General features: G+C 42.2%; 1 long non-coding RNA gene across 1 annotated transcript; it reads left to right on the top strand.

Moving 5' to 3' along the window:
• Window positions 1-55,271: 55,271 nt before the first annotated feature.
• Window positions 55,272-62,332, top strand: LOC123394357. Its single transcript, XR_006609033.1, has 2 exons — window positions 55,272-55,475; window positions 61,554-62,332. It is a non-coding gene; the product is annotated as an uncharacterized LOC123394357 (long non-coding RNA).
• The last annotated feature ends 9,757 nt before the right edge of the window (window positions 62,333-72,089 follow it).

The following is a 72,089-nucleotide window of genomic DNA, read 5'->3' as shown; positions in this document are numbered from 1 at the left end:
GGATGGAGCTAGAGGCTATTATGTTAAGTGAAATAAGTCAATCAGAAAAAAGACACTTGTCATATAATCTCACTGATACAAGGAATTTGAGAAACAAGAGAGGATCATAGGGGAAGGGAGGGAAAAATGAAACAAGAAGATACCAGAGAGGGAGACAAACCATAAAAGCCTCTTAATCTGAGGAAACAAACTGAGGGTACCTGGAGGGGAGGTGGGTGAGAGGGATAGGTGGCTGGAGGGTGGTCATTGAGGTGGGTATTTGCTATGGTGAGTGCTGTGAATTATGTAAGAGTGATGAAGCTAAGAAAAGAACATCAAAGTAATCCCCCAAAGTAAGTACATAATAATTATAAAAGTAGAAACCAAGTAATTGAAAGAATAGAACCCATATGAGTAGTTTGTTTCTGTTTTTTTCTTCTAGAGGAGGAAGAAAACAAATAAAATAGAAAACATTTGACAAGTTTAATCAAGAAGAAAAAATCACAGAAGACACAATAAATAACCTTAGGAATGGTAAAAATGTACTGTTTCTGCAAACACAGTAGGCTCTTTAAAAGTTGAAGTGAATATCATGTACAACTTTGTAATAATAAATTCGAAAGAGAAAACACATGATTTTCAAATGCCCAGGGTCAGCAGAAGAAGTAGGAAATTTAAAGAGACCATTAAAGAGAGAAGAAATTGGAAAGGTGATCTAATATCTACATTAAAATATCTCCAAGCCTAGGGGAGTCTGCTTCTCTCTCTCGCTCTCTGCCCCTATCTCCCCCCACCTGCCACTTGCACACATGTGCATGATTTCTCTCTAATAAATAAATAAAATCCTTTAAAATAAATAAAAAGCATAAGTCTATATGTGATGAAAACAGCAAAAATAATAAACCTTTATTGTAGACATTTTAGAAAATACAAAAGAGCATCAAGGAAAATAACTGTCGGTCATGACTCACCGTCTAAAGATGACTGCACTTAGCTTTTTGTATATACTTCTATTTTTTTAGTGAATGTACATGATAGACATCTTAGGAAAGTGTGATTGTATGCGATGTGAAGTTTTCCACCTCGCTTTTGTCATTTCACATACCTTCTAGAAAGAACACTTACCTTCTAGAACCTGATACCATTTTTCTGAACTGGAAAATCCCCTCTCTGTGTTTCCAAGCTCTTTCTCAGAATTTACCACTATAGTAGTTTGGTATCTATTCTTCCAGATAGTCCGTGTTTATACAGCTATGAAAAAATAAATGTCTTTGAACTCCTCTATCCCCCTTTAAAACAATAAATGGAATTCTGTTGTATGTATTTCTTACTTTTGTTCACAATGTATCCATTCATTTAATAATTATTTTCTTGATTCTTCCAGTGTGCATGGCACTGAGAACCACATACATCTTCCCATGGCAGCAAGGAACCTCTCATTTTGAAATACACGTTACAGAGAGTTCCATACATAATTTATTTAACAGTTCACCTATAAATTCAGGTTGGTTCTAATACTTTTGCTTTCACCAGCAATGTTTCTCTCATTTGTCTAACACTCTGCTCAAAGCCCAGATGATGAGGAAAGTGGCAATTAATTCAACAGATGGGTTAACCACCCTCCTATCGGCACCACCTGTCTTCTGGATACATCATCTTAAAAATACTAATTGCTATTGCCTCTAATGGACTGTTATCAATTTTAGAAAGTCAAGTACTTTCATGTTAGCAGTGAAGATTTAATGGATTGGGTGCAATGAGGACTTGATTCACAAGCTCCTGGGACCCACCTCTGGCCCTCTCTCTTACCGCTAGCCGGCTGTTATCCCGTCCCATCTCTTCCAGTCTTTAGTGTGGGAGCTGACAGACTGATTCCATTTACAACTTCAAAAGGCATTTTTAAAATTTTTTAAGTTTTTTTTAATAAACATATAATGTATTATTAGCCCCAGGGGTACAGGTCTCTGAATCGCCAGGTTTACACACTTCACAGCACTCACCATAGCACATACCCTCCTCAATGTCCATATCAAAAGGCATTTTTAAAACGAATTATATTATTATTATATTATATTATTTCTCATTAAGTCCATTTTTAATACCTTGTAATATCTTCAGTAATAACTTGCAGTTACTGAGAAGTGTGTAAGAAACTTGACAAGCCGGCCCTAACTGTGCTCCTCCTCAAGAAGGTCCTCCAGGCGTGCTGGGCAGACAGTTGGCTTGCCATCGAGTCCCCTCCTGATCTGCCCTAGCTACTGCTCCAGCCTCAGGTAGCGGAACCCCATGCTCCCCTGCCCTGGTCTGGGGGCGGGTAGGATTGAAACCACAGGTCCTGGAAGGAGCCAGGAGCATCCTGGAATTCTCTCTTTCACACAGGTTGTTTCCTTCACTTGGTATAACCCCTCCTCCTCTCCTGGACTAATTTCCCCTAAGAATATTCAAATTCATGAGGCACCTGTGTGGCTCCATTGGTTGAGCCTCTGACTCTTGACTTCAGCTCAGGTCATGATCTCGGGTCCCATGCTCAGCTGGCAGTCTGTGGGAGATAATCTCCCTTTGCCCCTCCTCCCACTCTGTCTCTCTCAAATGATAAATAAACAAATCTTTTGAGAAAAAGGATATTCACATTCACTACTGCACTGAAGTAACCCAGGTGGTGTCTAGCCCAGACCACAGCTCAGTCCACTTGAAACAAACACAGAGGTGCCTTATCTCGGGGGTTCCAGGTTCTAAAGCCAGTTCATAACAGAACAAACCCCCTCATTTAGGTAAAACACCAAACACTAAGTAAATACTTGTACTGAACATTACATAGTAGGTCAAACAAAATTACACCCCTGCAGAGAATTATGTGACCATGAGGAGGCTTGTTGCACCATGCTCTTTCTTTGACATTGATAGGTGAGGTCAATGATTTTTTTTTCTTTATCCCCAGAGTTTGAGTAATTATTCCTTTATCTCTCAGTGTCTCAGTTTCCTCCTGTGTAAAATAAGAATCATACAATTTCCTATCCCATAGGATGTTTTGAAGATAGAATGAAGGTGTGTAAAGTTCATAATCATTTATGTTTCAACTAATTCACCAACTAGAATACTTTTTTAAAAAAATGATTTTATTTATTTATGTATTTTTAGAGAGAGAGCACGAGCAGGGTTAAGGGTAGAGGATGAGGGAGTCAGACTTTCCACTGAGCAAGGAGGCTGACTTGGGGCTCCATCTCAGGACCCCAAGATCATGACCTGAGCCGAAGGTGGATGCTTAATCGACTGAGCCACCCAGGTGTCCCATAAGAATACTTTTAAAATTAGTTCTAACTGTATTACCCAGTAGAAGATCAATGTTGCACATGATTTCTGTCCAATAGAAAGAGTCACCCCAAAAGCTATGATTTTAGTGCCTATAGGACTTTGAATAGTTTTGTGTCTAACTTTGTAATCATATCCATGGTCAGTTATTAAACCAATACCAGCCCTTTTATCAATTAGAAGTGGTAATGACAATCACATTATGGCTCTAATGTTTGAAACCGCTCCTCCGATGTAGACAAGCAGGAGGCAGTGGCATGGAAGGGGGAGCTGCAGGGGCAGATGCTCAGCTGAAGGGGAAGCCATGTGGGGCTGTGCTGTGTGGGGAAGGTCACCTTGCCCTACCACAGTGTGTGTCCAACTCTAACATTTTGTTTGGCCAACTCTCCTCCACTTAGAGCCCACCCCAGTCACAAAATTGGCAGGGAAAACTCAGGTCTGGTGGTTACAAATGTGAACCCTTCGAAGTCCAGAAAACAAATTCCCATGGGTTCCTTCTGGAACAGGATCCCTGTGGGCATCATTCCTTGAATTTCTCTGCCCACATATGCTGACCACACAGTAGATTGACAACATGGTCTATTCCAATACGAGAAGTGACCCCTTCTCCAGAATCCTCACCTCTTCTCCCTGGGCACTGGAACACTGAGTGCAGCCCTCAGGCCTTCCAGGCATCGCTTTACTATTCTCTTGGCTCAATAATCCTAGAACTTTCAATACTAGTGCCAGCCATACCTGATGTTGTTTTATGTTCCTCCAAGAGAAGAGTCTCCTCCAATTTCATAGAGATATAATTAAGATACATGAAAGTACACATATTTAAAGTGTACTAGTTATTCAGTTTAACATAGCATACATCACTGCAATCCGGATGGTAAACATTTCCATCAGCACCAATAGTACTGACACTTTAGATGAGTTTGTGTTTCTGCAGTGTATATAAATACATACTTAATTGCATAAAAATGGTATCAGACACATATACTTTATTTGCCTTGCTTCTTTCTTGTTTTTTTTTTTTTTAAGATTTTATTCATTTCTTTGACAGACAGAGATCACAAGGAAGCAGAGAGGCAGGCAAAGAGGAGGAAGCAGGCTCCTCATTAAGCAGAGAGCCCGACGTGGGGCTTGATCCCAGGAACCTGGGATCATGACCCGAGCCGAAGGCAGAGGCCTTAAACCATTGAGCCACCCAGGTGCCCCCGTGCTTCTTTCATTTAGCATGATGATTTTGCAATTTTCATGTGTTGCTGTATGTATTCACATTATTTTCCTTTTTATTGCTGAGTAATATTCCACACTGTGACTATACCATTAGTTTTTATATATTTGGTTATGATGGATGTTGTGTTGTTCCCTGGGTTTTTTTTTTTGCTTTTTTAAAAAAATATTACAAATAAAGACTTATCAAATGTATAAGTCTTTTTGTGGGAATATGTTTTCAATTTTCTTGGCTAAGTACATAGTTGTAGAATGACTAGTTTGTATGGCAAGCATATGTTTAAGGTTTTAAGAAAATGTAATGCTGTTTTCCAAAGAAGTTCTATCATTTCACATCCCCACCAGCCATGTGTAAGAGTTCCAGTTGTTCCATATCCTTGTCAATACATGGTATGGTCAGTCTCTTTTAGTCATTTTGATAAGTTTATAGTATTTTTATTTTTATTTTTTTATTTGATTTATTTTATTTTCCTAATGATGTTGAACATCTTCTCATTCATATATATTTTTTGTGAAGAGTCTATTTGAATCTTTTGCACATTTTCTTATTGTTTTATCCTCTTATTACTGAGTTGAAGAGTTATTTATATGTTTGTGTGCAAGTTCTCTGTCCCATATATGTGGTGTACATATTTTCCCCCAGTGTGCGGCTTGCATTTTGATTTTCTTACAGGTGAATTTAAAAAAAAAAAAAAAGGTTTTTAAAAAAATTTTATTTTGGGGTTTTATTTTGATGAAGTCTATTTATCATTTTTCTCTTTTATAGTTTTTCACGTTTTTAAAATAATTTTTTAAAAGATTTTATTTATTTATCAGAGAGAGAGAAGGAGAGAGCGAGCACAGGCAGACAGAATGGCAGGCAGAGGCAGAGGGAGAAGCAGGCTCCCTGCTGAGCAAGGAGCCGGATGTGGGACTAGATCCCAGGATGCTGGAATCATGACCTGAGCCGAAGGCAGCTGCTTAACCAACTGAGTCACCCAGGCATCCCAGTTTTTCATGTTTTAAGAAATCTTTTTTTTTTTTTTAAGATTTTTATTTATTTGAGAGAGAGAGAGAGAGAGCATGAGGAAGAGGAGGGGCAGAGGGAGAGGGAGGAAACAGACTCCCCACTAAGCAGGGAGCTGTTTGGGGGCTTGATCCCAGGACCCTGGGATCATGACCTGAGCTGAAGGCAAACGCTTAACCAACAACCACCCAGGCACTCCAAGAAGTCTTTACCAGCTCCAACATTGCAAAAAATTTTCTCTTAATGTTTTTTCCTTGAAGTTTATAGTTTTCAGTTTTGTGTTAGTTGTTTGATCCATTTTGAGTTAAATTTTGTGTATTTGTATGTTCATTTTATGTATGTTCATTTTTTCCCACCTGTTTATCCAGTACACTCAGCACCATTTAAAGAAAAGACAAGATAAGGTTTTGAGATGTAACCACTTTCCTGGTTACTTTTGTTTGGAAGTATTCCATTTGGTCATGGGTCTCAGGAGACATAATGCATGGGGCTGGACATTATATCCCTGGAAAGATTTGATTTGGATGCAGTGAGCAGTAGAAGTGGGCTGTCACCTTCCTTGTTTTTAGATGGCATACTTCTCTTAATGTAACCTTTTATCAGACTACCTGCTTTTGTTGTGATTGTTGTTTTTTGTTAGCCATATAACAGGACTGACCCATACTGAGTTTGGACACAACTAGAAACCCTACATATTGCTTACGTGCTCTAGTCTTCTATCAAATCACCTTTATGCCAGCTGAATTTTGCAATTTAAGCCCATTGTTTTATGTTTTTAAGCATTAAATTCTATCTGGCTTTCTTCGGCCCATGCTTTCAATCTATTGATCCTGATTTTGTTGAGCAGCAGTTTGGTGTCATCCACAATTTCTATACCCAGGCCATACCCAGGCCATACCCAGTTGACTACCCACACCCAGGTGACTACCCATGCAGGCCAGTCACCTGCAGCAGGCACAGGGATTCTACAACATTCCAAAGAGTTACTCACTTAGTCTTTACCTTTGAGGGGCTTAGGATGCACAGATGAACAAATACAGGTCCTCAGCTTGGGAGCTTTCTGTCTAAAGAGGGAGACAGGAATGAAGGCAGCCATTGCAGGAGACTGTGGTCCATGGCCATAGAAGAAAGTGCTCTAGGGGCAAGGAGGAGAAATAGCTAGTCATTATGGAATAGGCAGAGGTCACAGAGGACTGCCAAGTATTTCCAGCTGCCCTAATTCCCTCCCTTATGGTAGCGTCACTTTGGAAAACCTCCCTCCACCATCCCTGTCCAAGCCATGGAGTTTGGACTTGTTTCACCCTCATCCCCAGGGAGCATTACTCAACCAGCAAATTCCAAACCGCAGGCTGCCAGCCTCAGCATTAGAGCAGATGACATGGAAGGCAGGGATAAGCCAGAAGATTTCTCAAGGATACATAATTGTATATACTCTTCCCATCTGTTCCCCCCTTTCCTTCTCCTCATTTAAGTCAGCTTGGTGTGCATGGCTTCAGGGGAGGCACATGACAAGTCAGAAAATAGGCCTACTCTGAAAATCCTGCTGGTGTTGGCTTTACATTTAGAAGTGAATTCTGAGAATAATCACAGCCAAAGAAACATAAAAGGAGACGGGTTCTCCCCAGATTGAAAATAGATTCTTCCAGACTGGGAAGAAGAGAAGGAAGAGTGAGGCCGTGGTCCCAGCAGAGGATGGGGCAGAGTCCTCTTTCCTGGCAACCCCACTGGGGAAGTGGCAAGACTCCAGAGAAATACATTCAAGATAGACTCCTGGCACAGGTGTCACCAAGAGCTGCCTGGCCTGGAGTGGTCAGAACAACAATTGTGGGCCTGATAAATAAGGACCAAAGAGCTTCCCCTACCCCAGTGCCTTGGTGCTGTGCAAGATCCAGGATCATGGGACCACCTAGATGTTGAGGTTTCCCAGAAAGGATGGATATTGTTTTTCCTGCAGCCCTGCAGAAGAAGGGGACTTTTCGTGAGAAGTAGAGTCATGGAATATAATGCAAGTTCCAATTCTTGAATTCTTTAGTTCATGAAATGAAATTTACACTCAGCACACACCAAAGGAGATTAAATTTCTCTCTTCCTGCCCCAGCTCCACACCACTTCCTTCCCTTGCAGGGTGAACAGTCATACCCACAGTGCTCCATCTGGTTTGTACTCACTTAGCCACGCACAGCCTCAGACTCCCCTTATGCTCTACAGCCCTCTGCTCAGGAAAGCAACATCCAACCAAGCCCAGTGGCATGGTGGAGAGAGGTTAATCCTGCCCTCCCTGGACACCACTGGATGCTAAAAGATGGCCTTGGAACAGAGGACCTAAATAACATTCTAGGACCATTTTTCTGAGTATCGGGTATCAAAAGATAATTATTTGTGTGACTTAAATAAAGATTAAAGGGTTTAATCTGCACATTAGAGAGTGCTGGAAGGATAGGTGAGCCCAGATTAAAGCAGGGTCAGTGTATCCATGGGCTAGGGGGAAGCTGAATATGCAGAGGTACCGTTTGGGTGTAAACAACAGTTTTCAACTTCAAGGAAAATTTACAATTTGGAGGTTGTTCCCATTTTTGTGCCCCATTGCCCAGGACCATCAGCGCAATCCTAATGCCATTAAAATAGTATATTCCAAGAAGCATTTCTGCAAGCCTTGTTGCTTATGAGCTAGTCAAAGTTTGCAAGGTGCAAGGTCTTTTACACAAGAAAGAAAAAGTGGCAGGGTTAGGAGGCAATGAGGACACTAGGGGCCCGAATCATGCAGGTTTTCATTCATGTACTCAAGAATCACAGATTGCATTGTGAACGAGAGCGTGTAGGCAAGAATGCTGTGGAAAGTGGCAGGTGCCCTCTACCTGCAGAGTTCTCCTACTCCTATTCTTGAAGGTCATCGCTGCAGACCCTCCCATAAGCTCTAACTTCTCACGCTGGTCAGGAAACATCCCTGTCCCTCTGCTCAGACATAGGAACAACTTTTTTGGCCATCTTTAATGGGGCCAATGGGCAAGGCGTATCCCTGTCAGTCCAGGGACAGATATAAAAATCCCAGGACTCTGAGGCCTTCCTGATCCAAACTTACCCTGCCAGCCTCTCTTTACCTTCCCAGCCTCCCTTCCAGACATGTCCAGCCATGGCTTAGCCTGCCCCATCCCTCCGGGTGACTGTGCAGCCTCTCTGTTATCCAAGTCAGTTTCTTATTTCCCCACTGTGCTCCCTAAAGCTGGAACCCTGGGCCATTTACTAAAGGTAGTTGGTGCTTCTCTCTGCTGATGCTTCTTCCATCCCTCATCTCCCCTTTTCACGGCCCTTCCCCCACTTCTCTCTTCCTGGGCATTTTCCATCAAGAGTGTGTTGGTGCCACAAGGAAAGTCCCAGCCATCCTCTGATGGATGTCTGTGTTAGCCTGGTCTTTGTTCCTAGGGATATAGGAAAGGTCACTGTGGAGATGCACCTGTAGGAAGCCCAGGCACAGATCTGGAAATGCTCCTTCCCCCTCAGGCCATGGAGGCCTCCCAACTGCTGCAAGAGGAAACAACACCTCCTTTTCAAAACAGATCTGACAACACTATCCCAGTCTCCATTTTAATTTGAGTAGCATATCTCTTGGGAGTAGAGGACAATTTTTGGATTCCCTCAAGCTTAAACGGTCTGTTACACTTAGCTGTTTATGGATAAAGAAACCTAATCCCATTCCCAGATATGGGGCACAGAGGTAGTGATGACTGTGACATTCCTCTGCTGCCTTTTCTTTTTTTTCCTGGACAGAGGTGTGAGCAGTGTCCCAATAGCACATAAGGCAAATATTTAAAAGGCACCCTTGCTGGGCAGGCATATTACTATGAATAGTTGAGTTACAAAAAGGAGCCCCTCTGATGACAGACTTGGAGCACAAGCAGGATTTCTGTTCATTCACCCCTCCGAGGCCTCTTTGTGCCCAGTACAATCTGCAGAATCCTATTGGCAGCCCTGGTGGGAGACAATGGCTGATGTTCAGTGTGGCCCTCTTTCTATGCTCCAGAAGTCCACCATCCACCCAATCATGCCAAAGTTCTGACTGTACATCAACTCTGATTGATACAAATAATAGCCAAGCCATAGAGAGCATAGTATTCATAATTTACTTAACATCTCCTCAGGGTGAGGTCCACGTTGATCAACTCTGTTTGTTCCAGGCTGCTCAGGACCCCTAACTCACAAGCAGGTTAAAGATATCCTACATTTCCTTAATACCCTCCACTGTTTATCTTGACATCTGTCTTTCAGTGTCTTAACAAACTGCATCTTCTGCCCTAGCCCAGCCCTGGTGGCCTTGGGAAGAATAAAGTATCGGGCTCTGGCCCCTTATATTACTTTTCCCCTCCTGCCATGAGCCCCTCTATTGGGGTCCACTCATTTCCGTCCTTGGGGCAGTTCTCAAAAACCCTATCACTTTAGTCTCCTTTATTCAAGTTTTTGTAAGGCTGTGATTTCTAGTCTTGTCAATTAAAAAAAAAAAATCTGGGTCTTAGGGACAGACAATAATGTTAACATTAATAATGACAATAATAGCTACCAGCTATTGGATGATTCCTTGGTACCAGGTGTTGTATTTTGTGCTTTGCATTCTCTCACTTAATCTTCCTGAAAATACCCTGAAGTAGGTTCTCTCTTTAGACCATTTCACTGGATAAGGGATTTAATAGGCAGAACTTGCTTCTAGTGTGGGGCAGGGCCAGGGCTGGAGCTGCGTCTGCCTGACGCCAAAGTCTCAGCTCTCCTGTGGCTGCCTGTCCTCATTCTTCAGGGAACCCGGGAACACAGCATCATCTGAATCCAGCCAGGACTTGTGCCCAATACTGAAGACATTTCTACTCCTGGAAATGTCTCTTTAGGGAAGTTTATGAGTTCACAAAACCCATTTGTTCTCATCACCTGCTTACATGTTAGACTATTGTTGTTAAGTTTTGCCTCTCCCAACTGGAGTGCCATCTCTGCGAGGGCATGAACTTGGTTTTGTTCCCTGCTGTGTCTCTGAGTGAGGTGGGGCCATCAGAGGATTCAAGAAAGGAGGGAACATAATCTGACACACTCTTCAGAGGATCTTTCTGGTGGCAAAGGTAGAGGCAGGGGACACTTGTAGGAGCAAGTCCTTCAAATCCAGGCAAGATACGAAGTGGACTTAGATCTGCATAGGTTCCATGAGGGTGATGACAGGGTCAGATTGGCTCATGTAGTGACAGGAGATCTCACAGTATTCACAGACTGACTCAAAGTGTGGTGTGATGAAGAAAGAAGTTAAGGAGCCTCTAAGGGTTTTAAAGCCGAGCAGATGGAAGGCTGAAGCAGTGATTTCTTACAGTGAGGTGAGGATATGATGGGTTTGGGAGGAGGTGCCCTTCAGACATCAATAGGTGGACAGAGACCTGCCTGGAAGCTGGAGACAAGAGTCTCAAACTCAGAGGAGAAGGCTTGGGAGGAGATAGAGGTACTGATAGAGGAATCATCAGAGGATAGAGGGGGTCTAAAGCCCTGACAGAACCCAGTGGCATTGCCAGCAGAGCAAGGGTGGATGGAGAAACAGCCTAGGGCTGAGTCTGCTTAAAAAAAACAAGGCCAAATTCCACTGGCCACAAAGCACAGTCTGATCATCTGAAAGGGTAAAATGATGGAAGGCAACACTGAGTTTACAATATTCACAAAGTCAGAGTCTTATTGTCACCATCCTCTCTGCCTTCTCTCATTTGAGTATTTTTTGTTGTTTCTTATCCAAGACAAAAGCCACAATGCTTCCTATGACTCAGTCTCAGAAGTTCCACACTCTCCTTCATTCTCTTCAATAGCCATGAGTCACTAGGTTCAGTGATGTTAAAGAAAAAAAAAAAAATAAAAAAAAAAAAAAACAAAAGACAAGACCCCCAAACTATGACACTTGAGTATTGTTGCGAGTTCCTTGCTGAGATGTTCAAGGGACTTTTGGCCCTATGGGCCTGCGATCTCAAACTGGTCTAGACTGAAGACAAGTCTTCATTATAGAAATGAGGGCATTAAAGGTTTAGAATGAAGGGAGGCTTCAGTCAGGCAGTTTAAGACTTTAGAGTTAAAACAATTGCCTGTTATGCCCAGTTGTAGGGTGAGGACAGGATACTGTCATCACGTTGAATCATATGAAATATGAAATATGATTTTGTAGGTCAAAACCAGTAGACTATCTAGAGTTTCATATGGTTCGACCTGCATAAACATTGGTGAAAGTCACTGAAGTTGACTTTCTGATCTTGGTTTCAGACCAAAGAAACTTGCTTATATATTCTCTGTCCTAACAAACAGACTAGCTAGTTTTCTCTTTTCACTTTTTTGGTGCTCACCTTCCCTGACTGCTCATTTGTTTTCAGAATGCTGGCTGTCATGTTGGTCACACCATGACTTTCTGTATGTTAGCCGGTCCCTGTGGTTGAAATCTAGGAGCTATCACTCCTAAACTGAGAGTCAGAAATAAAATTAAAAAGCCATTTCCTTAACAAACATATTAAAAATAATTAATTTTAAGTGGCAGCAAAATGTATCCCTGGTGCCTGCGCCGACGTTAGTGCATAAACTTGAGAGTTCCTGCTAAGCTGACTATTACATTTGCTGGAATATTGCACTAACCGGAGGAAAGGCATTCTCATAGACCAGATACTAAATGAAAATCATCCCGACGAATTACCATAATATCCTTTATATCTTATAATTTTATGGAGTGACGCAAACAGCTTTTTTCTGTCCACCAGAGTCTTTATAAGTGGCGTGGAAAATAAGCACCCCATGGTTGGCATCTATTAACAAGATGAACATCCTAGGCACACTATTTCATAACTCCCACTGGCTCCCAGGGTTACAATTAGGGTTGATTTTTTTCATGAACACAAACATCATATTCTTTGTCCAGCATGCTGGGTTTTGTGCTTGACTATTTCCAGCACTCCACTCAGGAAAACAGAAAAGAAGACAAAAAAGTCATGTCCTCAGCCATTGGAAGTGATTCTGGGGCTTGCTGTAAGGGTCACTCAGGTTCCACTACGTTGCTGGAGTTCTCTTTAAGATCCAGCCCTGCCTACCCTGGTTCATGCCGAGGTCAGATGAAGACAGCATAGTCACCTGGAACTAAATCTCCCTAGCAGGACTTTCAGGTTTTGGAAATAGAAAAATAGAGGAAGTCTTTCACGTTTAGTCCTAAGTAGATATACTGACTCCATTATTTTAAAGTTATTTAAAAAAAATAGTGACATGGCTACGATTTGGTTTTCTGGCCTGGCTCATTCAGTGGGTGGTGTGGTTTGATTTGCAGTGATGTTTGAAATGCTTTGTCAATGGAAATCATCAGCCATTGCCCCCAGAAGAATCTCACTACAATATAAATCTAGTTATGCCATTTCCCTGCTTAAAATCTCCCAGTGATTTTTTTTTTTTTTTACACCTATGGAAGAAAGTCCAAGCACCCAGCAAGCCTGTGAGGTCTTCATCATTGTTTGTTTGCTTGCTTCTTTGTTCATTTGTTTTATTTTCTATATTCCACATACGAGGGAAATCATATGGTATTTGTTGTTGTCTGGCTTATTTCACTTAGAATAGTACCCTCTAGGTCACTGTTGTCTCCAAAGGAAATAAAAACTCTAATTTGAAAAGATATATGCACCCCTATGTTTACTGCAACATTGTTGACAATAACCAAGATACGGAAGTAACCTAAATGTCCATTGCTAGATGGATAGATTAAGAAAATGTGATATATATATATATATATAGATATATATTAATCATATATATTACATCTTCTTAATCTATTCATCTATCTATATCTATATCTATATCTATATCTATACACACACACACACAGAGTGGATGGAATATTACTCAGCCATAGAAATCCTCAATATTTAAATGGATATTGTATTGGTGCCTGAAAGACAAATGGAGCAAAATTAAAAGACCCGGAGTAGACCCAAGTATATATATGTCAACCTAGTACATGATAAAAGTGGTGTCTCAAATCACTGGACAAGATGGGTTGTTTAATAATTTGCTTGAGATAACTGGCTAGCGATTTGGGAAAAGACCGCACTGGACCTGTATTTGATATATATACAAGGATAAACTTCAAATACATCAGACTTAACTATAAAAGATTAATTAAAAAACCAGAAGTGGAGAATGTCTTTCTAACTATAACTTAAAATTAAGATGTAATTTTTCAAAAGATTGATAAATTTAACTAAATAAAAATGTTTTGTGAAGTTTTTGCATGACAAAATAAAACAAATACCAAAGGTAAAGTCAAAAGACAAATTACAACCTAAGAAAAAATATTTATATTTGTATTACATACAAAGAGCCAATTTTCCTAATATATTAATGTTCTTAAAATCAAGAAGAAAGTCCAAAAAAATTAATTAAAAACTGGGCAAAAGACACTGCTGATAATTCACAGAAGAGAAAAATGTAAATGGCTTTTAGACATATGAAAACATATTTCACTTCATTTATTATAACAAAAATTCAAATTAAAACTACAAGGGTGAGGGGTGATGTAAGCAAAAATGACAGAGTAGAACACTAAGAAAAAGATTATCTGAACCGACTTCTTCAGAACTCTGGAAATTAACCAGAGGCTTACAGCAATCCAAGGAGTGTTTCCTCAAGAAAAATGACTGAATCTTGAGAGGTTAGTGAGCTTTGTGGCATTTCTTTTTTTTTTTTTTTTAAAGATTTTATTTATTTGACAGAGATCACAAGAAGGCAGAGAGGCTGGCAGAGAGAGAGAGGAAGGGAAGCAGGCTCCCCGCTAAGCAGAGAGCCCTATGCGGGGTTTGATCCCAGGACCCTGAGATCATGACCTGAGCCGAAGGCAGAGCCTTTAACCCATTGAGCCACCCAGGCGCCCCTATGGCATTTCAATTTAAGTATCTCCATTGCTCCTCCTCAGCATTGTGGCTGCCTTAAAAACCTGTGTTCCACAATCATGGTAAAAACCTGCAACTTGGCAGCTATAGGAGAAAGTAGAAAGACATTGAAGCTTCTTCAAAGCCCAATTCTCAGAGAATTGTAATTATTGGGCCTGTTTAATGGTTAAGAGGAAGACCCCACTGGGGTACCCAACTCTTGATTTTGGCTCAGGTCATGATCTCAGGGTGGTGAGACTAATCCCTGTGTCAGGGTCCACTTTGGGTATGAAGCCTGCTGAAGATTTTCTTTCTCCCTCTCCCTCTGCCCCTCCCTGCTGAAGAAATGAGGAAAACCCCACTCATAAGAGTGGTTTTATTTAACCTGACTCTGAGCTTACCCCGTGTAAATGGTCTTTCCTCAGGGATATTTGTCAAAAATAATTAAAGGTAGCTGTTTAATATCACAGCTGCCTGAGGTTGTAGGTAACAGTGGGACCAAAAACAAAACAAAACAAAAAAAGGCTAATCAAAAAACTGAAAAGGAGAAAATTGGAGAATGAGATGTTCATAGAGGGCTTTGAAAAGATCTAAAATATTTCCATACTTGGACTGAATTACACCACCATCTTTCTTGGTTCTACCACTTGTAGATGGCTCATCAAGGGACTTCTCAATCTCTGTAATCATGTGAAATAATTCCTATAAAAAAATCTCCTCACATGTATGTATATATATATATATATATACACATATGTATATACACATATATATAAGAATCCTATTGATTCTGTTTCTTGGAATACCCTAATACAAACACCATCAAGCATAGCAACAAATATTTAAAGAAATAATAACCCCAAGCTTCCCAAACTTGGTAAGAAATACTAATCCATACATCCAAGAAGATTAATGAGTTTCAGTCAGATACACTAAAAAAAATCCAAATACATCATAATCAAACTGTTGAAAGACAAATGATAAGGAGAGAATCTTGAAAGCAGCAAGAGAGAAGTGACTCATTACATACAGGGTATTCTTACATACAGCGTATCAGTGGGTTCTTTTTTTTTTTTTAATCCATTCTGATACCCTGTGTCTTTTGATTGGGGCATTTAGCCCATTTACATTCAAGGTAACTATTGAAAGATATGAATTTAGTGCCATTGTATTGCCTGTAAGGTGACTGTTACTGTATATTGTCTCTGTTCCTTTCTGGTCTATGATACTTTTAGCCTCTCTCTCTCTCTGCTTAGAGGACCCCTTTCAATACTTTCTGTAAGCCTCATTTGGTGTTTGCAAATTCTTTTAGTTTTTGTTTGTCTTGGAAGCTTTTTCTCTCTCCTTCTATTTTTAGTGACAGCCCAGCTGGATATAGTATTCTTGGCTGCATAGTATTCTCATTAAGTGCTCTGAATATACCATGCCAGTCCTTTCTGGCCTGCCAGGTCTCTGAGAATAGGTTTGCTGCCAATCTAATATTTCTACTGTTGTATGTTACAGACCTCTTGTCCCAAGCTGTTTTCAGCATTTTCTCTTCATCACCAAGACTTTTAAGTTTTACTATTAGATAAAAGGGTGTTGACCTATTTTTTTTTTATTTTGAGGGGAGTTCTATGTGCCTCCTGAATTTTGATGCTTGTTCCCAAATTAAGGAAATTCTTTGCTGTAATTTGCTCCCATATACCTTCTGCCCTGCTCTCTCTTTCTTCTTCTGGGATCCCAATATTCTAATATTGTTTCATCCTACAGTATCACTTATCTCTTGAATTCTCCCCTCATGGACTAGTAGTTGTTTGTCTCTTTTTTTCTCAGCTTCTTTATTCTCCATCATTTGGTCTTCTATATCACTAGTTCTCTCTTCTGCCTCATCTATCTTAGCAGTAAGAGCCACCATTTTTTATTGTACCTCATTAATAGCTTTCTTGATTTCAACTTGGTTAGATTTTAGTTCTATTATTTCTCCAGAAAGGAATTTTATCTCTCCAGAAAGGGATTATCTAGTATCTTCCATGGCTTTTAAGCCCAGCTAGCACCTTGATAATCATCATTCTGAACTCTAGTTCTGACATCTTACTAATGTCCTTATTGATTAGGTCACTAGCCATTGGTACTGTCTCCTGTGCTTATATTTTTTTTTATGGTGAGTTTTTCTGCCTTGTTATTTTATCAGATAAGAATAGATGAATGAGAGAACAAAATACTAAAAGTGTAGCAATGACCCCAGAAAAATATACACTAGTCAAAATGGAAAAGAACCAAAACCAGGGGGAGAAAAAAGGAGGAGAAAAAAAAAAAAAAAAAAATATATATATTAGACTGGTGAATAGAACAGATCCATACCCTTTATTTTGGGTGTATTTTCATTTTTTTAGAAGAAACTGCCTCCCAAAATTTTAAAGAAAGAAAAACTTATGTGTATACAAAAATAAGGGTAAACATGAAGAAGGGATGGGATATGACTGTAAAGATGAAAATTAAAGAAGATTCTAAAAAAGGAATTCATAAGATAAGAAGTTGGTTGAAAAAAGAAAAAAAGAGAGAGAAAAGAATGTGATCAAGCTGGAGACTAGAACAAAGCCATATGCTAGATGTAGGGTATATTTTGGTCTATTAGAAGAAACTGTAGGGGAGGAGACAAGATGGCGGAGAAGTAGCAGGCTGAGACTACTTCAGCTAGCGGGAGATCAGCTAGATAGCTTATATAAAGATTGCAAACACCTGAAAATCCATCGGCAGATCGAAGAGAAGAAGAACAGCAATTCTGGAAACAGAAAAACAACCACTTTCTGAAAGGTAGGACCGGCGGAGAAGTGGATCCAAAGCGACGGGAAGATAGACCCCGGAGGGAGGGGCCGGCTCACGGCAAGCGGCGGAGCAACAGCGCACAAAATCAGGACTTTTAAAAGTCTGTTCCGCTGAGGGATATCGCTCCAGAGGCTACCCGGGTCAAAGCCCACACGGAGTCAGCGTGGCCTCAGGTCCTGCAGGGTCACAGAAGGATCGGGGGTGTCTGAGTGTCGCAGAGCTTGCGGGTATTGGAACGGGAAAGCCGGCTACAGACACAGAGCCGACAGTAAGCTCGCAGCTCGGGGTGACCTTGAACCGGTCACAGGCTCGGTGAGCTCAGAGCGCGGCCGGAGTTCAGGCAGACGGGAGTAACTGGGCACGGTTCTCTGAACGCGCACTGAGGAGTGCGGCCCTGGGCTCTCGAGTCCTCCGGGCCGGAGACCAGGAGGCCGCCATTTGTATTCCCATCCTCTGGAACTCTACGGAAAGCGCTCAGGGAACAAAAGCTCCTGAAAGCAAACCCAAGCGGATTACTCACCCCAGCCCCGGGTAAGGGCGGTGTAATTCCGCCTGGGGCAGACGCTTGAGAATCACTACAACAGGCCCCTCCCCCAGAAGATCAACAAGAAATCCAGCAGAGACCAAGTTCACCTACCAAGGAGTGCGGTTTCAATACCAAGAGAGCAGCAGAATTCTAGAAGAGGAGAAAGCAAAGCACGGAACTCATGGCTTTTTCCCTGTGATTTTTTTTAGTCTTGCAGTTAATTTAATTTTTTTCTTTTTCATTTTTTGTTTTTTTTTCTCGCCTTCGGGTAAAAATTTTTTTTTAACTGTTACCTTTTTCTTTTTTAACGATTTTTTACTAGTTTATCTAATATATATATATATTTTCTTTTTTATATTTTTCTTAGGTGTTTTATTTTTTTTTTAAATTCTTTTCTTTTTTATTTTCTCTTTTTTTTTTCTTTCTTCCTTTTGAACCTCTTTTTATCCCCTTTCTCCCCCCTCACGATTTTGGATCTCTTCTAATTTGGTTAAAGCATATTTTCCTGGGGTTGTTGCCTCCCTTTTAGTATTTGGACAAAATGACAAGATGGAAAAATTCAACACAAAAAAAAGAACAAGAGGCAGTACCGAAGGCTAGGCACCTAATCAATACAGACATTGATAATATGTCAGATCTAGAGTTCAGAATGACAATTCTCAAGGTTCTAGCCAGGCTCGAAAAAGGCATGGAAGATATTAGAGAAACCCTCTCGAGAGATATAAAAGCCCTTTCTGGAGAAATAAAAGAACTAAAATCTAACCAAGTTGAAATCAAAAAAGCTATTAATGAGGTGCAATAAAAAATGGAGGCTCTCACTACTAGGATAAATGAGGCAGAAGAAAGAATTAGTGATATAGAAGACCAAATGACAGAGAATAAAGAAGCTGAGCAAAAGAGGGACAAACAGCTACTGGACCACGAGGAGAGAATTCGAGAGATAAGTGACAACATAAGACAAAACAACATTAGAATAATTGGGATTCCAGAAGAAGAAGAAAGAGAGAGGGGAGCAGAAGGTATACTAGAGAGAATTATTGGGGAGAATTTCCCCAATATGGCAAAGGGAACGAGCATCAAAATTCAGGAGGTTCAGAGAACGCCCCTCAAAATCAATAAGAATAGGCCCACACCCCGTCACCTAATAGTAAAATTTACAAGTCTCAGTGACAAAGAGAAAATCCTGAAAGCAGCCTGGGAAAAGAAGTCTGTAACATACAATAGTAAAAATATTAGATTGGCAGCTGACTTATCCACAGAGACCTGGCAGGCCAGAAAGAGCTGGCATGATATTTTCAGAGCACTAAATGAGAAAAACATGCAGCCAAGAATACTATATCCAGCTAGGCTATCATTGAAAATAGAAGGAGAGATTAAAAGCTTCCAGGACAAACAACAACTGAAAGAATTTGCAAACACCAAACCAGCTCTACAGGAAATATTGAAAGGGGTCCTCTAAGCAAAGAGAGAGCCTACAAGTGGTAGATCAGAAAGGAACAGAGACCATATACAGTAACAGTCACCTTACAGGCAATACAATGGCCCTAAATTCATATCTCTCAATAGTTACCCTGAATCTTAATGGGCTAAATGCCCCTGTCAAAAGACACAGGGTATCAGAATGGATAAAAAAACAAAACCCATCTATATGTTGCCTCCAAGAAACTCATTTTAAGCCCGAAGACACCTCCAGATTTAAAGTGAGGGGGTGGAAAAGAATTTACCATGCTAATGGACATCAGAAGAAAGCAGGAGTGGCAATCCTTATATCAGATCAATTCGATTTTAAGCCAAAGACTATAATAAGAGATGAGGAAGGACACTATATCATACTCAAAGGGTCTGTCCAACAAGAAGATTTAACAATTTTAAATATCTATGCCCCCAACGTGGGAGCAGCCAACTATATAAACCAATTAATAACAAAATCAAAGAAACACATCAACAATAATACAATAATAGTAGGGGACTTTAACACTCCCCTCACTGAAATGGACAGATCATCCAAGCAAAAGATCAGCAAGGAAATAAAGGCCTTAAACGACACACTGGACCAGATGGACATAACAGATATATTCAGAACATTTCATCCCAAAGCAACAGAATACACATTCTTCTCTAGTGCACATGGAACATTCTCCAGAATAGGTCACATCGTCGGTCCTAAGTCAGGACTCAACCAGTATCAAAAGATTGGGATCATTCCCTGCATATTTTCAGACCACAATGCTCTAAAGCTAGAACTCAACCACAAGAGGAAGTTTGGAAAGAACCCAAATACATGGAGACTAAACAGCATCCTTCTAAAGAATGAATGGTTCAACCGGGAAATTAAAGAAGAATTGAAAAAAATCATAGAAACAAATGATAATGAAAATACAATGGTTAAAAATCTGTGGGACACAACAAAGGCAGTCCTGAGAGGAAAATATATAGCGGTACAAGCCTTTCTCAAGAAACAAGAAAGGTCTCAGGTACACAACCTAACCCTACACCTAAAGGAGCTGGAGAAAGAACAAGAAAGAAACCCTAAGCCCAGCAGGAGAAGAGAAATCATAAAGATCAGAGCAGAAATCAATGAAACAGAAACCAAAAAAAAACAATAGAACAAATCAACAAAAGTAGGAGCTGGTTCTTTGAAAGAATTAATAAAATTGATAAACCCCTGGCCCAACTTATCAAAAGGAAAAGAGAAAGGACCCAAATAAATAAAATCATGAATGAAAGAGGAGAGATCACAACTAACACCAAAGAAATACAAACTATTATAAGAACATACTATGAGCAACTCTACACCAACAAATTTGACAATCTGGAAGAAATGGATGCATTCCTAGAAACATATAAACTACCACAACTGAACCAGGAAGAAATAGAAAGCCTGAACAGACCCATAACCAGTAAGGAGATTGAAACAGTCATTAAAAGTCTCCAAACAAACAAAAGCCCAGGGCCAGATGGCTTCCCAGGGGAATTCTACTAAACATTTAAAGAAGAACTAATTCCTATTCTCCTAAAACTGTTCCAAAAAATAGAAATGGAAGGAAAACTTCCAAACTCATTTTATGAGGCCAGCATCACCTTGATCCCAAAACCAGACAAGGATCCCACCAAAAAAGAGAGCTATAGACCAATATCCTTGATGAACACAGATGCGAAAATACTCAACAAAATACTAGCCAATAGGATTCAACAGTACATTAAAAAGATTATTCACCACGACCAAGTGGGATTTATTCCAGGGCTGCAAGGTTGGTTCAACATCCGCAAATCAGTCAATGTGATACAACACATCAATAAAAGAACGAACAAGAACCATATGATACTCTCAAAAGATGCTGAAAAAGCATTTGATAAAGTACAGCATCCCTTCCTGATCAAAACTCTTCAAAGTGTAGGGATAGAGGGCACATACCTCAATATCATCAAAGCCATCTATGAAAAACCCTCCGCAAATATCATTCTCAATGGAGAAAAACTGAAAGCTTTTCCGCTAAGGTCAGGAACACGGCAGGGATGTCCATTATCACCACTGCTTTTCAACATAGTACTAGAGGTCCTAGCCTCAGCAATCAGACAACAAAAGGAAATTAAAGGCATCCAAATCGGCAAAGAAGAAGTCAAATTATCACTCTTCGCAGATGATATGATACTATATGTGGAAAACCCAAAAGACTCCACTCCAAAACTGCTAGAACTTATACAGGAATTCAGTAAAGTGTCAGGATATAAAATCAATGCACAGAAATCAGTTGCATTTCTCTACACCAACAGCAAGACAGAAGAAAGGGAAATTAAGGAGTCCATCCCATTTACAATTGCACCCAAAACCATAAGATACCTGGGAATAAACCTAACCAAAGAGACACAGAATCTATACTCAGAAAACTATAAAGTACTCATGAAAGAAATTGAGGAAGACACAAAAAAATGGAAAAATGTTCCATGCTCCTGGATTGGAAGAATAAATATTGTGAAAATGTCTATGCTACCTAAAGCAATCTACACATTTAATGCAATTCCTATCAAAGTACCATCCGTCTTTTTCAAAGAAATGGAACAAATAATTCTAAAATTTATATGGAACCAGAAAAGACCTCGAATAGCCAAAGGGATATTGAAAAAGAAAGCCAACGTTGGTGGCATCACAATTCCGGACTTCAAGCTCTATTACAAAGCTGTCATCATCAAGACAGCATGGTACTGGCACAAAAACAGACACATAGATCAATGGAACAGAATAGAGAGCCCAGAAATAGACCCTCAACTCTATGGTCAACTCATATTCGACAAAGCAGGAAAGAATGTCCAATGGAAAAAAGACCTCCTCTTGAATAAATGGTGCTGGGAAAATTGGACAGCCACATGCAGAAAAATGAAATTGGACCATTTCCTTACACCACACACAAAAATAGACTCAAAATGGATGAAGGACCTCAATGTGCGAAAGGAATCCATCAAAATCCTTGAGGAGAACACAGGCAGCAACCTCTTCGACCTCAGCCGCAGCAACATCTTCCTAGGAACAACGCCAAAGGCAAGGGAAGCAAGGCCAAAATGAACTATTCGGATTTCATCAAGATCAAAAGCTTTTGCACAGCAAAGGAAACAGTTAACAAAATCAAAAGACAACTGACAGAATGGGAGAAGATATTTGCAAACTACATATCAGATAAAGGACTAGTGTCCAGAATCTATAAAGAACTTAGCAAACTCAACACCCAAAGAACAAATAATCCAATCAAGAAATGGGCAGAGGACATCAACAGACATTTCTACAAAGAAGACATCCAGATGGCCAACAGACACATGAAAAAGTGCTCCATATCACTGGGCATCAGGGAAATACAAATCAAAACCACAATGAGATATCACCTCACACCAGTCAGAATGGCTAAAATCAACAAGTCAGGAAATGACAGATGCTGGCGAGGATGCGGAGAAAGGGGAACCCTCCTACACTGTTGGTGGGAATGCAAGCTGGTGCAGCCACTCTGGAAAACAGCATGGAGGTTCCTCAAAATGTTGAAAATAGAACTGCCCTATTACCCAGCAATAGCACTACTGGGTATTTACCCTAAAGATACAAACGTAGTGATCCAAAGGGGCACGTGTTCCCGAATGTTTATAGCAGCAATGTCCACAATAGCCAAACTATGGAAAGAACCTAGATGTCCATCAACAGATGAATGGATCAAGAAGATGTGGTATATATACACAATGGAATACTATGCAGCCATCAAAGGAAATGAAATCTTGCCATTTGCGACAACATGGATGGAACTAGAGCGTATCATGCTTAGCGAAATAAGTCAAGCAGAGAAAGGCAACTATCATATGATCTCCCTGATATGAGGAAGTGGTGATGCAACATGGGGGCTTAAGTGGGTACGAGAAGAATGAATGAAAGAAAATGGGATTGGGAGGGAGAGAAACCAAAAGTGACTCTTAATCTCACAAAACAAACTGAGGGTTGCTGGGGGGAGGGGGTTTGGGAGAAGGGGGTGGGATTATGGACATTGGGGAGGGTATGTGCTTTGGTGAGTGCTGTGAAGTGTGTAAACCTGGTGATTCACAGACCTGTACCCCTGGGGATAAAAATATATGTTTATAAAAAATAAAAAATTATATATATAAAAAAAAGAAGAAACTGTATCCCAAAATTTTAAAGAAAGAAAAATCTAAATGTATAAAAAAATAACCTTAAATACAATGAAGGGATAGAATATAACAATGAAAATTTAAAAGGATTTATTAAAAAGGTACTGATAAAATAGTTTAAAAAGGTTAAATAGGAAAGCAGAAAAATGATAAAAAATTTTAAATTAATTTTGAAAGACTGAAGAATTATGGGAAAATAAATCCATGAAGAAGTCTATGTGCTGTATTCCCATAGCTCTGAAGTTTTGTAGTTCTCATTGGTTTGGGCTGGATGTTCTTACTGATCTTCAGGGAGAGGGGCCTGTTACAGTGATTCTCAAGTGTCTTTGCCTGAGGCAGAATTGCACCATCCTTGCCAGGGGCCAGGCTAAGGAATCTTCTCAGGTTGGCTCTCAGGAGCTTTTGCTCCCTGAATGCTTTCCATACAGCTTTGGAGGAGGAGAATGGAGATGGCAGCCTCCCAGCCTCTGGCCCCAGAGGAGCCAAGAGCTCTGGGCCCACTCCTCAACGCTCCCTCAGAGAAAAGCTGTCAATCCTTCCCATCTCCCTGGTTTCTGGCCACACTCCGAGCTCACCCAGCCTGTGATGGAGCATTTCTACCTCTGGCTAGCAGTTCCATTTGGAAACTCCAAACCCAGCAGATTCCTGCAGTACAGTCCCGTGCCCCTCCTCCTGGAGGAGGAAGGTGAGTCTCTCCAGAACTGCTGTTTGTTGGGTCCCTGCCTGAAGAGCAGTGGCTTTACTGTGTCTCGGATCACAGTTTACGGTATCTCTGAGCTGAGAACCCCTCCTTGGCTCCATCTGTTCTGCCAGCTTCCCTGCTCTGATACCTGGGAGCTCTGCCACACTCAGAGACCCCCAATCCTTCTTTGATGCTGCAGGTCCTAAGACTACACTGTCCTCATGAGGGCTCCACCTCTCACTTAGTCTCTGGAGCAATGTTTCTCAGTGGAGCAGATTTCTAAAAGTTCTAATTTTGTGCTCTGCTGCTCTCTCCAGGAGCTGGCCCCTGCCCCCACAGCCTATTTTCTCAAATGTTGCCTTGGATTCACTTCTCCACACATCCTACCTTCCAGAAAGTGGCCTCTTTTGTGTTCCTAGAATTGCTGGTCTTCTCTTCAATCTCCTGTTGAGTTTGTGGGTGTTCAGAATGGTTTGGTAACTATATAGCTGAACTCCTTGGACCAAATGATATTTAGGTCTCCTACTCCCCTGCCATTTTGCTCCTCCCCCCATACAGGGTATTATCAATAAGATTAACAGCTGATTCTTCATCAGAAACCACAGAGACCAGTAGGCAGTGGGATGACATATTTCAAGTTGAAATAAAATACTGTCAACTAAGAATTCTATATCCTTGTAAAACTATTTTTGAAAAAAAAAAAACTGAAGGAGAAATTAAGATATTCCTAAGTAAACAAAAACTGAAAGAATTTATTGCTAGCAGACTTTCCTTATAAGAAATATTAAAGGGAGTCCTTAGGCTGAAATGAATGGAAACTATACAGTTTCTTGCATAAATATGGAACACTAATAGAGGTAACCATATAATTGAATATAAAAGACAGTATAAACTTTTTTGCCGTTTTAAAATAAGAGTTAAAAGACAACTGCTAAAAGCAGTAATAAATCTGTGTTAATGGGCATACAGTATATAAAAATATCATTTATTTGACAATTACTGCATAAGAAGAGGGAAGAAGATAGAATTGTATGGGAGCACAAAGCTTTTGTAAACTACTGAAATTAAGTTGGTGTTAACCTGAACTAGATTGTTCTAAATGAAGATATTAATTATAATCCCATGAAGCCAATAATAGAATAACTGAAAAATACATAGTAAATGAAATTACAAGGGAATTAAAATAGTACACTAGAAAATCTGAAAGCACAATGGTGGGATATTGGAACCACAACAGCTACAAAAGATGTAATACTTAGAAAATAAATATCAAAATGGCAGACATAAAGCCTACTTTATCAGCAATCACATTAAATATAAAACACTGAAAAATTAACCACCCCAATTCAAAGGCAGAGACTGACAGAATGCATTTTTAAAATGGTGCAACTATATGCTGTCTCTATAGATCAAATATAGGTTAGAGGTTCATAAGAGCTGGGGAAAAAGGAAAGTGACTACTAAGTCACTTAGCTTTTTGTTTGTTTGGGTTTTTTTTTAATTTTTGCAGTGATCAAAATTCTCTGGAACTTGATAGAGTTAATCATTGTGAAACCTTATGGATATATGAAAAAACAGTGAATTATGCATATAAATGGGTAAAGTTTTTGAAATGTGGATTATACCTCAAAAAGAAAAACTTCTCTGAAATACCATTTCTCCTCTCTCACATTGTCAACCCCCCAATATTCAGCAATATACTCTATTGGTGAGATAGTAGAGGGACATTGCTAGAAGAAATACAAAAAGGCATGAGCTCCCTGGAAAAGACTGTCACAGTGTGTGGCATTTTGTACTTTCCCTTTGACCAGCCATCCCACTTCAAGATATACTCCTACAACTGTGAAATATCCCACATATAAGCTATTCTTTGTAACATCATTTGTAGTAGAAAACTGTTGGAAGCAACCCAAATGTCCATCAGTCTGAAGCCAGTTGGATGAACCATGATGCCTCCATAGGACAGAGTGCTACCCAGCTGGAAAAAAAGAGGATGAAGTCCCTCTATGTACTTATACGGAGTGACTGCTAGAAAAAGTTGGTAAACGAAAAAGCAGGTTCAAGTAGGAACAATACTTTGCTATCTTTTCATGTAAGGAGTAGCAGGAAATGAGAGGACAAGTAATTATTTGCTTCTTTTTCTAGAAGACATACTGCAAAGGAAAAGCCAGAGGGAAGAAAAAAAAGAGGTACTAAGGTAGAAAGGAAGGGAGACTTTGCTGAGCATTTTTTCACATTGTCTTGGATGGTGAACAGTGTAAATATTTTACATATTTTTTAAAAAATTAAGTGAGAAAGAAAAGCAAACCCTAATGTAGAAACAGCATGGGTGATAGAAGTTGACAGGAAGCAATGGTCAAGTGACTTGTACACAATATGCTGACTGCATCTCTTAGTGGATACACTGTAGTAACAAAAGGATGACAAAGAAGTCTTAAACTTCTTATTGTCCTTTCAGTGGTAAGCATGGAGTTAGTGGGGTGCCTGAGTGGCTCAGTGGGTTTAAAGCCTCTGCCTTTCGGCTCAGGTCATGATCCCATGGTCCTGGGATCGAGCCCCACATCAGGTTCTCTGCTCAGCAGGGAGCCCGCTTACCCTCTCTCTCTGTCCACCTCTCTGCCTACTCTGATCTATGTCTGTCAAACAAATAAATAAAATCTTAAAAAAAAAAAAAGCATGCAGTTAGTATTACTATTTTGGAGCTGTTTGTGTGTCTGCTGGGGCCCAGAGGCCAGGATTCCCCAGGGAAGTGGTTCTGTTGCTAGCACCCAGACCCCCAGATCTGCATTTCTAATGATCACTTCTGGTTATAAGGTGGAAATGGAGCTGTTCCTACCTTCGTTTTCTATGTTGTCACTTAGCAGCTTTCACCTTAGGTGATGTTGACACGTCTCTACCTCCCTCCATCTCTCCATCGTTCTTTCATAATGCATCTTTGGGTCCCTGTGTCCTCTATTATGACAGAATTCCTCTGTTCTACCATTCCGCTCACTGTGTCATTTTTATTTTATTTTATTTTTTAAAGATTTTATTTATTTATTTGATAGACAGAGATCACAAGTAGGCAGAGAGGCAGGCAGAGAGAGAGGAGGAAGCAGACTCCCCACTGAGCAGAAAGCCCAATGTGGGGCTCGATCCCAGGACCCTGAAATCTTGACCTGAGCCGAAGGCAGAGGCTTTAACCCACTGAGCCACCCAGGCACCCACACTGTGTCATTTTTAAAGCCATGTTTCTATTCTATTCAGAACTTGTGTTTTCTTTTCTTTTTTTCTTTTTCTTCTTAAGATTTTTTTTTTCTAACTGGGCCTTTTTCTTAATAACTTGTTCTTGCTAGATATGAAATTGTTTCTTCTCTATCTCGTGTTGTTTGCTTATTAACTGTGCTTTCTCTGTTGTGTATTCCTGTCTGTTTTATTAGGACTTATTTTGGGTGTGCTTGATTTTCTTCAGGTGTTTGTTAAATTGTGGTTGTGGGTTTGTTTTTGCATTTGAGTTGTTCTGAAAGGTAAGTGTGGCACTACTTACCATAGTCTATCATCATGGACATAGGCAAGTCCAACTTGGGACAGTCCATAAGACATGGATAAAAGCAGCTCCCAAGGAGGCTCTAGGTTTCTGGATGTGGGGGCTTCTGGCTTCTTGAGTCATCAGCTGGGAATGGTACTGCTTACCTTTACCTGAGCATCTACACTCACTGCTCCCTCCTGGTCAATGACACCCCTATCACTACTGCTGGCACAAGCTGTGGAAGTTGGAAGAGAGGCTCAACCACCTGGCTTTCTCTCCTGCTAGATCCCATCTAGAACCCTTCATATCTTTCTACCTGCTTCTCTCACACTTGGAGCTCCTGCTAGAATGCCTTCCTCCTTTTTTAAGAGTCCTCTCTCTGTTGCATGTTTTGGGATTTGTTTTCCTTCCTCAGTCTGATCCCATCTGCCTTCTGAGTTTCAGGCATCCATCATAATGTCCACAAATGGTGCCCTCTCTTGCTTTCCAAAATAGTTATGAATTTTTTTAAAAATACACTTTCTTACATTTCTACAGATTTGTATGGAGAGACTGTAGTGGATGCATATTGTTCTCTTTATCTGAGGTTACTTTAGGGAATTAAGGCAATTAGGCAGCATTGACAATAATGTCTTTGGGTTCCCAGAGCAGAGATATACAAACTGCAAAATGAGGATCTGGACTATTTGCCATTAATGGTCCTAAGCCTGAAGGGAAGTTCTCTAGGGAATCATTGTGTTCTTGAATCCCATTCCTGTCACAGGCTCATCTATTAACCACTGTACTAACAATGACTTTGCCACCATTTTGTGATGCTACAATTGGCTGGAAAACATCCAGATGCACAGCACTCAGAAGCCAAATCAATCCCATTGATTGTAAAATGATAAATGATCCCAAGGCACAATCCATAGACCCGATAACTGCCACTTTATCAAAGGAAGACATCTTTAAGTGAGCTCTAACAAGAATGTTAAATGGTTTTTAAAAAAGATTTTATTTATTTGACAGAGAGAGATCACAAGTAGGCAGAGCAGCAAGCAGAGAGTGGGGCTGAGCAGGGAGCCTGATGTGGGGCTCTATCCCAGGACCCTGAGATCATGACCTGAGCTGAAACCAAGAGTCGGACGCTTAACCAATTGACCTACCCCGGCCCCCCAAAAGTGCTATTTTTATTCAGATCATCAATCTTGTCAAAAATATCAGGAAAACAAAATCCTACAATTTGACATAAACAAACAGACAGACATATTATGGATAGGAATCAATCTCAATGTTAATTTTTAAGACAAAACATGAGATGTCAAAGAAATGTTAGAGTAGTGGAGAGTGGCTTTAGGCTTTGTCTTCTCATCTTTCATTGTATTTATTTCTCCTCGTACCGCTTTCCTAAAGGTTTCACTGGAAGAGTTTAGGAAGCTATTCTTGAAAGGCAGATACTGTAGGCAGACTCACTTAGTACCCCAACACATGCCTCCTTCTTCAGCTACCCTTCCTGTCCTGCAGTCTTGCGGAAACTAAAAACTGCATTTCCCAGCCTTTTTTGTAGCAAAGCTTCATAAATTTTGTGGCGCTAATGTACCCATTTGATACTACCTGAAATCAAGGGCCAAGACAGTCTATTTGCTCCTCCTTTGATCTGTGAAGTCTAGGACAACACCCTGCTTAGCTAAGGACCATATACCCACCCTGCCAAGATGGTGGACAGTGCATGGGTAGAGACCCAGTCCCCATCATGGCACCAAAAGCTCTCTCTGGCTTGTCACTTGCCTACCTTTCTGAGATTATCTATCTGTTTGTCATTCAGGAAAATACCCTGAACCCATTTGCTTGGAAGTATCCAGGCTGTGAGTCAGTTGTCAGGATTCAGGAGAGGAATTATGAGGGCTTTAACCATCAATAATCATCAGATTGGAGAGAGTGACTAGATAGATCTCAGAGAATCAACTGAGCATGGGACCAGAGTGGTGACACCAGTGTTTCTGGCCTGGCCAATTCCCAAGTATGGTACTGTAGGAGCACATTTGGAGGAAAATTATAAATTGAACGCTGGAAATTCTAAGCTGAGTTTTGTGAAGAAAATCCCAGGGTGGAGATGCCTAGTGGACCAAGGTCTGAAGATCTAGGTCTGAAGTACAGACCTAGAACTTGAGGAAGATTTTTGGTCTTGGGAAGTGGACTAAGAAAGATGAGCCATGCAAGTTCAAATTAGAGGTCTCCTCAGGAATAAGTAGATGACCTGGGTGGGCCTCTTGATGTGCATTTCCCATAATCATCATGAGTGAATAATGTTTACCTTGCATTGTTGGGACCCTGAGCTCAGTTAGCTGCTTAACTGTGTGTTTGTGAGTGTGTGTGTATTTTTCCCTGATGTATATGTTTCCCATATATATATATATATATATATATATATATATATATATATATAGAGAGAGAGAGAGAGAGAGAGAGAGATATAGATATAGATATAGATATAGATATAAAGGAGGGAATACATGATTGTAGGGTTTAAGCAACATCTTAGTACATTTTCCCCAAAACCACTCTTTTAAAATTTAACGGCCAAAGAAGTACTAAGTCCAGAACCTGAAAAGAGTAAAGAAGGGAAATGAAAATGAGAAAGATTCTGTCTCCAGGCATTGCTCTATTCAGTTTTAATATCCATATGGGATCTATAACATGTGAGGTCAGAGAAAGGGGATGACCCTTTAACTAGTATACCTAGATGTAGCCTAGGTGTGTGCTCCAAGTAATCCTTCCAGTAACATGGTTCTACAGCAGACACCATCTGATCAGTTTATCAATCAATTTATCAGTCAACAAATACTGTAAATGCTGAGTCTGGTGCTTGGCCCTCCAGAGCAAGAGCGGCCTAGAGCATGGGAGGAGACCAAGTCTTCAGGATTAGACTGTTTTTGGGAAACTTTACCACACCCCTCCCGTAATAGCTCTAGCCATTCCCAAATTAACCACTAAGTCAAGGGTGCCCTTGACTTAGTTGTTGACAGACTTAGTGAAGTTAACAGACTTCACTCAAGTTTCTTAGCTGGACCTCACTCCAGGCCAGCCGAATTGCTGCCCTCTTCCTCTGCCCCACCATCCCAGACAGCTCATGGAGAAATTCTGAAGTTTCAACAGTAACCAATAGGAGGCAGCAAGTGGGGATTGTTTATGATTATTTTTATTGTTCATTTTCACTTTTTATCATGAAGATTATTTGAACACATCCAGAAGTAGAGAAAATAGTATAACAGATTCTCGTTTACCCCTTACCTGCATCCATCCTTTGTTTCTAAGTAAATACCACTATTATCTCTTCATTGTAAATGAGTCAGTTTATGTTTCTAATATATAAGGATTCTTTTATTAGAAGCATAACCGTAATACCATTATCTCACCTTAAAATGCTCAATAAAGATCTAATATCATCAAATGTTATTTATGTTTATTTTACTAACTGGCATTGCATCTCCATCTCCTTTCTCTGTCCCTTCCTGGCCCAGAAGCCCCACTTTGTTGCTAAGGAAAACCCTCTCAACCTGGACAAGGGATAGCACCCTCTACATCCCTCCCTGTGTGACTCTGGTCCAGGGACAGCCCTCTATTCCCTTAGTTGAGGTTGTTTATTATATTTAAGGGACTCTCTGAGCTGCTTTTATAGCTCTCAAGCTGGATGAAAAATAATTCTAACAAATTTGAAATTCCAGCTCTGACTTCAAGATCCCTCCAGGGTATTAATTATTTTATTTTCACTGTGGACTGTAAACATTGGGCCCTTTACTTAAAAGACACCCTTGGGTTTCGTTTTAACCAAAAGCTCCATAGGCAAGCCCACATACTGAAACACAGAACCAACGTTATTTAGAACAGCTTGTTAACAAGAGCCTCCCGCAATCAGGCTGGGAAGCCAGTTGAAAAGAAAGCTTTACCCAGTGGCCTCATTCACTCAATTGAAACATTTATGGGGCATCAAGGACATGTGGATCTGGTGTTGCATAAGGGCTGAGAAATGTGCTTTCAGGGACTTTCTACTCTGGTGGAGAGCTAAGACGTTTGCACAAATCAGATGACTAACACTCATAGGCAGTCTGGGGAGCAGCTCAGGTCATGGACTGAGTATGTCCCCTTGAGCTGCAATGGGCTAGGTGGGGTCCTGGTTAGAACTTGCGGTTTGGGCTCCAGGCTGTGGGGCAAGTTACAGCAGAGGGCAGAGCTCTGTCAGGCAAGGTGGCTGTTACGGAAATCTAATGCCACCTTCTGAATGCAGGGTCCAGGGCCAAAGTCACAGCAGGTATTGGGGGACAAGGGGTCCAGGTCGAGGTGGGAGGAGAGACCTTAGGAGAGCTACACTGGGGTACAAGCTGAACTGGCCCTTACTCCCCAGCCACCCAGGACACCTGCCTGTGACAGGTGGCTCTCAACCCAAGGGAGAGTCCTTCCTTCTGTCCTTGAGCTCTACCTGGTTCCAAGGCCCCTGTCCTCTTCCTGGTCTCTGTGAACCTAGACCTTTGTCGAGGTCTCTAACTTTTTTGTTTTCTAGTTTCCTATCTAAGATCCTTTGTTCCTGCTGCTTTTGCTGGAGCCCTGGATGTGAGATCAGATTGATTTTGTTTCCTTCCTCTTCGTCCACCCTTGACTGATCTTGGACTCCCTTCTTGCCACCTGCGCTTTCCTTTTTTCTCTGTTTCTGCCTTCATCTCGAGCCTGACCCTGCAGCCCAATGTCTACCTCAGATCCTCACTCTTGACAAAGCCAAATTACATAATTTAGTTTTAAAATGAGACTTTAAATCTGGTCTAAAGTGAATTATAATAAGATGATGGTGTTTGGCATGGAAGTTCCTCAAAAAGTTGAAACTAGAGCTACCCTATGACCCAGCAATTGCACTACTGGGTATTTACCCTAAAGATACAAATGTAGTCATCTGAAGGGGCATGTGCACCTGAATGTTTATAGCAGCAATGTCCACAATTGCCAAACTATGGAAAGAACCTAGATGTCCATCAACAGATGAATGGATAAAGAAGAAGTAAGATATGTCTATATATGTATATATATATATATATGTCTATATATGTATATGTGTGTATATATATATATATATATATAATGGAATACTATGCAGCCATCAAAAGAAATGAAATCTCTGCTTGTCTCCATTATCTCTGCTTGTCGCCATTTGCGACAACGTGGATGGAACTAGAGGGTATTGTGCTTAGCGAAATAAGTCAATTGGAGAAAGACAACTATCATATGATCTCCCTGATATGAGAAAGTGGAGATGCAACGTGGGGGGGGGTTGGGGGTAGGAAGAGAGGGAGACAAACCATAAGAGACTTTTAATCTCACAAAACAAACTGAGGGTTGCTGGGGGAAGGGGGGTAGGGAAAGTGTGGTGGGGTTATGGACATTGGGGAGGGTACGTGCTATGGTGAGTGCTGTGAAGTGTGTAAACCTGGAGATTCACAGACCTGTACCCCTGGGGCTAATGATACATTATATATTTATTTTAAAAAAATTTAAAAAATATTTTAAAAAAATGATGGTGTTTGGTTTGAAAAAGAAGATGGGATTTTTCCATAGTCATTGCATGGCCACTCCATGGCATCTGTGACAGCCAACCCTGTGGACCTGGATCCTCGTGCCTTCCTAGGCTTATGTAGAGTGAAATAAGAACTTAATACTATGATTTCAAATGAACAGGAAAGGATGTATTTTTTCATTTCCTTTTTCCATTAACTCAGCTTGTAAAAATAGGAACCCCTGAGCCAGATAATATCTTAGATGTCTTCCAGCTTAAACATTTACATATGTGGTCTTGCTTTTAGTAATTTGAATAACTTGAATAAATTTCACGTGGCTTTTTCAGAAACAAACTCAGTTTTGTGTAATTTTTTATTCCCCAGATCCTGTTTTGTGGTTTTTTTTAAAATGAGGTCACTTACTCTACACATTGTGTCTGAGGGTCTAATGTGTAGTCAAACAAGAGGTGGTGGAAATTGGAATTGCTGTTCCAGCTGCCAAGCCAGCCTCATGTTCCAGAGTGACCTGTGACTCCAAGTCTCTGAGACGCTGAGCTTCCAGTCCTGTTCAACCCTGTGTGAGGAGGGGGCTCTGTCTAGATTTTCTCAGGACACAGCACATCTGTGTGCAGAGTTGGGCACCTCTTTCCCACACTGGGGTTTATGTAGCTGAGAAGATTCTGGAAGTCACTTTCCAAAGTAGAGTTGGATTCAAAACAAAGGTGAACCTTACAAAACCGGGTTGCCCATCTTGCCCTATGCATCACATATCTTGGTTTGTAAGTGGGGGAAACTCAAAATGTATTAAATAAAACAAATTATTTAATTGGTTATACAACCAAAAAGTCCAGGGAGTACCTGACTTCAGGCATGGCTGATTCAGGGGCTCAAACAACATCTACAGGAAACTTTTTTTTTTAACCTTTCTTATCTCTGCTTTCTTTTGTGTTTTCCTCCTTCAGAGATAGGCAAATCTGTCTGCTAGAAATTTCAAGTTTTTATTCTACCAGCTTAACATCAGAGAAAAGAGAGCAATTCCTTTTATGGGGGTTGGGGGTCGGTAGGAGCTTTCTTGAGATATAATTCACATATTAAACAGTTCCTCCACTTAAAGTTCACCCATTTATGTAAGCCAAAGGATTTTTTTTAAGAAAATGATATTTTTTAACAATTTTTTAAAACATTTAATAACAAGATCACATCATTCCAAAATTGTTCAATCCAATTAGGTTTTCTTAAACCACTTTATACTTGCTTTAAAAAAAATCCCAGAAAATGAGTAAACAGGTTTAATTACAGAAAATAAAACCAAATAACCATCTCCAAAGATCTAAATCTAATACTTGACAGTTTTAGTACTTATTTTACTTTCTTTTCAAAATCAACTGAGAAATTGCTTAGAGTATTTAAGTGTATCTTTTGGTGAGCTGAAAATCTCTTTCTCTTTCTCTCTCTCTCTCTCCTGAATTATAGATTTACAATACATCACAATGACTTCAGAGGGGGGAAAGTCATTAATTTCATGTGATCCTGACTTATTTATTGCTATCTAGATTTTTAAATTGAGTTTTTTTTTTTTTAGATTTTTTATTTTTAATTTCTTTTCAGTGTACCAGAATTCATTGTTTATGCACTACACCAAGTGCTCCATGCAATACGTGCCCTCCATAATAGGCTCACCCACCTTCCCACCCCCCCCACCCCTTCAAAACCCTCAGATTGTTTTTCAGAGTCCATAGTTTCTCATGGTTCATTTACCCCTCCAATTTCCCTCAACTCCCTTTTCCTATCTCCCCATGTCCTCCGTGTTATTCCTTATGCTCCACAAATAAGTGAAACTATATGATAATTGGCTCTCTCTGCTTGACTTATTTCACTCAGCATAATCTCTTCCAGTCCTGTCCATGTTGATACAAAAGTTGGGTATTCATCCTTTCTGATGGAGGCATAATACTCCATAGTGTGTATGGGCCACATCTTCCTTATCCATTCATCTGTTGAAGGCCATCTTGGTTCTTTCCACAGTTTGGCCATCATGGCCATTGCTGCTATGAACATTGGGGTAGAGATGGCCCTTCTTTTCCCTACATCTGTATCTTTGGGGTAAATACTCAGTAGTGCAATTACAGGGTCATAGGGAGGCTCCGTTTTTAATTTCTTAAGGAAGCTCCACACTGTTCTCCAAAGTGGCTGCACCAACTTGCATTCCCACCAACAGTGTAAGAGGGTTCCCCCCTTTCTCCACGTCCTCCCCAACACATGTTTGTTTCCTGTCTTGTTAATTTGGGCCATTCTAACTGGTATAAGGTGGTATCTCAATGGGGTTTTGATTTCAATTTCCCTGATGGCTAGTGATGATGAACATTTTTTTCATGTGTCTGATAGCCATTTGTATGTCTTCATTGGAGAAGTGTCTTCTGCAGTGCAGAAGATTTTGATCTTGATGAGTCCCAAAAATTCATTTTTGCTTTTGTTCCCTTTGCCTTTGGAGACATATCTTGAAAGAAGTTGCTGTGGCTGATGTCGAAGAGGCTACTACCTATGTTTTCCTCTATGATTCTGATGGATTCCTGCCTCACATTGAGGTCTTTTATCCACGTTGAGTTTATCTTTGTGTATTGTGTAAGAGAATGGTTGAGTTTTCATTCTTCTACATATAGCTGTCCAATTTCCCCAGTACCATTTATTGAAGAGACTGTCTTTTTTCCACTGTGTATTTTTCCCCTGCTTTGTCAAAGATTATTTGACCATAGAATTGAGGGTCCATATCTGGGCTCTCTACTCTTGTTCCACTGGTCTATGAGTCTGCTTAACAGCTTTGTAGTAAAGCTTGAAATCAGGCATGTGAGACCGCCAGTTTTGTTTTTCTTTTTCAACATTTCCTTAGCAATTTGGGGTCTCTTCTCGTTCCATACAAATTTGAGGACTGTTTGCTCCAGCTCTTTGAAAAATGCTGGTGGAATTTTGATCAGAATGTCATTGAAAGTATAGATTGCTCTAGGCAATATAGACATTTTAAAAATATTTATTCTTCTGATCTATGAGCATGGAATTGTCTTCCATCTTTTTGTGTCTTCTTCTATTTTTTTCATCAGTGTTCTGTAGTTCCTTTACGTCTTTGGTTAGGTTTATTCCCATGTATCTTATAGTTCTTGGTGCTATAGTAAATGGAGTAGATTCTCTAATTTCCCTTTCTGTATTTTCATTGTTTGTGTACAAGAAAGCAACTGATTTCTGTACATTGACTTTGTATCCTGCCACATTACTGAATTGTTGTATGAGTTCTAGTAGTTGGGGGTAGAGTCTTTTGGGTTTCCAATATAAAATATCATGTCATCTGTGAAGACAGGGAGTTTGACTTCTTCATTGCCAATTTGAATACTTTTTATTTCTCTTTGCTGTCTGCTGTTGCTAGGACTTCTAATACTATGTTGAACAAGAGTGGTGAGAGTGGGCATCCTTGTCATATTCCTGATCTCAATGGGAAGGCTGTGAGCTTTTTCCCATTGAGGATGATATTTGCTGTGGGCTTTTCATAAATAGATTTTATGAAGTTAAGGAATGTTCCCTCTACCCCTATACTTTGAAGAGTTTTAATCAAGAATGGACGCTGGATTTTGTCAAACGCTTTTTCTGCATCAATTGAAAGGACCATGTGGTTCTTCTCTCTTCTCTTATTGATTTGTTCTATCACATTGATTGATTTGCAAATGTTGCACCATCCTTGAAACCCAGGGATGAATCCCACCTGGTCTTGGTGGATCATCTTTTTAATGTGCTGTCAGATCCTATTTGCTAGGATCTTGTTGAGAATCTTGGCGTCCATATTCACCAGGGATATTGGTCTGAAATTCTCCTTTTTGGTGGGGTCTTTGCCTGGTTTGGGGATCAGAGTAATGCCAAGCCAAAGGTTTTTAATGAATCCACAGAGTTATACAAACATCATCACAATCAATCAGGAACATTTCATCATCCTAAAACAAAAACCTGTGCCCCTTCTCCTACCTTCCACCCCAGCCCTAGGCAACCACCAGTCTACTTTCTGTTTCTATGGATTTGCCTATTCTAGATATTTCCTGTAGATGAATCATACAATACCATGGTCCCTTGCAACTCTTATACTTAGCATAAGGCTTTTGAGGTCCACCCATATTGTTGCATATATCAATATTTTCCTCCCCCTTCCTTAATAACAATATTTCATTGTGTGGATGGACATTTTATTTACCTATTCATTAGCTGATGAACATTTGAACTGTTTCTGCTTTTTGGCTCTTAGGAATAATGCTTCTATAAACAATGCATATAGGTTTTTGTGTGGATGTATGTTTTCATTTCCCTTGGGTGTATACCTAGGAGTGGAACTTCTGGGTCATATGACAGTTTTGTGTGTTGCTTCCAAGAAACTGCTGACTGCTTTTCCAAAGTGGCTGCCCTGTTCTGCGTTCTCATCAGCAGTGGAGGAGAGTTCCTGTCTCTCCACATCCTCACCCACACTTGTTACCATCTGTGATTTTGATTAGGGCCACCCCTCATGGGTGTGAAGTGGCATCTCTCTCATGTAGTTTTTGATGTGCATTTCCCTTGGAAAGGAAAAGGGGTAAGGAGATTCCTTTGGGGGTGAACATCATAATCCCAGACAGGAAGCTTGAACTTAGAATTAACTGAATATTTACACAAAAGAGACAATCAAATTAGAAGAGGTAGAATTACCTTTAATTGGGAAATCTAAAAATATTTTTCCCAGAGAGAAATGACTCTAAAGCAAATTGGGATGATATATGTCTATTTATATAGATAGAGCACATACACATGCATACATACACACAAAGAAAATTATATTCTATGCTTACCTTAGTTTTGGTGGGTGAACTCTGATGCAGCTGCATTTGACACAAATGTTAGACCAGACACGTGATTATTATAATTATATTTTATATTTATATTTTTTATAAAAAACAAGCTGAGATCCAAAGCTGTTAAGAGACAGAAAACTGGAACAGGAGAGGAGAAGGGAGTTGAGGGAAATCGGAAGGGGAGGTGAACCCTGAGAGACTATGGACTCTGAAAAACAACCTGAGGGTTTTGAAGGGGTGGGGGTTGGGAGGTTGGGGGAACCAGGTGGTGGGTATTAGGGAGGGCTCGGATTGCATGGAGCACTGGGTGTGGTGCAAAAACAATGAATACTGTTACGCTGAAAAGAAATTTAAAAAAAGAGAGAGAAAACTGGAACAGTCCTGGATTTTCCAATTTCCTGGCCCGTGCTCTCCCCACCACAACACACGACCATCCTCTGAATCCTTCCATGTATGCTGTTCCCGGTTGATAGGAGTTGGCTTTGATTCATTTCTAAGGTACCAAGTTGCACAGGAATAAAAGCCTAGGATGATGGCTGGAACAGAGTAATGACAAATGCTGAATCATGCAAGGGAAACTGTTTTTCATTTTTCCTGTGTGGGTGATCAGCTCACACAGGCTATCACATGAGCTCAGCTTTGAGTCTCTAGGCTCATGTCTGCATGATGGATGAAGACTGTGGATATGCAGACTTCAGGGACTCTGGCTCCTCCAAAGCAAAAATCAATGCTCAGCTCAAGCATCACCTACGTGCACCTATCGTCTGGAGCTTGGAAGACAGTAAAAATTAATCCATGACAAGAAGCAGGCTTATCTTCAGGGCCTGAGGTCCAGGGGTGAGACTGAAGGTAGGAACCCCTCCCTGGGTTATCACCTCACATTCTGCAGTCAGTCACCTGGATTTCTTAGCAAAAGATGAAGCGACTGCTAAAGCAGCCATCAGCTGGGAGGCGAGGACACCTGCCCAACTCTGTGTGGAGTTTAGCTGGTACAAGTGTGTGTGTCAACTCATACCTCAGAATGCACCCCCCTGCACGCTCTCCTACCACATCTGGAGAAGGATGCTGGATGGCTTGCAGGATCCTGAGGACTCTTCACGAATAGGCCACCCATTTCTGGAGCCTTCCCAAGAGAAGGGAAGCTGGGATTTCCCGAATTAGAGACTATGACCCACCCTGATACTTCAGATCCGCCTCAGACTATCCCGCAACATGACATACGGGATTTCTGGAAGGTTAGCCATGGTGTTCTGAGGGAAACATAGCATACTGTATTTTCTCTTTAGAGCTTCATGACTCATACTGGAGATGAAAGGTTCTGAGAAGTCCTGACTTATAGACCAAAACTTCCTCACTTTTAAGCAAGCCGGCTTTTCCAGCTCTATCTGAGCACAGAGCACATTTTCCCCCCCCAGAACACTGGTTAATCCTCCGCTGAGGATGGCAGTGTTGTTACAGTCTGGTTGTCAGTCTCCTACGTCTGAGTGGCTCCTGCGAGGTAAGGTTTGTTCTCTCTATCCGCTCTAGTAGGTAGGCAGAAAGGGAAGAGGTTGATAGCCCTGAGTCCCCCAGTTGGGTCCTCTGACAACCCAAAACAGGAGTCAGACTGCCTATCACTAGGGTGACCACATGGCCTGATTTTCCCACAACAGCCAGGTTACACAATTACTACTGACTCCTTTTGCTCCCCAAAGTGTACCAGTTTGGATTATAAGTTATATATTGCCCACTGTCACTGTGAGCATCGGGCCTTCCTAAGGCTGCTGCCTGATTGAGACCCTCAGACTGGAAGTGATGGAGCCAGTGGCTGGAAGGTCACACTTTTGTAGGAATGGGGGATGTCTTCAGGGTGCCTCTAGGAGTTCCAAGAAGGCTGAGATATCATCCAGAAGCCATGGACACATCTAGGCAGGGAAGAAGAGAGCAGGAAGCCAGGATAATATCTTAGATTGCTCCAAGAAGAAGACGCCAGGATCCTAATGCAGCTTTTTGCTGCTTCTACTGGGTTTTGTTGCACTTGACTATGTCACTAATATTTCTCATGTTTGTGCTTTGAGAGCTCACCCCCGTCCCCCCCCACCCACTTTTTTAGTAAAGTTCTTCAAAATGTCAGTCTCACCAGTTGTGCTAGAGAGAAAAACTGTTTCTGTTGACTGCAGTGTTTGAAAGCCAGAAGAGTAGCCCTGGGACCTGGGGTGGAAGGAGTTGGGGATTGTGTTGAGATTCCTGTGGGGTGGTTGACCACCGGGGGTAGAGGCAGGAATAAGGGAAGTTCCATGACACCCAGAAAGTAGGGAGCTTGGTGGGGGCGGGATGGGGTGGAAGATGGGTGGGTGTTTGGGCTAGAGGGAACAGCATAGAGCAAAGATACTGTGTATCTGTGTATTAGTTTCTTTCTTTCTGTCTTTTAAAAAATATTTTATTTATTTATTTATTTATTTATTTATTTATTTGACAGAGAGATAGCAAGGGAGGGAATACAAGCCAGGGAAGAGAGAGAAGCTGAGCTGGGAGCCGTATGCAGGGCTCGATCCCAGGACCCTGGGATTATGAACTGAGCCAAAGGCAGATGCTTAACAACTGAGCCACCCAGGCACCCTGTGTATTAGTTTCTTACTGCTGCTGTAAACTTAGTAGTTTAAAACAATACAAACTTCTGATCTTACAGTTCTGGCCATAAGAGGTCTGAAATGGATCTCATGGGGCTTAAATTCAGGTATCAGAAGGGCTGCATTCCTTTATGGGAGCTCTAGAATCCAGTTTCTTGCCTTTTCTATCTTCTAGAGACTATGTGCATTCCATGGCTCATGGTCACTCCACTTGCAAAGCCAGAAATGACATTATTCTAGGCTCTGATTCTGCCAGCACATCTCTGACTTCCCTGCCCTTTCTCTCTTCTCTGTTCTTGCATTTTTAAGGACTCTTGTGATGATGGGGCACATCTGAATAATCCAGGATAATCTCCCCAGCTCAGCATCCTTAGTGCAATCACACCTGCAGAATCTCTTTCACAGTATATGGGTCACATAGTCATAGGTTCCCAGAACTAAAGAGTGGGCATCTTTGGGGGCCATGATTTTGCCTAACACAGGCACCAGGTAAGAAAGTGTCCCTCAGGGGCTCCTAGGTGGCTCAGTTGGTTAAGAATCTGCTTTCAGCTCAGTCATGATCTCATGGCCCTGGGATCGAGCCTCACATCAGGCTCCCCACTCAGCAGGAAGTCTGCTTTTTCCTCTCCCTCTGTCTGCTGCTCTCCCTGCTTGTGTTCGCTTTCGCTCGCTCTCTCTATATATAAAAAAATAATTAATTAGAAAAAAGAAAATAAAAAAGAAATTGTTCCTGAAAATCAGGAAGAGTGAATGGTCCATTTCACTGGATTGGGAGGAGTTTGTATGAGGGAAGACATGGAAGTATGGGCTAGTGATATAGGAAAGGAGACATGTTCTAGATTCTCTTCAGAGGGTGTCAATGATAATAGATCATATTTTTCACCCAGGCAGCAGGAAGTGAGGACAGCTATGTGATCCCAGGGTGGCAGGCCTGGGGCAAGGCAAAGAGTCCTCCCTCATGGTGATGCCCCATATCCAATGGGCTGACCAAGGTACAGGCTTATAAACTCAAAATCCTAGAGCCCATAGTTCATGCTGGGGTGAGCACTGGGGTTGCTCAGTGATTGTCCCCTTTCCTCCTTTAGTGGCAGTAGCAGAAGTCTTTTTGCAGGGATTTTGAAATCCTTGGGTGTAACAGGTAAAAGCAGAGCTCAGGTTGGCTCAGAGTGAGGGGACCCCAGAACTACCTGCTCCCTGCCCGTCGAGATTCCTGAGGCACCTCCAACGATGCCAAGCACCGTGGAAAACCTGAAGCCAAGTTCAGAAGGCTGCATGGGCAGCAAGGACTCAGAGGAGCTTGGCTGAATCAAATGGTCAAATGTGGTAGTCTCTGGATGGAGCTGCCCACAGTAGGGTACACGCAGTGTGTCTTGGTTTGGGCTCCCCTAGACACAGATCTTAAGGATTTGAGTGCAAGTTGTTTACATGGAAGGTGAAGAGAGCACGGGAAAGTGAAGGACAAAGGTGTTTGGACAAGGGAGGGTAGCCAGTAAGCATGTGCTATTCAACTAGCTACTGCAGTGGGAAACATCATGCTGGGGTATTCACATCCATCAGTCATTGCTTAAGGGCTGGCTGAAGGACGCGTCAATTCTAGGTTCTTCCCACTCCTTCCCAGATGCAGGCTTAATGGGCTCTGGGTCAGTAGCCCTCAACAAAGATGGCTGCCTCAATCACTGCCTTTCGCTGTGCCCAGAAATGGCAGGGATTTCCAAGGGTGGACACTGACAGCACTGCCTAGAGATGATCTTGTCAGTGGGTGTGGGGATAGCTGAATTGTCCGTTCTGCCTATTTCTCCATCACCACCCCCAAGCAGGCCTCTTACCAAGGGTTCCAGAGCATTCCAGGTTCACAATGGCTGCACCCTGCACTCTGCTCTGCGGTCCTCTCAGGAGAACCATCTGCCTAGTATCCATGGTGCCCACCATAGCACCATGTTTTTCTATCACAATATGACTTCTCCTCCATCGCATAGGGAGAGGAATCTCTGTCTCTGTTTCTTGGTGTTCTGAAATGTCCATCTCTGTGTGATCAGAAGATATCCAAGGAAATCTGAGCACAGAAAGAAAAATTCCTAATTTCAGGAGCTCCTACAGGACTGGGCCAACTTTCTGGCAGAACAAGGATGTGAACTCAATGTCCTCTGGAAAACCAGCTTCACTTCTATACCAAGATCCTATAATTACAGCAACTGGGCAGGGAGGGATCTTTGAAGTGATGATTAGACATGAAAAAAAATTAAAGACCCTGTGTTTCTATGCTCATTATGCCTCTTTATGCTGACTATACAAAAAAGTGCCGTTATTCAGACAATTAGCTTCATTAGCAGATTATATAAATTAGTGGTTTTCTAGTTTCATTCCAGATCCCAAGCCAAGTGCCCAGTAGTTGATCATAGCTCAGTAAGGATGCCCTTGTCCACCTGCTCTCCTTCCCCCACCCATCTCCTTTTCTGGGAACGTGACACCCAGGGCTGCCCACAGCAGACACAGGATGACAGAGAAGTCTCTGCCTTGGGCCATCCCCCAGGGACTTCTGGGTAGAGCTCATCTCAGGACTATGGGACCCAGGCAACCACTAGCCCCTCTGGGCTGTAGTCTGATTGCTTGGGGGTGGGGAATTAGCAAACAGAGCCAATCCCCTCCGTCTGAAAATTCAAAGTCCATCCTAATCTGTCTTCAGTCTATGTACCAGGTCCTTCCCAGGAGAGCTCCATACTCCCCGGGGCCACCACCACTTCCCACTTGGATGCTTCTGCCCTGCTGTCTTTCTCCTTCCCCAGTTCTGTCTTCCAGATCCTACCTATTCCTCAGGGCCCCTGCATCAACTCCCTGGGGCCTCTCTTATGTCCTCTCAGGCTCTTTGCCTGCCCCTCTCCTGTGATCCTTGCCACTTAAAATTATTTTAATTTAAAAAGCAACACATTAATTCATTCTTACTATAAAACATTAAACACAGCTAAGCATAATTATATAGCACAAAATGCAGAAGTCCCCAACCCTCCCTCTGTCCCTCCCAACCCCTTTCCAGAGGTAATCACAGGGGACAGCTGGCAACCCTCTGTGCAGATCCAGGCTCGCTTCTCTCCTCTTGGAGATTTTCCATGGCGGGGCCTAGGGCTCGACTTTACTCTTTCAGTGATGGGTGAACACCGAATGCATAATCAGCCCTTTATAGGCCATCGGGGTTGCAGGGAATTTGTGACTAATAGAGTCAAAAGGCAGGTGTTTGTGAACGGATTCACTCCTTACCACTCGCCTTCCTCCTGCTCCCCTTCCTTCTTTATACAAATCAGAGAGGTTTTAAGTCCATACCCAGAATTCATTCTCACTCTTTTGCATTTTGACTTTTGCATTTTGACTTCATTCTAAAATATGTATGTACACAAATATTTCAATTCTGGAATATTTAAACTGTATGAAAAAAATAGAATACTATAACAAGCATCCAGACACATACTTGCTAATATCTGGATATATTTTTCTCATATCCTTAAAAACAGAAAAGAGAAAGAAAAAGTAAGTTATAAGCAAAGCCAAATCTTCTTCCCCGTGAATCCTTTCCCTCCCTGCCTGCCATGTGTGAGTCCCCACCATACTAAACACTGTGTACCTCTCCGTGTTTGTTGCACACTTCACCTTTGTTGGAGGGGAACACAGTATTAAGATATTTCCCCCTGCACGGGGCAGGCTCCGATCACAGAGGTAGCCAGCGGAGACCAGCTGGCTCCCCCAGACGTGCCCCCTGCATACTGTTCCAGTGCGCCTGTCTCCATGAATGACGTAGACTTAGTTACCTGGGTCTTCAAAAGATACTATCACACTCTATTCCCTTTTTTTGCAACTTGTCCTTTCACTCAACTTTTTGCTTTGAGATTGATTCCTGTAAATGCTAATAAGTCTAGCTCATTCACAGTAACACCATGCTTTCCCCCGGGAAGAGGGAAGGGAGAGAGTTCCATCCAGAGCCCCTAGGCTCATGCAGACACAGCCTGTCCAAGCAGGGCGGTAGCCAGGCCTAGAACCCCATGGAGCTGGAGGAGATGTTTCCATGTGGATCGAGGCAAAATAGCTGTAATTCCAGTTGCTTTATTTCCTTGCAGAATTTGCTTTGGGTTTCCTAAATATGGGTATGCTTATGTGGATGTACGTGGTATAACTGCTGGGAGGAAAACAAACACAATTGAAAACAGCTGCACTGGGAAGGCTTCTTTGTACATGGATGGAAATGTCCTGTGCTAGGCATTGGCAAGGCTAAGGGGAGAAGCGTGGTGACCCGGTTAGAGATGAGAGGGTGAGGATGGAGATGGGAGGTCACGTGTGTTGTCCTCATGCCAAGGGCAGACCTGGTCAGAATGCCTTGTGTCAATGAGGGACGAGGGTCTGGGAGTTGAAAGAGAATGGACTTGGAATTGTAGGGCTGGAGGCTGATAACTTGTCTGAGTTGGGTATCAGGGTGTGAGAAACCCAGGCAGAACCAGGGTGCAGGGGAAGTCTGGACTTTGGTCCTCTCCCAAAGATGTCAAAGCACATTTTCCTCCCTGTCCCTTGTCCTGCCGTTAAACTGTTATCTAGGGAAAAGCTGAGGGCAGTCGTTTATACTCCCGGGAAATAAACTGCAGTCACTTGTTGTCATCCTCAAGGGTATTTGCATGCCTCCTCCTAGCTACGGTGTGAGATGTTCCGTCCCTGCTGGGTCAGGTCCAAGTACCAGGGCACAGAACAAGAGGTCAAACAGCACGATTTCTGCTTCCACAGAGGAGAATCTGTCAATATCTAACAAAAGCTCAGATGCATTTACTTTCTAACCCAGGAATTCCACTGCCAGGAATCCACCTTGAAGATGCACATCCACAGATGTAAAACGAACGTGCAAGAGGGTTGTTACCGTCGCATTATTTATAATGGCAAAAAAAGGGAAATCATCCAAATGCCCTCCGAGAGGACTTCATTGAATGACCAACTTGTCCTAGCTTTCAAACTCAAAAGTCCCATGTCCTGGGACTTCCCTCAGTCCCAGCAAACAGTGTTCCCTGAAGTCTCCAAGCAATTGCTTGTTCTCTAGACCAATAAGATGTTTCAGACTCTGCTCAGAGTTCCCTGTCCCAGCCCTAACCCAGAGGAGCCCTGGTCCATTTGCATGGGAACGGTTTTCAGAACTGAAGATCTAGGTGCTTGGGGTGCTCCCTGTTTATTGGGGTGCTATTGTTTCCAGGCCCTTTCAATGCAGAGAATGATCATATATAAGTAGATCTATTTTTTATATTATGTTTAAGATAGGTCTATATTTTTATTTATTCTATTTAAATATAGACATAGTTTATATGTAACTGAGACACTTCCCATGACACAGGTCTTTTGGTTTTAAGACCGAAACAAGTCACTCTGTCAGGACTTTCATAGACTATATATATATTTATGTACACATGCCTAAATCATAGGTTCATATTCACTCCAGTTCAAACTTAACAAGGCAGATTTCCTATTAAATCTATTTTATTTTGTGTTTTGATCTCTTTTCTCTTACCCCAAAAATGTTTGGTCCCTAGTAATATTAGAATATGTTTACTTAATTGCTTTATTCTCTAGTAATACATAATACATAAATAGTTTCTGGTATTTACTTCTTTTCTTTATCTTACAACATTCCTGAGATTGTCCCCAAATGAAAACAGCACTGTTCCTAATAAAACTATGAAGTGAAGTTGAATATTTTCTTGCAGTTCTTTCTGCTCTTGGAATACATCTCACAAAGGACATGCTGCCAGAGAACCATGTCAAACATGTCTGAAAAACATTTTTTTTGGCATTGCTGTTACTAATTTGTTATGCAGTTAGGTTCCCTAGTCTGATTTGTTTTCAATTTTAAGATTTGCTTTTTTCTTCCTTATTTAATTTTATTTCGTGAATATGCAAAAATTTTGATGTAGTTCAACCCAAATGACATGAAGAGCTATATTCAGAAAAGCCTTATTTCCATTCCCATCCCTCTATCACTTTTCCCAGCCCACCTCCAAGAGGCAACCACTTTTATTAGCTTCTAGATTATCTTTCCAGTGTTTTCCTTGTGTCAAACTAAGTGGGTAAAGGGGTGCCTGGGTGGCTCAGTCATTAAGCATCTGCTTTGGGTTCACGTCCTGATTTCAGAGTCCTAGGATCGAGCCCCGCATCGGGCTCCCTGCTCAGCGGGAAGCCTGCTTCTCTCTCTCTCCTGTTCTCCCTACTTGTGTTCCCTCTCTCCCCATGTCTCTTTCTGTCAAATAAATAAATAAAATCTTAAAAAACAAAACAAAACTAAGCAAGTAGATATGGATATGTAATTAATGTACATTCTTTTTCTCAATCTTTCTTTTGCAGAAGCAAACATCTTGAATACACTGTTCTGCACCTTAATTCCCCCCCCATTAATACTATGTCCTGCTATCACTCCATATTGGCACACAGAGAGCTTATGCGTTCTTTTTTACACTCACATAACACACTGTGGTGCATGTAGCATCGTCCCCTGTTCCTCGTGATTACTTACTTCCAGGAAGGGGCTGGGAAAGAGATGGAAGAAGGAGAAAAGGACAGAAGCAGGGGTGAAATATTTCCTAGTTCATTCTTTCATTCTCTATAACTATTAATTGCTTGCCATTTAATAATAAAAAATTAATGTATTTCTTTTTAAAAAATACTTTTTTAAAAGCAGTTTTAGAGTCACAGACAAATTGAGCAGAAGGTACAGAGAGTTCCCTTGTCTTTCCTGAAGCTCTTAGACATGCCCAGCGTCTCCCACTATCAGCATCCCACACTCTGGTTTATTACAACTGATGAATCCATACTGACGTGTCATTATTGCCCAAGGTCTGTAGTTTAGACTGGGATTCGCTCGCAGTGCATTGCTTGATTAATTACAAACACTGAAGGGATGGGAGTCATGAGGAGGTGCACTAGGAGGCACTAGGATGGGTAATGGGGGTCCATCTGAAGAGCTTCCCACTAGCCAAACTTGAGACCACTGTAGCACCAAAAAAAGAATGACTGCAATTTATTATAAAACATCAAATACACAAAGACACGTGAGTCTGTCTAATAATTCTTAAAAGGGGGGGAGAAAAAATTTAATTACCTTCATTGGCGAGAACCAATATACTAAGTACTTGTTCTGAAAATTGATAAAAGGACAAGAAACATACTTACCCTGCTTTTGCGTGTGTGTGTGGGTAGGGGGGACTTTAGTTCATTCCTAGTTGATGAGAAAAAGCTCTTCCTTACAGAAAAAAATGTCAGTTAATAAACGGAGAAGAGCAAAGTATCATTTTGCAACTGCCTATATAATTACTGATTCATATGTAGCCTTTATTGGTTTACATACTTCCTGCGAAAACAATGTCCCTTTGTGACACACAGGGAGGTAGCTACCCTTACCTCCCCTTCTCTGAAGGAGGTGTGACAAGTGTAGGCTCCATTTCATAGAGCAGGAAACAGAGACTCCAAGATGAGCTGCTGGTAAGAATGTTAGACTCCAGGTCTTTGACTCCCAATACAGCAGTTCTTTCTTCTAGATGACCCTGTTTCCTGGAGCTCTGGAGGCCAAAAGTTGGATATGAAGGTGTCAGCAGGGCCGTGCTTCCTCTGAAACCCATAGAGAGCATCAATCCTTCCTTGCTTCTTGCAGTTGCTGGTGGGGACTCGCAGTCCCCAACATCTTTGGCCTGTAGATGCCGCCCTACAACATCTCCTTTCCTTGTCATATGGCCTGACCATTATTCTTGGCTATGCCGCCCAACCGATGAAAGGCTGTTGGAGAACATACATTCCCACTGTGCCAACAGATTATCCCTGAGGTTACCTACTAATCAGAAAGGGGAAACATGCTTTTATAATGGTGAAACCTGGTCATCGCTAACCTACGCAGTCAACCACTAACCTAAACAGGCATCGCTAACCTAAACGCAGCACCCCTTACAGTGTGACAACCTTTTCTCCTGAAAAGACACAGTATGATGGAGGCAACATTACTCATAGATGCCACAGATATTAAGTTGGACCCAACCAAGCATTTGGATGTAATCTGGATCTGAAAGAAATCCATGGAAGTGGAAATCACGTGGCCCATAAAGAAGCCAGTGACATTAATCCAGAATTTGAGACATTATACGAGACAACTGGCCTAGCCTCTTAAAACAAACCAATGCCATTAGAGAAAAAGAAGAGGATTATCTAGACTAAAATAGAGTAAACAGACACAGTCAAAGTAATGGATGACATTTGATTGGATTCTTGTTTTGTTTTGTTTGAAAAAAAGATACAAAAGATATTTGGGGACAATGAGGGAAATTTAAATTTGAGTCTAAGGTTGGGCTATATATATTATATTATGAATACAATATGGGAGATTAATGTTAATTTTCTTTGGGGTTATAAGGACTTTGCGTTTATGGAGCAAAATATGCTTATTCCGAGGAAATGCTTGTTGAAATAATGAGTGAAGTATCATGATGTCTGCAATTTACTTTCAATAAAAATAAAAAATCAAATATATACACAGAGAGATAAAGCAAATACAGTAAGTGTTGACAGTTTTTCACTGAGTGGTGAGTAGAGGAGTGTCACAGTACTATTCTTTCAACTTTTGTGTATCTTTGAATTTTTTTAATAATAAAAATTAGAATATGCCATTGTAAAACTCAAGCATCAATCCCCCATTTTCAGTAGGAACTTAATTTCGAGGTGCCGGAGAGCCCCAGGGCAGAAGGAAATCTCACTTCCCAGAAGAATGCCAGCCAACAGATGCAGAAGGAAGGGCAGATCATTGCTTCAACCAACACTATTACAACGATTGATTGGACAAGCTTTGCTCCTCGCTGCTGCCATCCTCAGGCAAACGGTTGACAGGCAACTGAGCATCCATGAAGTAGCCTAGGATCATCACACAGAGCATTTTAGTGGGGGATTCAGACCTTCATCACCTTCACTCAACAGGCAAACTTAGGATCATTCAGGAAGGCGTAGGAAGATGGCTTTGTGGAGAGTCATGGTGACCTTGAATGTGCCCACACAAGCAAAGGCTTGAGCGGCGGCCAATCTGGTCTTGGCAGAACACCCTGTGATCTCAGAACACAGGATGCGAGACTTGTAGGGAGCGGCCATGAGGCCATCTCCCACTGGCCTCCCTATCTCCCCTGGGAGGCTGTCGGGCAATTCTCCCCTCGCCTCCCAGGTTCTGCTAAGGAATGGGGGCTTCTGGACCACCCCTGCTGCCCCTTGCCCCCAAACACGGGTGCAGCTTGTTCCCACGCTCAACTTCATTCTTCACTTGGCTGCCGCCTACCACATGGTCACCTGCCCCTGTGGTTTCAGCGTTGTTCCTTTTGCTATGTGGACAAGGATCATGGCAAACTTGCACCTTCGGCTTACTTCCTTTCACTGCCTGGGTAAGCCATCCTGTCTAAATCTAAACGGGCTCTTACCTTTACTGATGCAATCAGTCAGGTCTTAGCCTTGACTTTGACTTATCTGGTATGTGAGAGTGTGGCAAAAGAGTCGTCCAGGGATTAAGGTCTCTCAAAGCTGTCTGAAGCACATGGCATCACCTATGGTGTTCTTTAGCCAAAATCATCTTCTACATGCCACTGTCATCCCAAAGTGGACTGAGAGAGGTTAAAAGAGATTTAAGTACATGACCAGATGCAATGTCAGAGCCTTGATTTGAAACCGGTTTGGGTATACCAGCTGTAAAGGGTATTTTCTTTGTCAGTTGGAGAAACTGGGGTGTGGTTTGAATGTTAGATAAAATAAACATTTACCGGGACTCCTGGGTGGCTCAGTTGGTTAAGCGGCTGCCTTTGTCTAAGGTCATGATCCCACCATCCTGGGATCGAGTCCACATCCTGCTCCTTGCTCAACAGGGAGCCTGCTTCTCCCTCTGCCTTTGCCTGCCATTCTGTCTGCCTGTGCTCTCTCTCTCTCTCTGACAAATAAATAAATAAAATCTTTTTAAAAAAATAAACATTTATCTAAGTATAAGAATAAAAATAAGTGGCCTAGAAAACTATACAGTATGATCTCATTTTGATTAAAAACTGTGTATAGAAAAAGGTCTTGCTGAGTGTATGGGTCATTAGTTGCCACAATAACACACAAAATAACCTGAACATCTCAGTGGTGTGCTATAACCCGCATTTATTCCTTATTCTTTCATTTTCAAGTCATCTGGAATTATGTGGGTTGGCCTTGGTGGGACTTCGGGCTGAGGCTGGGGCTATGCCATGTGTTTCCTCTCCTCCTTACACTTACTCCCACACTTACTCAAGGCACATGCTTCTCTTGGTGAAAGGCAAGAGTATAAATTGGAAAACCTTGCCCCATGAGCAAGCCTCAAGGCACTGACTGCATCAGTCTGCTTGCACCCCATTGGCCAAAGCAAGATCTGAAATCAAAAGGCAGGGCAGTTTAGCCCACCTGCTCTGATGCCATGACAAGGTGTGGATATTTAATACTACTCCAGGGTAGTGGAGAATTGGGACCAACAATTTAATCCCCCACAAAGGGTACACACTGTACATCAGTACATCAGTAAACTGTAAATGGTAGAAATGCAGCGTTGTAATTTTTTCATGTGTATGTGTTGGCATTTTCCTAATTTTTTGTAATAAATAATATATTGAAATAATGAAAAAGTTAATTTAAAGGTTAATAAGTACACAAGCAGCTACTCCAATTCTTTATCTCCCTAATCTCCATTCTATACAAACTTGGAAGATTTCATTGTGTATAATTAAATGTAACTAGTTTTTTGGAGGCTGCTCTGCTGGGAGCGGTTGTTGTGGGACAGGGAACAAGGAGCAGTAGGGGAAGGCCATTTTTCTTTCTGTGAGACACTTGACAAAGGCTCCTATTTGTCTCTACTGGGAGGGGGATGGGAAGTAAAGATCCCGTGTCCCTGCTAGCCTGTCCCTGGAGGCTCGTCTCAGGACCTCCAGGAAGTGCTTCTGGATTAGGGCCTTCTGGACTGTGTCTCCCATTTGTCAACACTTTGCCCTTACCCTCCCTTTGGAATCTAGCTCACAGGATTCCACTTTTGGAAGCCCCTGCCCATCACCCAAGACTCAGCAAAGCAGTGAGCACTGAGTAAGCCTGAGGCCATCTTTCTTTCCTGGACACAGGGTGTCCAGAGTAGGGAGTGACATGGGGTGACACCACGCAGAAGCTGAACTGTTACTGCCCTGGGACCCTCCTCAACATGCCTCGCACTCCCAACTTTGTTCCTGCTCTTCTCAGGTCCCGGCACCCCTCGCCTCCCTCTTCCCCTTCTTCTCTCCAACTCCACGTGGAAGACTGTCTGCTATCTTTCTTACCAAACTAGTTCCCTCATTCCTCTAGACGCTGCCCCCCGCTCTACCCCCGTCACTTGCCATGGTCCCCAGCAAAGCTTCGTTAATGCCTCTGTCCCAGCAGCCATGGCCTGATGTCTTAGAGTTGCTCGTGTATGTGTCTCCCCGTCAAGATTCACACCCCACCTGTCGATCTTCTAGTTCTTGGTATCAGGCGATGTCTGTGGTAGGTGCCCGATCACCATTTGTTGAGTGAGCAGACGGCAACGTGTTGCACACAGCTGGTGAGTGGACATGAAGCCTCATGTCTCCGCACTCAGCCCCTTCCAGCTAGTTGGTCACTCTCAGAAATAGTGCTTCTTCAGGCCCACACTGAATGCTTGGCTGCCACAATGACCCCACAAGGTGCCCCCCACCCACATACATACCCCCAGGGGTAGTCCGCTCCATACCCGACCCCATAGCAGGACTCATAACCCTCTAATAGCATTTGGGTATGCTAAGAGTAAACTTGTCCCCAAGGAATGTGGTAATAACAAATGTAAATTCCTCCCCTCTTCCATGAAGGAGATGTTCAAATTCAAGCATTTATGAAACACCTACTGAATGCCATGCAGATGAAACTTATGCAGCTCTTGCCTCAAGGTAGCAGGCAGTGGTGGGGCAAGGGGAGGGAGGTGGCAGCAAGTGGACCCAGAAGAGGAAAACTTCAATAAAGTAGAGGTCATCAGAGGATGGCCTCCTAGCTCACCCAGGATTGAGCAGGAAGAACGAGTCTGGATCGGGATGAGGAAACTAGCCAGGCAAAGAAGGGGTGAGGGCACTTCCCAGGGGACAGCTGGAGCAGAAGCAAATGTCAAGACACCTGGGGTTGGGGAGACATCTATGCCATCTACCATTTTATAGTAAATTAGATTCCCAAGGGGCATTCTTTTTTTTAAAATTTTTATTTATTTTTTTCTCTTCCTACATTATTTTTTTATTTTCCAAGTTTTCTTATTATGATCAGTTAGCCAACATATAGTACATCATTATTTTTTGATGTAGTGTTCAATGATTCATGAATATTCTTTTCTTTTTTAAATTATTATTAACATAGAATGTATTATTTGTCTCAGGGACACAGGTCTGTCATTAGTATTCTTGATGCATAATGACCAAGGCACCGCTGGTCTGCAGAAGGGGAAATGTCTTGAATGCCTGCAACCGTGGGACCTGTCCCGCCTTCTCTCCTGCCCATGCCCAGAGCTCAGGATGGGGGGAGCTGATGACGCTACATTCTCTGGTTTAAAAATAAAGAAAGAAGTTTATTTATTATGAAAGTAATACATGCTCATTGTGTGACATTTTGGAAATGCAAAAACAATATAAAGAAAAAAGTCTGGGGGGCCTGGATGGCTCCGTAGGTTAAGTGTCTGCCTTCAGCTCAGGTCATGATCCCAGGGTCCTGGGATCAAGCCCCACATTGGGCTCCCTGCTCAGCGGGGACCTTGCTTCTCCCTCTGCCACTTCCCCTGCTGTGCTCTCCTGCTCTCTCTCTCTCTCTCTGTCAAGTAAATAAATAAAATCTTAAAAAAAAAGAAAAGAAAAAAGTCCAAGTCACCTACCGTCCCCTGTGAGGGCTCATGGAAGCTGATATTTACTAAGTTCTTGCCAAGAGCCAGGCACCCAGCATTTCACAGAGCTCGTGAGAACCCTGAGAGGAAGGTACTTGTGTTACTACGCCTAACAGAGGAGGAAACTAAGGCCCAGGAAAGCTGATCTGCACAGGGCCCCTCATTAGCAAGTGGAGGAGCCCATGTTCAAACACAGGCATCCCGGGTTCCAGGACTTAACCACATGGGTAGCCTTCGGCTATAGAGCTGCTTCAGTCCCGAAGTGTGTGCTGAGGAACCCTCAGGGTACAGAAGGAAACTCACAGGCCTGCCAGCAGGTGTTTTAAGTTTCTGATGGAAACCTAGCAATGTCTGTCACACATCATACAAACTACTACTGTTCAACAGTTTGACCCCAACTACTGAATTCATCAAACTGTCAGATTTTTATTCGGCGGGGGACAGTGTCCAGGGGCTCCATAAAAGAATTCCTGAGGCACAATGGGGCGCCTGGGTGGCTCAGTCATTTAAGTGTCTGCCTTTGGCTCAGTTCATGATCTCAGGGTCCAGGGATCGGGCTCCTTGCTCAGCAGGGATCCTGTTTCTCCCTCTGCCTGCTGCTCCCCCTGCTTTTGCGCACATGCTCTCTCTCTGACAAATAAATAAAGTCATAAAAAAAATTTCGGAGGCACCAAGAGTTCCATGAATCAAGAAAGTTTGGGAACTCCCAGCTACTAGGCATTCAAGCATAAACAATTTTTCCTTTTCATCTTACAAAAAGGAACCCAGGAAGTGTATCCAACTTTAGAACTTGCTTTTTTTCCTTTCACCATCTTGAGAACATGTTTGTGTGTAATTAAATGATTTCTTCTTGCTCTGTTAGATACATATTTTTTCAGATTTCTCCCATTTTCTAAGTAATGTGTGAACATCTTCATGAATAAGGATACCGCAGAGCGTGGCCGGAAGTTGCGTCTATGTTTAAGGCTTTCAATATGTGGCCAAACTGCTTTCCAGAAAGGTCTTCTTTAACTGCATTTTGACCAATAGTGTGTCAAAATAACACATTTACTGTATATCATCCCATATAGTACCACTTAAAGAATACTTGTCGTTTAATAGACTAAAAATGCTTTATCATGACTGTTTTAATGTATTTTTGCAGTTGCTATTGAGTTCAGAAATTTTTTCATTTGTTTACTGGCCACTCATGGTTCTTTGGCAAATTATCTATTCACGTTCTTTGCTCATTTTTCACTTGGAATGCTCATCTATTCCTTATTGATTTGCAAGAGGCTCCATCCAATTTTAATGAAAAGTTTAAATCCCCAATGCAGCTGTCAGAAATGCTGATGGCTGCAGTTCTCTGCAGATCTAATTGTTTTAATAAGTTCCACTAATGATTCAGAGGCTAATGAAGGTGTAGATCTGATTGATGGAGCTTAGAAAAGCGATGTAATTAGAAGTTTCCTTTCCCAGTCAAAAGAGCCCAACTATATTTATCAGTTCAACTTCCTACTTTTCTTCCTATTTTGAAAAATACATTTAAATATATCCCACTGGTCTTGGCAGGGTTGTGGGGAGGACACTAGAACCATGTCTGGTGGTTATATAACCCTCCAATTAAGTTAGGGTCGTATATCCTCTTTTAGGTTTCATATTCTGGCTTCAAAGTGCAAGCTTCAAATCTCTTCAGTTCATTTCTGCCTTGGCAGCCTCCAGAACTGGGAGCCAGGATGTCACCTAGCAACCAGGGCTCTGCTTATAGAAACAGGAGCCTCAGCCTGGCCAAGAGAGGAAAATCACCAGTTGGAATGAAAAGTTTTAGCTTTGAACTAGAGACCAGCCAGAGGCACAACACCTACTGAGATGTCATGGCCAGATGTCCTAGAAACCCAGGTTCGAAGCGTTGGGGCAGGGCATGGTTTCAGGGACAACCTCTGGAAGCTTGCTCCCCAGCCTGAGGGGTGACAAGAAGGTGAGTGCTCCTCTATCTCTCACTCCCTGAGTTTCTGAGATAAGTAGCTTCATCTTTTGGGATCCCTAATGGTCAGTACTGGGAGGTCAGTCTTGGGAGGCCACAGAATTCAGTTCTTCACTCAAGAGCTTGGGTATGAAGGCTGCTCCCTGGGGAGTCAGTTTCCTCATCTGGGTCTGAGTAAGAATGTGTAAAAACCTCCCAAGGGGTTCCCACACTGTGAGGTTAAGGGTTACATTAACATCCCCAGGGTGTCCTGCAACCATCATCCATTGTCAGAAGGAGACGTGTGGCCAGAAGCGGGGAAAGCTGGATTCACTGAGTTTCTGAGGGAAGCAGAAACTTCGAGCCTCCAGCGTTATAATTCTACTGGCAGACTGCCCTTATTTACTAGTTATAGTATCTTGTCCACCCCCCCAAAACACACACACAACACACACACACACACATACACACACACTCATTTACACACCCATCATAGATTCCCCTTCTTTTTCCTTCTCTTTCTCCATGGGACTTGCTCTGGCCAAGGAAATATTACTCAGTGTTGCTGGACAGGAGCAGGGACCTTAAATGTTCTTCGGTGGTTTGACTTGCTCTTCTACTCCCTGTTATGAAAAGCTAAGCCTCAGGTAACCACTGGTCCAAGGAGAATGAAGAGACAATGTATTGCACACCTGAACTTTCCTGTAGGCTGAAATAGAGCCAACCCAGCCAACCCTCAGCCCCACGAACAAGACAAAGGGTTTCTGGTTGTAAGTCACTGAGCTTTGAGGACTCTTTGTTAAAGACTATTCCTCTGTTCATGACTCCTTATCACTATTTCCTTCAAGATTTCCTGGTCCCTGGATTTTTCGAGGTCTGGTTGATCAGCTTTTCCTTTAATTCTAGGAGCTTTATTGTATTCTTCTAATAAAGTCTTCTCTTTGCTAAAGTTAGTTGGAATTGATTCCTGTGGCTTATAACTCAGAACCCTAACTGGTAGGGCTCATCTACCAACTCTTTACCAAATCTCCCACTCCTTGGTCTGAATTCAGAAGCTTTCTCATATGATCGAGTAGTCTATTTCAGTCTTCCCTCCCCTTATCCTTTTCTTTTCTGACAACCTTTGTGGTATCCAATTGAAACAATTTGCGCCCTGGACCATGTCTGGGGGACTTTGCATACATTTGCTTTGCCTGGAACATCCTCTTGCTGTCTCCAGCTGCTGAGGTCCTGCGCCCCTTTCAAGGCTCCACTCAAACACAGTCTCCTCTATGAAGCCTTTCCTCGTTCTCCTGGGAGACCTCCTCCCCTCTGCCACACTAGAAGCAATTGCCCCTGGGTCCAGATGGAGTTGACCTTCCTTGACAGAGCTGCTATAGTTGATTCCCCACTAGAGGGGAACTCACTGAGGCCATTTCTCAGGGGAAGCAGAGAGAATCCAGGTGGTTTTCCTTCACACTCATTCCTGCCCATTGCTTTCCAGTATTTCCTGACCCTTGGGGTCACAGCCTGGTGTTATCTATTTTTGAACCCACGGGGCCAAGCTCAGGACCTAGAACACAGGTGTGCTCTAAAGTACTGTTGGTTATTTGAATGCAGGCATGAACAGATGTCCATCTTTTCTAGAATTTCAGGCTGGAACAAACACATAGTAGAAATCTATTTTTGGGCAAATGTTTCCTTTGAGCCCCAAATGGGACATGATGATTGTCTTATTTACCTATCCAAAGATAAAGTTGGATCCGGGGTGAGCCATAGGCCAAACTTTGTGGTAAAACATCCAAACGAAGCATCCAACACTTGAAATTCACTCGGTCTGCAGCAGTTAATGGGACCATCAGACATCCAATACATGTAACCCAAGAAGAGAGGTCCAGTGTGGGGAAGCAAGAAGCCAAAACTTACACAGACAGTTGAGAATTAGAAACCAGGTCTTCAGATCTTTCATCCTTTTTTTCTTATAAGGAGTAACAGACCAGAAAGGGTCCAAGCTGGGTTTTTCCATTTTCTGTGGGTCTTCCTACACAACCCGTTGATGGGGAGGGCACCACCATCCCTGTACCAACCTCCACAGACACAAAGGCTGCTCTTCTGTGCCCAGGAGGATTCTTAAAATAATAATGCTGCCTGCCTCTGTGGGCTGAAGCCAGCTGTCTTGGTACACTCAGTTCCTGAATTACAATTTCCTGCTCTTTTACTTGTGGTGATAATTAGTGTCACAGTAACTGGTCAGTCATGCCTACTTCTGTCCTTGTAGCCAAGGCTTGATTAGGCAGGAAAGAGATCCAGGATGAAAGGAACCAGGTGAGCATGATGGGATGGAGCAAGCAGAACTTTGGGAGCCAGAAAGATATGAGTTCAAATCCTGGCTTTGCCCCTTGCTGGCCCTGTGGTCTCCATTTTCTTATCTGCCTTGTGGGAGTAAAAATGGCACCCATTTCAGGAAGCTAAGGTGAAGTAACCCTCATGTCTGACACAATCAGGTGGTTAGTGAGTTTTATCTTACTCTGTAGGATAAGGAAGAAAGCTATCTTAGATTGGGCTACCCTAGAAGCAGACCCTGGGTCAAGCTTATTTGGGAGGCGAGCCTAGAAAACATCAGTATGAGGGCAGGGAATGTGTTTAAAAGGGGATGAGAGCGATACTAGGTGCTCTAACATGTCGGTTACCCATGTTAGCATTTGGAGTTCAGTCCCACCCGGGACCCCTGGGACATAGGTAGAACACCCTTCAGAGTTGTCTCTCCTGCAGGGGGCGAGGAGGTTGGAGTATTTATTCACCCCAACTCCCATCTGTCATTGATTGAACGTTGCTGAGGGGTGAGGCTTAACCCCCAGAACAACTTGCGCCTGGTGCCAGCTCAATGGGCTTAAGTAGCCAGAGAGTCCTTCTTTAGGCAGCAAGTTGCAACTGCTGGAAACTGGACATCATGGGGTCCATGTGCAAGGGACTGTTCAAGGTTGGGGCCCCCACAGCATATGCTATGAGGGCCCAAAGCTCATCAGGAGAAGTAACATCTGTCACATCAGGTCTGAACTGGGGCTAGAATCAGGACACCAAACCTGAAAGTCAGAAGCTGGTGCAGGTAGCAGTGGGGAGTGAGTCGGAGATGATGTTAAGAGTCCTGGACATTTGCCATCAAATGTCCTGGAAGCCCAAGTCTCACATTTCTGGGTGCTGGTTATACTGTGAGGCAGGTCAGATTTCTCTGTTAGCATGACCTGGGGCAACTTGGAATTGCCTTGAGCGCCTTTCTCTCTCATTCACAACATAATGGTCCCTGTTTCCCACATATACTCTCTCCCACTCCCATAGAGGGTTAAAGCTTAAGATCTGGAACTGAGTGTTGGGGAAAGGTGTGTGTGTGTGTGTGTGTGTGTGTGTGTGTGTGTGTTCACAAGCGCGCTTGTGCAGGTCCTGGAGGAAGTATGGAGGGGACTACCACTTGGCTCATGAAGTGCAGTGATTTCAGCCTGGGCTGAGCTGAAAAGCACAGTAAGAGATGGGCAGTGCAGGCAATGCAGAAGGTGTGGAAAACAGAATGAAGGAGCCTGTGCATGAGAAAGGACCTGAATTCTGTGTGAATCCTCCCAATACACAGCCTCCCTTAATGGCCAGCAGAGAGAAGTATTTGGAGATGCCTTGTGATTTGTAAGTCATGTGTCAGAAATTCACATGCGTTTGTGTTTGATTGGATTATTTGAGTTGCCCGAATGCTTTTCTGATAGAATCACAAAAAGGTGCTAAGCTTTGTGACTTCCTACGTAAATGAAATGAGAAAGAAACATCCAAGTGCCTTGCCAACCTCATGGAAAAATCACCCATGAAAAGAACTTTGAGCAGCCAACTTCCATTAGAGCTTTCTTGGGGGTTTATAAATACATGTACTGACAATTATCATGATTATCAGCGATAATCGTCACTCTGGCTATTTTAGCAAGTACCATTTCTTGACAGCCTCCTATCTGCCACTTATCTAGATTTTAATTGTCTTACTACATTGAAGCCTCACAGGAATTCAGATAGGAAATAAAGCACCAAGAGGTTAATTGATTTGCTCAAGGTTGCATGTCTGCTATATGGGGGGGGGGCTGGGATTCAGCACCATATTTCTATCTTCAAAGTCGGCTCTTTAAATGCTTCACGACAGGTACCAGGCGATATATTTGAAACGGATATCCTTTGGTGGTAAAATGTTGTTCTTGGAAGCACTGAGATCATTTCTTGACTTCTTCATCATAATCAGAATTTACAGATGCCCACTGTAAGGTTTTTTCTGGCGAGATAAACACAACACCAGGCAAAGTGGGTGCAAGGCAAGATTTATTAAAAACACTCTCTGGAGAAGTTTCAGGGCTCAGAAGAAGGGGAGCCAGAAAAGTTGTGCCAGGAGGAGGTGGGCACCCTCGGGCGAGGTTCCGCGATTCTGGAAAGCAGAGTGGCAGAAGTCACGCCCAAGGCAGGGAGGAGGGGGCTTTTAAGGGGCCTCAAGGGGAGTAAAGGGGTCTTTTGGCAAGTTTCCCTTATTTGGATATTTCGCCTGCTCGTGGGGGTCCCATTGGTCTACTGGAGCCCAGGGCAGGGGCTCAGATTCCTGCTTGTCAGGGTCCCATTGGTCCATGGGAGCCTGGGGCAGGAGGGTTTCAGATTCCTGCTTGGGCCTTTGTTCTCCTGTCCAAGTCAGGTTTTGTGGTGGGAACTTCTGCCATCTTAAGTAGCCCTTTCTGCCAGCCCACTACCCATGGCCACATGGAATCCATGGTTTTGACTCAGCTTCCAGGTTTGGTGATGGCTCCCCTTCATGGCTGCAAATTTACAGACCAAACCCAGCCTCCAGATTTGCTCAGACTGCAAGGTGTTGTACAGTAATTCAAAGTTACACTTACAACTTCGGAGATCTGATATAAAAATCAGGATTTCAAGCTCTTCTGGAAAAATTAAAGGATCTGTAACACTGATGGAAGCTCCCTCTTGGGTTCACCACAATTCCCCACCTGTCCCTACTGCCTCCCTGTCATTAGCACCAAGTGATGGGACCAGGTAGCATCACACTTTGCACTGTTTTGGGTTTTTTTGTTTGTTTAGAGTAAATTAGATTTTTCTAATTCCTTTATCTTGCCAATTGTTTCCTCACTTTTCCTAGCCTTTTTAAGCATTTGCTTTTTTGACACTTGAAAATCAATTCCCTCCCAATACAGCTCTTTAGAGATACAGGGAAACCATCTGGGGTTTTATTCTGTCCTCTCTTCTGTGCTCTTGTCCTGCTGAATGGCACGAAGACACCAAATCACCTTCAGACAAGCCTTTTTTTTTTTTTTTTTAAGATTTATGTAATTTTAGAGAGAGAGGAGGGGCAGAGAGAGAGAGAATCTAAGCAGACCCCACACTGAGCTCAGAGCCTAATGCAGGGCTCCATCTCATGATCCTGAGATCATGACCTGAGCCAAAATCAGGAGTCAGACACTTAACTGACTGAGTCACCCAGATGCCCCCAGACAATCCTTTTTAAATTGTGGATCTAACATTTGTTATTGCTTCTCCAGCCTCTGCTTGCTCATTTGGGAAATGCCTCCTTGTCACTTCAACTGGAGAGTTAAACCAAAAGCCAAGCCAAATGACCCGGTCAACCAAAACACTGAGACCCAGCCCATCATCAAATGAGCAATCCGCTCTGTCGTTAGATCCTTTGAAGTATTCTGTTTTCATTGATCAGTTCATCTTGGTTCTATAACAAGAGTTTATAGTTTAACAACAATAGTTGTTCTATAACAGGAGTTTATAGTTCAACAACAATAGTTGAACTATTGTTCAATATTCCCCAGCTCTCTGCTGCCACAGCTGGAGACCGAGGTACCAGGACAGAATGGTGGAGGAGGTTGACAGGGAGAAAGGGGACAGAAGAGAGGCAGGCTTGTCAGGGTGGGAGCATAAAGAGAATGCATTCCTAGGACTGTGTTCTTTATTATAAAGACTTATAAATATGTTATCCTTATGAATAAGAAAACATGAGTAAAGAATATGCTCATAAAAATTCTCCTTATTAAAGAATATATTATATTTCTTTCTCTCCGCTTCCCTTCTCTCTACCCTTAGGCCCCAGGAGCAACAGAGGAAGTGGAAGGAAGGACACCGTGAAGTCTCTGTGTAAATGTTGTTATGCGCACAAAATGAAAACTGGTGAATTAAAACTAAATTATGAGACAAACCATGTAAATTTATCAAAGTTGCCATTCAGCCAATTGGGAAATATACACGTACGTTCATTGTAGGTACTTTGGAAGATTCAATGAGCTAATGATTCTCTTGCCTGTAGCCCAGCACTCTTACAAACAGTGACTATCATTATGTGGATCCAGATCATGCCACCCACCAGCCTGTCACCCAGATTACCGCCTGAGTCAACTTTGACCCCCGCTTCCTGCCCACTCTCAAGTCCAGTCAAAACCAAGATTCTACCTGCATGGTGACTAACAGAGCCACAAGTGTGGAAAGGAAGACATTAAGGATGTCTTGAGAGTAAGCCAGGAATCAGCTCATGATGAAGTGAGCAGAAGGGTAGAAGTCCCAGGACAAGCCCCAGGCCCACAGAAGAATCAACCTTTTGTGGAAGAATGGGTCCCTCAATGAAGGCTGATGAATCACAGAAGTCTGAACAAGTAGGAGCAGAGGTGGCCCACTGGCAGGGCCTTCCACCCTCTGCCCAGAAGTGGCTGATATCACAAGAAGTTCACACTCAGGTTTCATGTTCACTAAGCCACCATCAGATAACTTGGCTTCCGGAAGAGTGATGCCCCCAGGGACAGAATGTGCTTGTCCTACTGATGTGAATGTCCCGTCTGCTTGAAATTAATAAATTTTCTTTCTGGTCTGTTCTCATCTCGGGTCCTTCATTGACAATGTTGATTCAAGCATCCAATAACCTTTGGCCTTCAAAGATTGAATTTCTGAGCTTACACAGCTAAGGACCAGACCCCAGGGGTGGACGGTGATTCATCCTCCAAGATCAATGTCCTCTGGTGGGGGAGAGGGCTCTGCGTGGCCAGTGCCTAACCCCCCACTAGGGCAGTGGGGTCTTCCCATGGGCAGCCTCAGCCACTTCAACAAGACACCAGTCCTGGAGCAGAGGGAAGGATACAGCATGGCTGCCACAGAAAGTCAGGTTTTAAGTTCCTCGCAAGGCAGCAGCAAATTATGTTTTTGAGCAGGACTTATGGCCTTTCCTAATACTGCTGGAGAGGAAGGGGGAAAGTTCTTCCCCACATTAGCCTGAAAATCTAATTGAGGCAAATTCTGTTGCCTAGACAATGGCATATTAAATTGTTCAGCAAAAGCAAGAATTTCTAAAAAATCATCCCTGATCTATAGAACTAAGGAACGTAATAAATCTCCCAGGATTTGTAGCAACGCTTAGGATAGATCATGCTCAGAAATTGCATTAGCATGTAGATGAGATGGGCAGAGGGCTGCAGGCTCCTGAAGCAAGAGGACAGGGAACCAGAGAAGTCTGGCCTCGTGCGGTAATGAGTGTCTCCAGAGCACATCCAAGAGAAGGAAAGGGCTGAAGGGAGAGTGTCCTGATGGCCTACCTGATGCAGGCACAGAGCTGGTAACCTGGAATGTGTATCATCTCTTTGAATCGTCACCATGTGCCCATAGAGTGCTTCGTTTGCCGTCTTGCTGGCTTTTTAAATCCCCATTACGTTAAGATGCTTAGGGAGACAAGCAAGAGAGAAGCTTAAATAAAAAGCAGGTGTTACTAGATAAATCCTGCTGGATCCAACAGAGAGAAAAGGGAAAGCTAACCCAAGGCTAGAGAAAGAGCAGAAGCTGACAGCACCAGGGCTGTGGACTCGGCAGTGGGTTTGCTGACTGCCTCTTTGCTGCTCTGACTCAGCAACTGAAGATCTCAGGCCTTCAGTTCAAGGACAGAAAGTGTGGAGGTTGGAGCAAGATTGGGTTTCCTCCTGGATCTGTCGGGGACAGCCAAGGGGGCGGGGACATGCAGTGTATACAAAACTGATGGGACTTATCCATGATCCCAGAGGTGCAATGATGGCAAAGTCCCCCCAGGACTCAACAGAGGGTGCATCCCTGCCCTCTTAGTTTTCCTGGGCATCTCTCCCAGAGCCCCGAGTGTTCATCAGGCCACTCGATTAGGGGCAGCGGAGAATGTAGCTTCTGAAATTTAACAAAGCATGATTATTTGACCCCCCGTGGTCTCGGAGCACCAGCAGCAAGTGTCTCTGTTCTGTTGTTATCACTTGGTTTTCAGGTGGTCAGTCCAGCTTGTCTGGAGCTTCTCTTTTTTCTGGAGGCATGAACTGTAGATGATCTCCAACTGTTGAAATACTCTGATATTTTGCTGGTCTGCCCCCAAGTGCTTCGCCATACGCCACATGGTCTGGCCCCAAGTCAACGAAAAGAGGTAGTTTGTCCCTGCCATTCCCAAAACCCATTTCTGTAGCAAAAAGAATGAGAGAGGCCAACTTATGCAGATTCAAAACTACACCAAATCCTTTGTGTGCATAATCTCACTTAATGCTCATGGCAACTGGGTGATAAGGGGCTATTTCTCAATTTCTCTTCTCATTTGATAAACGAGAAAATTCAAGTGTAGAGAAATGTCATAGCTAGCCCAAAAGTCATGCCTAGCAAATGACAAAGCAGGATTGGGACCCAGACAACCTGAGTCCAGATCTAAGTGCTTCATCTCTATGGTACTGCTTCTGAAAAGAAAGAAAAGAAAACAAACAAAGTTGTGGTTATGGTTATGGTTATTCCACTAATTTATGGCTGTATAAGTAGCCAGACAGAGGGACTTACCTTATAACATCATTTACTTTCTCACGAATCTGCAGTTTGGGCTCAGCAGGGATGCCTTGTCTTTGCTCTGTATGGAATCAACTGGGACAGCTAGACTGAGGCAGGAAGATCTACTTCCCAAGTGGTTCAGTCATACTGCACGTAAGGTGGTGCTGGTTGTTGGTTTTTCTCCATATAGGCTTTTCTGTGGGCAGCTTGGGCTTCCCCCTCAACCTGTGGGCTTGGGGAATATCAAAGAATTTGGGAGCCATATTTTAAACCCACCACATTTGCTTAAGCAGAGGGGGATGTTTATTGGAAATAGTCATGGATTCCTGAAGAAGGGCAGGAACCAACAAAAAAATGCAAATGCTTCAACACTAGAGAGATCGATTTCCTTAGATGTCTCTAAAAATGTGCCATCAGAGTGACTCAGCCCAGCTGTCTTTCCACACTGTGCTTCTCATTGCAAGATCCCAAACTCCTCAAAAAGGTAATCAAAGTATCACACTGAGGTCAGGGGCCAACCCTGGATTCATCACCTATGGCCAAAGGCCTACGCCTACACTGCAGACAGTCTTTCAGAGGAGGGAAACATTTAATGTCCTGTTTTATAGCTGAGTAAACTGAAACTCAGTGAGCGTAAGTCATTTACCCAAAGTCACATAACTGGTAAGTTGCAAAGCAGAGTTTGTGCTCAGGATCTTTTTGCCTCCCATACAGGGGCTTGGAGTGAATAAAATTCAGGGCTAGGCAGCTGTGGGATTTGTCAAGTTCCTTTGGTGAAAGTGGTTGGTGGGCAGCTGAGCCATGTTACATAAGGTTTCCCTCTGTAATGTAAACTTCTTCCACCTGTATTAAAGTCAAAGAATCAGAATGTTCTCTGTGTGTATGAGTACCCCACCCTCAGAGCATCTGATCTAGCAGGTCGAGGGTGGGGTCTAAGAGTCTACCTTTTAACCAGTTCCTAGGTGCTCTTGTTGCTGGACAAGATACCACACTATGAGAACTACTAGTCTGAAAGAACAGACATCTGGATTAGAGAATTTATTTTTCTCAGAGCTTCAGGGATACATGGGTCAAGGATGACTGTTTAGCAAATACTTAAACACTTCTCACCACACCTCCATGGGAGGAGTATATTGCCCTGTCCCACTGATGCTGGACTAGGTCATGTGACTTATTTTGGCTTCATGGTTGGTGTGTACATTTCTTTCCTTAAACTTTGTGTTTGACCACATTATTACTTTGGCCAATGGGATGTTGGCAGAAGTGACCGAGTGAAATATGCTTGTGTGGTTGGGCTTGCCTTTCTGTGCTGCTGTCATGGAAAGAGCTCCCAACGGTAGGTCAGTGGTGGCAGAAAAATGAAGAATTAATGCAGCAGACTTGAACCCAACCATGAGTTGTAGTGAAGTCCTGCTGAGCCCTGCTGAGCCCTGCAGAACCTAAATTGGGTGACCCCTGAAGATTTGCAGGCATAAGAGAGAAAGAGAAACACCTACTGTTGGAGCCCAGTTAACATCTGGATAGTTTGTAAACAGTAGTATGGTGGCAAGAGGTAACTGATACAGTGATCAATGTTGGACCTTCCCAGTTCTTTAAACTTGACCATCTTTTTAAATGCCTACTTCAAGACCTAGATAAAATCGTGAATTTGTATTTGTCAGATTTCAGTATTTCAATCTACATGAATTTGTTTAAAGAAAGCTTTATTTTTTTAATGAGTTAACTAAGCCAAGAGATTATTTAAGAATTTCATCTAATGGCTAACAGACACATGAAAAAATGTTCATCATCACTAGCCAACAGGGAAATTCAAATCAAAACCACACTGAGACATACAAATGGCTCTCAGACACATGAAAAAATGTTCATCATCAGTAGCCATCAGGGACATTCAAATTAAAACCACATTGAGATACCACCTTATACCAGTTAGAAAGCCCAAAATTAGCAAGACAGGAAACAACATGTGTTGGAGGGGATGTGGAGAAAGGGGACCCCTCTTACACTGTTGGTGGGAATGCAAGTTGGTGCAGCTACTTTGGAGAACAGTGTGGCGATTCCTCAAGAAATTAAAAATAGAACTTCCCTATGACCCTGCAATTGCACTACTGGGTATTTACCCCAAAGATACAGATGTGTGAAAAGAAGGGCCATCTCTACCCCAATGTTTATAGCAGCAATGGCCACGGTCGCCAAACTGTGGAAGGAACCAAGATGCCCTTCAACAGACAAATGGATAAGGAAGATGTGGTCCATATACATTATGGAGTATTATGCCTCCATCAGAAAGGATGAATACTCAACTTTTGTAGCAACATGGACGGGACTGGAAGAGATTATGCTGAGTGAAATAAGTCAAGCAGAGAGAGTCAATTATCATATGGTTTCACTTATTTGTGGAGCATAACAAATAGCATGGAGGACATGAGGAGTTAGAGAGGAGGAGTTGAAGGAAATTGGAAGGGGAGGTGAACCATGAGAGTCTATGGACTCTGAAAAATAATCTGAGGGGTCTGAAGTGGTGGGGGTGGGAGGTTGGGGGAACCAGGTGGTGGGTATTGGTGAGGGCATGTATTGCATGGAGCACTGGGTGTGGTGCAAAAACAATGAATACTGTTATGCTGAAAATAAATTTAAAAATTAAAAAAAAAAAACCTTTAGGGTAAATACCCAATAGTGCAATTGCTGGGTCATAGGGCAGTTCTATTTTCAACATTTTGAGGAACCCTCCATGCTGTTTTCCAGAGTGGCTGCACCAGCTTTCATTCCCACCAACAGTGTAGGAGGGTTCCCTTTCTCCGCATCCTCGCCAGCATCTGTCATTTCCTGACTTGTTTATTTTAGCCATTCATCCAAAGGGGCACGTGCACCCGAATGTTTATAGCAGCAATGTCCACAATAGCCAAACTATGGAAAGAACCTAGATGTCCATCAACAGATGAATGGATCAAGAAGATGTGGTGTATATACACAATGGAATACTATGCAGCCATCAAAAGAAATGAAATCTTGCCATTTGTGACAACATGGATGGAACTAGAGCGTATCATGCTTAGCGAAATAAGTCAAGCAGAGAAAGGCAACTATCATATGATCTCCCTGATATGAGGAAGTGGTGATGCAACATGGGGGCTTAAGTGGGTAGGAGAAGAATAAATGAAACAAGATGGGATTGGGAGGGAGACAAACCATAAGTGACTCTTAATCTCACAAAACAAACTGAGGGTTGCTGGGGGGAGGGGGTTTGGGAGAAGGGGGTGGGATTATGGACATTGGGGAGGGTATGTGCTTTGGTGAGTGCTGTGAAGTGTGTAAACCTGGTGATTCACAGACCTGTACCACTGGGGATAAAAATATATGTTTATAAAAAATAAAAAATTAAAACATTAAAAAATAACTCCTTTACCAACCATTAAAAAAAAAAATTAAAAAAAAAAAAACCACACTGAGATACCACCTTACACCAGTTAGAATGGCCAAAATTAATAAGACAGTCAACAACGTGTGTTGGAGAGGATGTGGAGAAAGGGGAACCCTCTTACACTATTGGTGGGAATTTAAGTTGTGCAGCCACTTTGGAAATTCCTTAAGAAATTAAAAATAGAGCTTCCCAATGACCCTGCAATTTCACTACTGGGTATTTACCCCAAAGATACAGATGTAGGGAAAAGAATGGCTATCTGTATCCCAATGTTCATAGCAGCAATGGCCATGGTCGCCAAACTGTGGAAAGAACCAAGATGCCCTTCAACAGATGAATGGATAAGGAAGATGTGGTCCATACACACTATGGAGTATTATGCCTCCATCAGAAAGGATGAATACCCAACTTTTGTAACAACATAGTCAGGACTGGAAGAGATTATGCTGAATGAAATAAATCAAGCAGAGAAAGTCAATTATCATATGGTTTCACTTATTTGTGGAGCATAAGGAATAACACGGAGGACAAGGGAAGATGTAGAGGAGAAGGGAGTTGGGGGAAATTGGAGGGGGAGATGAACCTTGAGAGACTATGGACTCTGGGAAACAATCTGAGGGTTTTGAAGGGGTGGGGGATAGGAGGTTGTGTGAGCCTGGTGGTGGGTATTATGGAGGGCACGCATTGCATGGAGCACTGGGTGTGGTACATAAACAATAAATACTGGTACACTGAAAAGAAATTTAAAAAATAAATAATAATTTTAAAAAGAATTTCTTTTAAAAATAATGAGAATAGGATGAGCTGAACCATTTTTTTTTTTTTTTTTTTTTGCTGGCCATGTAGAGTGATCAAAGCCAACTGGCTTAAAGTTGGCATATGATTCCAAATTTTGAAAGAAGCTGGAAAAAATGAAAGCCAACATTGAAATGGTAGTGCATCTGGAAGAAGCAGAATTTATTGCTAGGATAATAAATTAGGAATTTCTAGAAAGAAAATCTATGTGAAATGACAAAAAGTGACCCCAAATCACAAGTACTTCAAAGGCCAGAGCTCACGGGAAAGCCAGTTCCCATTTCATTTTGCAGAGATCACTGTAATAGATAAGATTCTACAGAAATAAATCTGCCTTTGCCAAAAGAAATAGTCATACGAATTGTTATTTACATTTGTCCTTCAAAACACCTCGGAAGGCTGAATGTGGTCACTGGCTTTCATTAGAATCCAAATGGAATATAGGCAGACTTGTGCTTCTTATTCTAAAACACATAAAGCTAGAATTTGGGGCTTTCTTCCAGGGAAAAGAAACATCCTCTGCATCACACTGTAGTCTAACAAGCACTTAAAAAGTTTTTAAAATGTCAGTTGTAGCAAAACAGAGCTGGCCAGTTACATTTCAGGAAGCAGAAAGAACAGGAAAACAGATTAAACTCAGAGAGCACATATGGATCACTCATTCTGTGCCAGGAATTGTGCTCAATGTTGCATTTACAAAGTCTTTTACTAATAGCAATAACCAACATTATTGATTGGGTCTACGGATCAGGCTGTTTGATGGCCCAGTCACTGATCTATTTCTCTATTTAGTTGTTCAACAAGTTTTAGAAAGGTATTCCTTCATTATTGAATGTACTAAATTAGCCCACAGCAGATAAGATAGAAATTGGGGCGGGGGGGAGGTGTAAACTTTATAGACAATTTTAGTGCCATGAAAGAGATAGTCTTAGACAAATCATCCAGGCTTTCACTCTACTCAAAATTGTATGTCATATAGACCCCAATTATGATGTTAGTTTCCCAACTTCCCTATAGATTTCCCAGTTTTGGAGGGGGGGACTGAGGCTTGGAAAGGTGATCACTGTTTAGGATTTCCATGGCACATGGCACATGGTAAGTCAGGGGACTGGAACTAGAATGCAGGTCGAATGAACTCCCAGGTCCCTGCTCTAAACCACCATCTTCCTAAATTGCCCCAATTTTAGCTGAAGGGAATTTTTAAAATACATAAACTGCTCAGGCCAAGCAGAAGAGATAACTTGACAGGATATTAGAAGTGAGAAAACAGATGGTTATGTGGCAACTGACTTCCAGTGTTCCCAGAAAGCTGACCTTCAGCCATCAGCCAAGCAAATACAGGCTGGGTTGACCCTCAGAATCCCTGAGGCCAGGAATGCCAGCCATTGGTTGCTCTGGGAGTGTGGAGGAAGGGAGGGCTACATGGCCCAAAGTCTGCTTAAGAATCAGTGAAAGCCCATCTCTCCTTTTCCACTCCTTGCAGCTGATGCCAGCCCCTACATTTTATGGAAAACCATCATTCTGTTATCTGGGAAGGGCACAGTGTGGTTTTTCGACTGAGGACATCAGGCACAGTTCTGGGTGGGAGTACCATACTGCTATCAGGGGGTTTCAATAAACACTTATATACTTGACAACTAAGCCATAGCCCACTCTTTGGCTTTCTTCCCAGGCTAGCTCCAAGAATGGGCAGTCAGGTCTATCTACCTGATAGGAGGTTCTGTCAGCCTTCTCTGGGAACTGTGATCAGCCTAAGAAGGCAGACTCTAAAGAAGGCAGACTTTAAGACCTGACACCAGTAATGCCCATGAAACAGCCCAGCCAGACCATCCTGTGGTGAAGCCCACCTTCTCCAAGAAGAGTCCACCCACAGCCTTCAAGCTCCCAATCAGCTCTTAGCTTTCCCACTCTTAAACATGAAACAACAAGCAGGTATCAATAGGGATTTGAGGAAAAACTTTAAATAAATAACTAAAAAAAAAATTATGGAGAAGATAATCTGCTGCAAATAGTAACAAAATCTGTCATTAAAAAAAGGACATATATTACATCTTCAAAACAAGAAGAGGGAACCAGAAGGAAAGAAAAAGAGGAAGGAAAAGAGAAAGAAATAGAAAGAAAGAAAAAAGAAAGAGAGAAAGAAAGAAAGAAAATGAATATTTAGAGAACAAATAAAGCCCTTAGAAGTTAAAAAGCACGACAATAGAAATGAAAAATCAATAGAAGTTCTGGACAAGAAGGTGAGGAGGTTTTCCAGAAAGTAGAGGAAAAAAATCAAAGAGAAAAAAATGGAGAGAAACTATTAAATGAATGAATAACAAACACAGGATGCACAGAATCCATATACCAGGAAAACCAGAAAAAAAGGAACAGAGAAACCAGAAAAGAAGAAATGATCTACAAAATAATCCGAGACAATTGCCCAGAACTCAAGAACATAGATTGCAAGAAAAGTTCCATTATATTGGATCTTTAAGTACTTGAGGCATGTCATCATGAAATTTCAGAATACTAGGGACCATCCTACAACCTTCAAGAAAAAAAATACAGGTTATATACAAAGAACCAGAATAATCAAAAGAAATGTAATCAATATTCTTTTTTTTTTTAAGATTTTATTTATTTATTTGACAGACAGAGATCACAAGTAGGCAGAGAGGCAGGCAGAATGAGAGAGAGAGAGAGAGAGAGAGGGAAGCAGGCTCCCTGCGGAGCAGAGAGCCCGATGCGGGGCTCGATCCCAGGACCCTGAGATCATGACCTGAGCCGAAGGCAGCGGCTTAACCTACTGAGCCACCCAGGCGCCCCTGTAATCAATATTCTAAAGGAAAATTATTTTTGATCTAGACTTGTACACCCAACCAAAATATCAACCAAGCGTCAGAGTGGAACAAAGACATTTTTAGACACAAAATCTCAAAAAACTTAAGAAAAGTTCTATGTTTTCTTTTTAAGAAAGCTTATGGAGGATGCACTCCAATAAAACAAGGGAATAAACCAAGAAAGAGGTAGACATGGGCTTTAGGAAACACAGGAGCTAACCCAGAGAGAAGCAAAAGTGATGGTGGTAAAGAAATATTCCAGAACAATAGGTGTGCCAGATACAAAATACCAGTAAAGACTGAAGCAATCAGAAGGCGCCAGGAGAGAGAGTTCTTTAAGAAGACAAATGGAAAGAAAATTTAGTGAATCTGCCCACTCTGAGAGAAGAATTGGACAACTGGGGGAATGTTGGGGGCTGAATGAGTGAGAAGTAGTTAGGCAATTAAGCCAACAATGAAGGAAACACAGACAATTCACTAAAGACGAGAGCACGTTGTTTAGGAAAGAGAAATAATCATAGACTTGACATCTTGACTCAGCTGTGAAAAACATTTTCATAGCCATGATGGAGACCAAATGTTGAAAGAATCCAAATTATAATTGAACCATACTGGAAGGATGGGTGTCTTGCAAGCTCCATGTGTGTGGTGAGGACAAAGCAGAAAAAGAGAATTGAACCTCCATCTCCCTAGTTGTAAGGAGACCCCTGATTTCACAACCAAGGAGCAAGATAAAAGTATATCCTTCAGAGAATTGGATGTAAATACCAAAGCATCAGC

This window comes from Mustela putorius, unplaced genomic scaffold (assembly GCF_011764305.1).
Source record: "Mustela putorius furo isolate JIRA1106 unplaced genomic scaffold, ASM1176430v1.1 tig00003834_pilon_pilon_pilon, whole genome shotgun sequence".
Lineage (NCBI taxonomy): Eukaryota > Metazoa > Chordata > Mammalia > Carnivora > Mustelidae > Mustela > Mustela putorius.
Note: the sequence above shows the minus strand (reverse complement) of the source record. Positions and strands in the feature narration are given on the sequence as shown.